This window comes from Ascaphus truei, chromosome 1, assembly GCF_040206685.1.
Source record: "Ascaphus truei isolate aAscTru1 chromosome 1, aAscTru1.hap1, whole genome shotgun sequence".
NCBI lineage: Eukaryota > Metazoa > Chordata > Amphibia > Anura > Ascaphidae > Ascaphus > Ascaphus truei.
Genome location: NC_134483.1, coordinates 548,468,776 through 548,532,045, shown reverse-complemented (window position 1 = coordinate 548,532,045; position 63,270 = coordinate 548,468,776). Strand labels below are relative to the sequence as shown.

At 41.8% G+C, this 63,270-nt stretch overlaps 1 protein-coding gene across 1 annotated transcript; it reads right to left on the bottom strand.

The window, feature by feature from the left end:
* Positions 1-23,690: 23,690 nt before the first annotated feature.
* On the bottom strand, positions 23,691-54,730 carry LOC142466012 (vomeronasal type-2 receptor 26-like). The gene is made up of 5 exons (XM_075570646.1): positions 54,608-54,730; positions 52,408-53,241; positions 29,955-30,182; positions 26,586-26,709; positions 23,691-24,823 (listed from the first exon to the last, which is right to left on the bottom strand). Exons 1-5 carry the CDS (start codon positions 54,728-54,730, stop codon positions 23,916-23,918), a joined length of 2,217 nt encoding a protein of 738 aa, XP_075426761.1. The 3' UTR covers positions 23,691-23,915.
* Between the last annotated feature and the right edge of the window lie 8,540 nt (positions 54,731-63,270).

The window sequence follows — 63,270 nt, the reverse complement described above, 5'->3', positions numbered from 1 at the left end:
CTCCAAGAATGGAGAAATCTCCTCAAAGGTACCAAAGAGCCAGTAGCCATCCTCACCGACCACAAAAACTTATTGTACATCGAGGGGGCTCGTCATTTGGGATCCCGTCAAGCTCATTGGGCCTTGTTCTTTTCAAGGTTCAATAATACTATTTCTTACATTCCGGGCACCAAGAATATCAAGGCCGATGCTCTATCTCGTCAGTTCTCCACCGAGAACGAATCTAACAAATCCTCTGAGTCAATTCTTCCTGCTAAGTGTATTATTGCTGCCAATTACTAATTCAGCTACTCTAGCCGACGTTTTTTCCACGGTGTGCCAATTTCCATTGTTTCTGACAGAGGTACTCAATTCATCTCTAAGTTTTGGCGAGCTTTTTCTCAAAGACTTGGCATTTCCCTTCTATTCTCCTCGGGTTATCACCCACAAACCAACGGGCAGACGGAGAGGATGAATCAGACGCTGGAAAAATATCTTAGATGCTTCGTGTCTGAATCATAGTACAATTGGGTTGACCTGTTACCCTGGGCTGAGTTTGCTATCAACTCATTAAAAAACGAATCCACGCAAGAGTCGCCGTTTTTCATTAACTATGGATTCCACCCCAGCAGTCTTCCCCTCTGCTCCCTCCCCTCTGGTGTTCCCGCAGCAGATTCTCACATATCAAGCCTTCAAAATTCCTGGAAAAGGATTATAAAAACCTTGCAAAATTCCGTTCTAAGACAAAAGACGCAAGCGGATCGGCGATGCCAAGTGGGCCCAGAGTTCAAACCCGGAGACAGTCTGTGGCTGTCCTCCAGGAATATTAAACTCAAGACCCCTTCTCAGAAATTGGCTGCAAGATTCTTAGGTCCTTTCAAGATTCTCGAAAGGATCAACCCGGTCGCTTACCGTCTTGCACTTCCTTCCACCATGAAGATCCCTTCGGTGTTCCATGCATCTCTACTGAAACCTGTGATCCAGAACCTTCATTTTCCGGACCGTCCTCGTAGGCCTAATCCTGTCGTTATTCAAGGACAGCAAGAGTTGGAAATTCAATCCTTACTCGATTCTTGTTGGTCCTGGGGTAAACTCCAGTTCCTCGTACACTGGAAAGGATACGGTCCGGAGGAACGCTCTTGGATACCTTCTCACCATGTCCATGCCCCAACTCTCCTCAGGCAGTTCTGTCGGAAGTTCCCTCATAAACCTTGGGAGGATCGTCCGGAGTCCGATCCTCAAGGGGGGGACACTGTAACAGATCGGGGGACTTGCTCTTCCCAGCGTGTCCCCGTCACCTCGGTCCCTCCGGCTAACCCTTTCCTTACCCTTGCGGCCCCTACCCCGCTCCCTTGCGGCGCGCTCGGCGCACTCCCATTCACGGTCCGCACACTCGCGCGGTTCTCCCGCTGTGCGCGAGCGTTCCCGGTCCCTGGTCTCCCGTCAGGGGACTCACACCCCTCGGCGCACCTCCGCTCCTTCCCCCTCTCTTACACTTCAGCCGAGCACCTCCTCCGCGATGCTTCCACCACGCTCTGGCACTCGCGTATTGCGCGCACGTGACCGCGTTACAGAGGGCACGCGCGCACGCGCTCTATTGACCAATTCTCCCCTGATACTGGTTCCGCCCCTCGGAGATTACAGGCCATTACCCTAGATTACCTCCCTGTCTCCTCCCCTACTCTCACACACCTATCCCTGCAAGCTCCCAGACAAACCCCTGCTCCACCCCTTCCTGCTATTTGTCCTCCCTCCTTTATAACCCCAGTCTGCCCTCTGCTTCCTTGCTCTACATAGCTTTCCTGTAGCTCCTGTGTGTGCAGTGTCTATGCCCAGCTCCCTTGTCTTTTACAGCTCTGGTTCCTGTCCCTGCCCTTGTTTGGATTCGCTTGACTTGAACTTGAACTCTGCTTTGGACTTTTGACTATGCTGCCTTCTCCTGCCCTTGAACCTTGGCTATTGGACATTACTATGCTGTTCCCTCCTATCCATGGACTCTGGCTATTGGACAACTACCTTCCGACCTCTGGCGCCCCGGACTCAGCAAGTATAACGTTAACCCTTTCTCACCAGGCCCGGCAACGCAATTACCACACTCCGGGCACGCCCTCACTGCTGTGGGTGCGTGTTATACCCTTACCCACCTCAGTACTGGGGACTGGCCAGGTCTGCGGGCATACAGGCGTTACACTCCCTATGTCATTTTGGAGGGAGGTTTGAGGGGATATTTATAGAACTTGAAGCTCTAATAATAAAAGTTTTTGCTCTTTCACTCTCACTAAAGCCAGATTTCAGGGATTCGGCAATCACCAACGGATTGCAGGCTTTGAAGAATCCGTCGGGTGAACTTTCAATGATAGAAAAGAAACACGAATCTGCTTTTTTGAGATTAATCCGTGGAATTCCGAGGCTGGAAGGAAACGGCCAATCCGCAGTGGAATCGAATTTCGGGGAACATTTTCCCCATCTCTATATATTACCCCATTAATGATAGAAATACTGCATGGGTTAGAGAGATAACACATGCCTTTCCATTCTTTTCAATTAAACTGCGGCTTTTATTCTGTTGAATCGGTGTAGCGTAAACACGTGGCATTGCTTTAACGGGTGCATTAATGTCTGCTACATCTGTAATTGATCCAAGATGTTTACTTGTCACTGTGTTAATAGAAGGAAATCTATACATCGGCTGACACGTTTTCCATGGCCATTTTTCAGCAAATGTAAATAAAAATAAACCAGGAAACTAAAGTGTGGCAGGGCCTTAACCCCTGTCTAAAGGGGATCCAAATACAAAGCCTGGATCTGTCTGAGGAGCTGGTTAATTGCAGCTACAGTCAATTAGCAAAACTCTGGTTACTGCTGCGACACACTTTATTCGAGCAAATACCCAGTATGTACCTGGCAGATACCTGGAATGCGCCGCTCCTCAACTCTGACAAGCCCCGTTGTGTTTGCCTTCCCAGCCTGGGTTCATGCCTGGCTTACGGGCGGCTGATCTGTTAAATGATAATGATTAGGATTTAATAGGCTGCAATGCTTCGCGTGTCTACCAGATGGCATAAATTCATGAATTGTAATGCAGTATATATATATATGGATATAGTATGGATGGAGTTCCCACGCTCTGATTGGCTGCCGTACCACGTGACAGGTTTTCATTGACGTCACATCCTTTCTCCCCCAAGCCCCTGACACATGGTATACCAGAGCCAGTCAGAGTAGGGATAAAGTTCCCACGCTCTGATTGGCTACCATACCATGTGAGGGCGGCCATGTGCCTTTTCATGACGTTAACTTAAAGGCAATTGAATCAAAGCCATTCTGATTGGCTGTGCTTTCATTCCCTTTAAGTGACGTCATCATTTTTTTTTTGTCGGCCAAAACACATGGTTTTCACAGCCCAGTCAGGACCGTGGGAACCATGACGCAAAATGTGACGTCATAGGCCTTTAAAAGCCTATGTCGTCTCATTTTGAAGCCAGACGCCGCGGAGGAAGGACCTCCGGGCAAGAAAGAAGACCAGGGCGTGGCCGCAGACGGGGAGAAGACCCCGCCCCGCCCCGCTGGAAGGAGATAGAAGAAAGAAGAACACAGATGAAGATGGATTACAGATAGAAGACCCGTGGATTGATTTGGATTTTTAGTTTAATGTTTATTATTTTATGGTTTTTTATTTTATGGGTTCCTGATCGTGGATTGGTTCGTGAGTAAGCTGCGCAACGGGAATCGGTGGGGGCAAGTAATGGTAAGTTAACTAAAGAAATGTATTTTATTTAACTTGTTAATTTTTTCAAAAGGTTTTTTAACGTGTATTTATTTATTTTTGTGGTATATCATTTCTTGCCACTGTATGTATGTATGTATATATGTCTTGAGAGATATATACTGGTACATACAGAGTAAGAAATGATGATGTTTTAAAAGCTGGATTAGATGTGTTTTAAATTATTTTGTGTATGCTGCTATGCTTTATTGTGAGTTTAAAGTATTTTAAAATTAGATAGATGTATTCCTTGGTATTGTATTGTGTGTTTGAGGAAGGTCAGGGATAGGCTTGGTTGTATTTTTGTCGGTACTTATATTTTTTCAAAGGCTTAATTGTTCTGCTCTAGGCGTGAATTTGTTAATGGTTTCATTGTTCGGGATGTAGCGTCAATTGTTTAGGGATGTAAATAATGATTGCTAATTGATTTTTGTTTACTTGGTTGATTAATTTGCAGAATGTAGATGGTGCATAGATATTTAGGCATCATTTATATTGGAATGTGAGTTGTTTAAATGGCTTTTCAGAGGTTTTGTGATGATTTAGATTGAGAGATCAGTTATGAATATTAAAGGAAATTGATTTTAATTTAGTGTGTATGTATGGAGAAGTGTTTGGTTGTAGGACAGTATGGTTTTGATAACCCTTCTACATTTATTTGTTCTGTATATTGGCTCATCATGTGTGTGTGTGTATATATATATATATATATATATATATATATATATATATATATATACAGTGCTTGACAAATCACCCAAAAATCTACTCGCCGAACCAAAAAATCTACTCGCCACCTAGTTCCGCCCCTAGTCCCGCCCCCAACCCCGCCCCTAGTCCCACCCCCGCTTTTAAAATAATACATAAATAAAATGAATTGAATAAATTCCTAGTAAGAACATTCGTTTTTGACATAAGTTTATTTATAGTATTACATTATACTACAATTGGTCCTTGTTACGTGTGTGTGTGTGTGTGTGTGTGTGTGTGTGTGTGTGTGTGTGTGTGTGTGTGTGTGTGTGTGTGTGTGTGTGTGTGTGTGTGTGTGTGTGTGTGTGTGTGTGTGTGTGTGTGTGTGTGTGTGTGTGTGTGTGTGTGTGTGTGAGATTGAGTGTGTGTATGTGTGCGTGTATAAATGTCGGATCTAGAAAAAAAAGCCAGATGTGAATGACTAGTTTCCTGAACCCATTAACCAGTGTCTGGATGCCCCCGCTTCACAAATCTAAAGCAGCAATCCCACCTGGGATCTTACCTGATCCGCAGTCCCTCAATGCCCAGGTACCCTCATTCCCGCAATGTTATACATTGGAGGGGAGATGTTCCCTACCTGTCTTCTGGGTTAAGGGGGATTCCGATGTCTCCCGTGTGAAGCTTGAGTCAGATCTGGAAGAAAGCAGTATAAGTTATGTTAGTATAGTATAGGGCAGTTAAGATATATAGGGTAAGTAAGATATCCAGATCGAGAGTGTGAGGCAGAGAGAGTGTGAGACAGAGACAGAGAGGGGAGAGAGACAGAGAGGGGAGAGAGACAGAGGGGAGAGAGACAGAGAGGGGAGAGAGACAGAGAGGGGAGAGAGACAGAGAGGGGAGAGAGACAGAGAGGGGAGAGAGACAGAGAGGGGAGAGGGAGACAGAGAGGGGAGAGGGAGACAGAGAGGGGAGAGGGAGACAGAGAGGGGAGAGGGAGACAGAGAGGCAAGAGACAAAGAGACAGAGAGGCGAGAGACAAAGAGACAGAGAGGCGAGAGACAAAGAGACAGAGAGGCGAGAGACAAAGAGACAGAGAGGCGAGAGACAGAGAGACAGAGAGGCGAGAGACAGAGAGACAGAGAGGCGAGAGAGGCGAGAGACAAAGAGACAGAGAGGCGAGAGACAGAGAGACAGAGAGGCGAGAGACAGAGAGACAGAGACAGAGAGGCGAGAGACAGAGAGGCGAGAGACAGAGAGGCGAGAGACAGAGAGGCGAGAGACAGAGAGGCGAGAGACAGAGAGGCGAGAGACAGAGAGGCGAGAGACAGAGAGGCGAGAGGCGAGAGACAGAGAGGCGAGAGACAGAGAGACAGAGAGGCGAGAGACAGAGAGGCGAGAGACAGAGAGGCGAGAGACAGAGAGGCGAGAGACAGAGAGGCGAGAGACAGAGAGGCGAGAGACAGAGAGGCGAGAGACAGAGAGGCGAGAGACAGAGAGGCGAGAGACAGAGAGGCGAGAGACAGAGAGGGGAGAGACAGAGAGGGGAGAGACAAAGAGACAGAGAGGGGAGAGACAGAGAGACAGAGAGGGGAGAGACAGAGAGGGGAGAGACAGAGAGGGGAGAGACAGAGAGGGGAGAGACAGAGAAGGGGGAGAGAGAGAAGGGGGAGAGAGACAGAGAAGGGGAAGAGACGGGGGGGGGCAACTGACTGACCTGGGGGGGTAACTGACGGGGGGGGTAACTGACTGACTGGGGAGGGGGGTGGGATAACTGACTGGGTGACTTTTGACTGACTGGGGGGGGGTGGGATGACTGACTTGGTGACTGGGTGGGGGGGGGTGGGATGACTGACTTGGTGACTGGGTGGGGGGGGTGGGATGACTGACTTGGTGACTGGGTGGGGGGGTGGGATGACTGACTTGGTGGGGGGGTGGGATGACTGACTTGGTGACTGGGTGGAGGGGTGGGATGACTGACTTGGTGACTGGGTGGGATGACTGACTTGGTGACTGGGTGGGGGGGTGGGATGACTGACTTGGTGACTGGGTGGGGGGTGGGATGACTGACTTGGTGACTGGGTGGGGGGGTGGAATGACTGACTGGGTGGGGGGGTGGTATGACTGACACTATGACTGACTGGGGGACTTTTGACTGACTGGGTGGGGGGTGGGGTGACTGTGTGGGGGGAGGAGGGGTGACTGACTGGGTAACTGGGTGGGGGGTGACTGACTGAGTGGGGGGGTGGGATGACTGACTGGTGAAGGGGGGGTGACTGACTAGGGGGTTACCTCTGGTGTCCTGCACACACACATTCTTTCTCTCCCATACACACACACAAACACACACACACACACACACACACACTCTCAATCTCTCTCTCATACCCATACACACACACACACAAACAATCTCTCTCTCCCATATACACACACACACACACACACACACACACTCAATCTCTCTCTCCCATACACACACACTCGATCTCTCTCTCATACACACACACACCACACACACAGTACTTCCTCCCGCCCCGCGCGAGCACCGAGGGGAGAGAATCACCGGCAACTGCAATATCTTCAGACCCGCGCGGGCAGCGGGAACACAGGAGAGGGAGGGGGCGAAGAAACACCCCGGCTAACTCAGTATGTTCAGACCCGCGCGGGCAGCGGGAACACAGGAGGGGAGGGGAAGAAACACCCCAGCTACCTCAGTATATTCAGGCCCGCGCGGGCAGAGGGAACACCGGAGGGGAGGGAAGAAACACCCCGGCTACCTCAGTATATTCAGGCCCGCGCGGGCAGAGGGAACACAGGAGGGGAGGGGAAGAAACACCCCAGCTACCTCAGTATATTCAGGCCCGCGCGGGCAGAGGGAACACAGGAGGGGAGGGGAAGAAACACCCCGGCTACCTCAGTATATTCAGACCCGCGCGGGCAGCGGGAACACAGGAGGGGAGGGGGGGAAGTAACACCCCGGCTAACTCAGTATGTTCAGAGCCGCGCGGGCAGCGGGAACACAGGAGGGGAGGGGAAGAAACACCCCGGCTACCTCAGTATATTCAGACCCGCGCGGGCAGCGGGAACACAGGAGGGGAGGGGGGGAAGAAACACCCCGGCTACCTCAGTATATTCAGACCCGCGCGGGCAGCGGGAACACAGGAGGGGAGGGAAGAAACACCCCGGCTACCTCAGTATGTTTAGACCCGCGCGGGCAGCAGGAACACAGGAGGGGAGGGAAGAAACACCCCGGCTACCTCAGTATGTTCAGACCCGCGCGGGCAGCGGGAACACAGGAGGGGAGGGGAAGAAACACCCCGGCTACCTCAGTATATTCAGACCCGCGCGGGCAGCGGGAACACAGGAGGGGAGGGAAGAAACACCCCAGCTACCTCAGTATGTTCAGACCCGCGCGGGCAGCGGGAACACAGGAGGGGAGGGGAAGAAACACCCCGGCTACCTCAGTATATTCAGACCCGCGCGGGCAGCGGGAACACAGGAGGGGAGGGAAGAAACACCCCGGCTACCTCAGTATGTTCAGACCCGCGCGGGCAGCGGGAACACCGGAAGGGAGGGAAGAAACACCCCGGCTACCTCAGTATATTCAGACCCGCGCGGGCAGCGGGAACACCGGAGGGGGGGGAGGGGAACAACGGGGGGAGGGGAACAACGGAGGGGGGGGAGGGAAACACCCCGGCTTTTACAGTATGTTCAGACCCGCGCGGGCAGCGGGAGCACCGGAGAGAGGGGGAAGGATGTATTAGTGTATACAGTATATAAATATTTAAAGTGCATTAAATTCCCCCCACCTGAAGCATCTGTCCAAACTCCTCCATGACCGGATCAGTAAATTGTAAATTATAGGAGCTGACACAATTATACAGCAGGATATGAGGAGGAGGAGGAGGAGCAGCAGCAGATGCACACGAACGCACTCACTCAACCCCTCCCCCCCCATTACTTACCCATGCAGAAAGGGCGGTTTGAAGTCCTGGCAACTCCATCTCACGTCACAGCCAATCAGCTACGATTTTTTTTTTTTTCAATTTTTTTTTTTTCCTAACGGGATTTTTTTTTTTTGCAGAGCAGGGGAAAGGTTACTGGCCACGAGCCAATATCCGATCGCAGCTGGCGAGTTGGCGACCGGGTTTGTCGAGCACTGTATATATATATATATATATATATATATATATACTGTATCTCTCTCTCTCTCTCTCTCTCTCTCTCTCTCTGTATATATATACAGTATATATATATATATATATAGTTGCATGATGAAGCCACTGTACAAATTCATGGGTGAAGGGTGGGTATCGGGCCAATGTGGTTTAAACCCTTAATTACCTTTGCGGTTATTATCCGATAAGGTGTTTAAGGGGTTAATAGATATCTGAATGTACTTGCAATGTATTGGCTTGGTATTGGCTATGTATTGTGTGGGCAAGAGAAGGAAGGCGCTGGCGACGGACACTTCGTATTGATGAGGTCAGTAGTACTTTATTTATTTGAATATGCTAGTTAATGTTTTTAATAATGGGCAAATAATTTATTATCCATATCTGGATAATAGTTATTTTGCACATTATTGTACTGTAGGTGTTGGGGGGGAGGGTGTATTTATTGAATGTATAGGCCAGGTTTATTTTTTTTACATTCAGGGTTGGTTCCGTGGTTCTGCGTGGGACCTCTGGAGACCACCTGTGGGTATCCTCGGGTATCCCAAGGGTATCAGGCTGGTGGTTCCACGGGTGACACATGCGGGGATGAAGCGGTGGTTTCACATCTGTGGGGGCACCGCCGACCCGTAGTCTGCGGGGATGACGATGTGTGGTCCCACTTGCGTGGGGGCACCGCCGATCCACAGGTGCGGGGATGATGTGTGTGGTCCCACTTCTGTGGGGGCACCGTGGACCCATAGTGAGCACTCGTGAGTTCCCCAGACCCCCGAGGGAACCACCCGAGGCCCCGCAGACACCTGTGGGTTTGACTCGGGGCTCCCAGACATCCGCGGGCCTACCGTGGGGACCCAATTGTGGCCCACGGTGCCCCAAGGAGACCACCTGGGGGCCATGGTGCTGGCAGGATCCACCAGCAGGCCTCCAGAACCTGTGTAAAAAGGGCTGCTTGTAAACTGTAGGTCTGTCCAGGTGCCCTGCCAGCCCACCGGGGACTAGCGTGGGGCTGCGTTATGAACCCTGTATGTAAAAGGATAAATCTTGTATTTATGGGGGGGGGCACAGGGGGTGGGTAATGTATTTAATAAATATAATGCTGTTTATTGTGGGTCATTGTACTGTTTTTATTGTGGGTACTGGGGGTGGGGTGTTTCCCCAACGGTATGTGGGTAGGCCTCCCTTGTGGGTACTGACTGGGTGGTTAGGCCTCACGGGGGGGGGGGGGTTAGTGTGGGAGGGTATGTAGGCATCTCGAGTGGTGGTGGAGGGTGGGTTAACCCCTTCATGACTGTAGCGGTTAATAACCGCTATGGTGATTAAGGGGTTAGGGGACATTACTTTGGATGTTTCAATTTTTGTGTCTGTTTTGCAGAAGTGGAGGGGCCATGGCCAGGATGGGGGGGGGGTAACGGTATGTGGGTAGTGGGTGAGGGTGGTTAGACCTCACAGTATGCACATTGGGTCCCCCCCCCACATTTACATACACTGCACTCACAGCAATGCAGGCAGGAGATTTAACAGAAACATTAGGGGGGAGGGGGCTTTAAATCTCTCTGCCTTTAGTGTAATCTGTTTAAAGCCCCCTCCCCCCTAATATTTCTGTTAAATCTCTCTGCCTTCAGTGTAATCTGTTTAACAGAAACATTAGGGGGGAGGGGGCTTTAAATCTCTCTGCCTTCAGTGTAATCTGTTTAACAGAAACATTAGGGGGGAGGGGGCTTTAAATCTCTCTGCCTTCAGTGTAATCTGTTTAACAGAAACATTAGGGGGGAGGGGGCTTTAAATCTCTCTGCCTTCAGTGTAATCTGTTTAACAGAAACATTAAGGGGGAGGGGGCTTTAAACAGATTACACTGAAGGCAGGGAGATACAGGGGATGTACTGTACTGTATGTTGTTTATTGCAATGCTTCAATGTGTGTATAATGTATAATGTTTTTTACAATTAGATAGATGTAATCCTTGGTATTGTAAGGGTTAGCTTTGGTTTTAAATTGTTTTTTTCTGGTTGGTACTTACAGTATATATTGATTTTTGTTTACTTGATTGGTTAAAATAGTTGACTTGTTTGGAAGTGTTTGTATTTACTGGTACAGTAGCTTGCAATGATATTGTTAACATTCATTTGCAGAATGTATATGGTGCATAGATTTTATGCATCATTTATACAATGTAAATGCAATGTACTGTGTGGATTGGAATGTTATGTTTTATATTGTAAGATCAGTTAGGATTATTAAATGGATTATTATTATTGTCTGTATGGAGAAGAGTTATTTGTAGGACAGTATGACTTTGATAACCATTCTACATGTATTTGTATATTGGTTCATGATGTGTGTGTATATACTGTGTGTATATATATATATATATATATATATATATATATATATATATATATACTGTGTGTGTGTATATATATATATATACACAGTATATATATACACAGTATATACTGTATATGTATAGGGATTGTTATTATATATATACTGTATATATATATACAGTATATATATACAGTATATATTTATTTCTCTTCATGTATTTATTTATTTATTTAGATTTATTTATTAATTGTGGGGCTGCTGTGCGTGAATTTTTTTTATTGTGGGTAGCGGGGATGGGTGAAGGGGGTGTTTGGCCCTTGGTGTGAGTTTAGGACTTGCGGGGGGGTTGTGGGTGCACTTAACCCCTTCACGACCGTAGCAGTTAATACCGCTACGGTTGTGAAGGGGTTAAGTGCACCCGCTACCCCCTGCAAGCCCTAAACAACCACCGATGGGGCTAATACCCCCTTCACCCACCCCCACTACCCACAATAAAAAAAATTCACACACAGCAGCAGCAGCACAATTAATAAATAAATCTAAATAAATAAATAAATAAATGAATATAAATAAATACATTTAAAATACATTTTTATTGATAGTGTAGATGTGCAGAGGGTCTCCGGAGCTGAACCGCTGTGGTTTTGGGTCTGGGGACCCCCTGCTCCCCGAGATACAGGCCCCTTTAGGGGGTGCCGGTATCCCTCTGCTTGGGTTACAGGTCGCGGTCACGTGATTGGGACCTTTAAACCAAGTAGAGGGATACCGGCACCTCATAAAGGGGTTGTATCTCGGGGAGCAGGGGGTCCCCTGACCTGAAACCAACGCGGTTCAGCTCCGGAGACCCCCTGCACATCTACACTATAAATAAAAATGTATTTTAAATGTATTTATTTATAGTCATTTATTTATTTATTTATTTCGATTTATTTATTTATTTTTTGGCGGCTGCTGTGTGTGTATTTTTTTTATTGTGGGTAGTGGGGGTGGGTGAAGGGGGTATTAGCCCCAACGGTGGCTGTTTAGGGCTTGCGGGGGGGTAGCGGGAGGGCTTAACCCCTTCATGACCGTAGCGGTATTAACTGCTACGGCCGTGAAGGGGTTAAGTGCACCCGCAACCCCCCCGCAAGCCCTAAACTCACACCAAGGGCCAAATACCCCCCTCACCCACCCCGCTACCCACAATAAAGCGGGCACGGTAAGTTAACCCCTTCATTGCCTTAGCGGCTATCCGCTATGGTAATGAAGCAGCATTTCTGTATTTTTAATAATATTGTGCAGGAGCTTGGGGGGTCCCTGAGCATTAATTTCTGGCTCAGGGAACCCTCTGCTCACTGTACAATATTATTAAAATACAGAAATGCTGCTTCGTTACCATAGCACATAGCCGCTAAGGTTAAAAACGATTCTTTATTGATGTGTGTGTTTTATTTATACTGTACATGTTCAGAGGGTCTCCGGAGCAGAACCGCTGTGGTTTTAGGTCCGGGGACCCCCTGCTCCCCAAGATACAGGCCCCTTTAGGGGGTGCCGGTATCCCTCTGTTCTGCTTGGTTTACAGGCCGCGATCACGTGATCGGGCCCTTTAAACGCAGAGGGATACCGGCACCTCATAAAGGGGGCTGTATCTCGTGGAGCATTGGGTCCCCGGACCTGAAACCAGTGCGGTTCAGCTCCGGAGACCCCCTGCACATCTACACTATAAATAAAAATGTATTTCAAATGTATTTATTTATAGTCATTTATTTATTTATTTATTTCGATTTATTTATTTATTTTTTGGCGGCTGCTGTGTGTGAGTTTTTTTTTATTGTGGGTAGCGGGGGTGGGTGAAGGGGGTATTAGCCCCAATGGTGCTTGTTTAGGGCTTGCGGGGGGGGTAGCGGGAGGGCTTAAACCCTTCATGACCGTAGCGGTATTAACTGCTACGGTCGTGAAGGGGCTAAGTGCACCCGCAACCCCCCGCAAGTCCTAAACTCACACCAAGGGCCAAATACCCCCTTCACCCACCCCCGCTACCCACAATAAAGCAGGCACGGTGGGTTAACCCCTTCATTGCCTTAGCGGCTATACGCTATGGTAATGAAGCAGCATTTCTGTATTTTTAATAATATTGAGCAGGAGCAGGGGGCCCCCTGAGTTTAGATTTCTGGCTCAGGGAACCCGCTGCTCACTGTACAATATTATTAAAAATACAGAAATGCTGCTTCTTTACCATAGCGCATAGCCGCTAAGGTAAAGAACGAGTGTTTATTTATATATGTGTTTTATTTATACTGTACATGTGCAGAGGGTCTCCGGAGCAGAACCGCTGTGGTTTTAGGTCCGGGGATCCCCTGCTCCCCGAGATACAGGCCCCTTTAGGGGGTGCCGGTATCCCTCTGCTCTGCTTGGTTTACAGGCCGCGATCACGTGATCGGGACTTTTAAACTCAGAGGGATACCGGCACCTCATAAAGGGGGCTGTATCTCGGGGAGCAGGGGGTCCCCGGACCTGAAACCAGTGCGGTTCAGCTCCCGAGACCCCCTGCACATCTACACTATAAATAAAAATGTATTTAAAATAATTTTTAATGTGCCGATGTTTGCGCAGAGAGAGAGCAGCGGATCTCTCTCTGCTGCAAACACATCTCGCCCCCGCCGGCCCATAGTATCATTTATGTATGTGCATATACAGTACTGTATGTGTACAGTACTGTATGTTAGGGGTTATAGGGGTTGTTGTTATACAGTATATATATTTATATATATACAGTATACAATATATACTGCATTACAATTCATTATAGGGGACGGCTTCAAAGAGAACAGCTCGCAAGCACCCCCATGTGTTTTTACACGGCATTGCAGTATTGCAGCCAGCCGGAATAAAATGCTTCAAAACCTGCCGGGAAAATAACGCTATACACTCCGGCAGAAAACGATCACAAACCTCAATACACCCGAGTATACCCAAATTCGCGGGACTAGCCGAGCGAGAATAAAGTGTGTCGCCACTGTACAGTCAATTAGCAAAACTCCACCTGTCTCATCAGTCAGGTAGAAAGCCTCCTGCATAAACTGCCGGGGATCCCTAGCTCTGAGGAAGTGACGCTGAAGGAGATCCGTAGGAACCAGACCCTCTATTCACAGACATAGCGGTCCCTGGAACCCGCCAGAGGGTTCACCCTATGGACATCAATCCAGACCTGGACTGAGGCAAAGAGCCCTTGATAACAGGTACCTCTTTGTACTTTTGGGTCAGGGGTTGGCAAGAGGACTAGCCTCCCAGCCCTGTAGATTTTGACTGGGAAGTGTGAGTCAGCCCTTATAAAAGATAGGCCTGTTTGTTTAGTTTCGTTTATTTGTATGCTGCCTTAAAGCAGTGTTGTTTTTGGAAGCTACAGGCTGAATAAAAGCCCAGGTTTATTTTCCACATTATATGTCTCCCTGGTAAAACCTCTGCATTCGTCTCCTACATGTGGTGTTTGAAGTGGGATGAGAGGTGGCCCTTGAATTTCAAAGGGGCCCCGGAGACTGTCTGAAAAATGGTTGGGCTTTTGTGTCCCACAACAGCATGAGAAACAAAACCAAGACCTACAGCGTCAAGTGCAATAGTGACCAGAATAAAAGGGCTACACTTCCAGGCACAAAAGCTACGCTGCGCTGGAGAAAGCTACAATGCCACAGTCTGCCTGACTGTGGGGACCACAACAAGGAATCTCGACCCCCTATACCAAAAGCAGAATCGTAGTGATAAATGCATTAGCGGGTATGTTAATAGCGCAGGGACATGTTAAGCAATACAAGAAATGTATCAATATGTTATTTCAGTGGATAACTCTAGGATACCACAACGTTATTCTCTGTAGTGCACAGGTGCTAGGATTAATATAACGTTAATATATGTTCACTCCTTGAGCACAGACATGCCATTCTAACAGAGGCCCTCACACGTAGTGTTCCGAGACACTACTTATCCAAAACACTCCAAGGATCCGGTGAGTCTCAGTATTATGGAGCTTATGTCCAAGCTGGGAGGGGACAGTTTTAGGTCCCTTTATGTCAGGGAATCATTCTGTGTCTCTAACACAGGAACATTTGCACCTCTAGGTTTGAATGAGTGTGTAGATATAAGCACTCTGGTTTAATTCAGTCTTTACCCATTGTTGCTTTGTGCTCTGGACTCATTGTTCTTTACATTGTGTCATCATCTTAGATTAAACATTTTTAGCCTCCATCTTTGATCTCGTCATTCCCCTTTTCATTAGTATAGTGGTATTATTTAGTAATACAATTTATAGTCATTTTATTTATTTACAATTTGTATACTTTATATTCATTATATATGTTGCACACATTACTATATTAGCTTCCAGTTATCATATCTTAGTTATTTTCCTCAACTCACTATTCCACATCACTTTATTAGTTTTTCATTTTTCTTATGGGTTTTTATTTAATTTTCTTTACATGACTTTAATATATTCTGTTTATTATATTTGTCTGTCATTGTTCTCTATGTATTCTTACTCTCTGTATTGTTATCTGATTGCATTGGGGTGTAAAAGCTGTAAAAATGTAACAACAAAGATTCAGTTATCAAATGAGTTTATTTCAGGTGCACACAGTGGAGACAGCTTCAAAACAAAAAGCTCTCCCCCAGATAACACAGTGTGCCATATATTTATACACTAAAACCTAAAGCTCCACCCCTTTATGGGGGGTGGGCTTGCACGTCACTAAATATTACCTCATTTTGTAATACATAACAATACTAAAGCTGATGTCATTTTGTAATACATAATAAATATATGTAAGCTAAAAATCATTATGGGGTTAAATGTGATGTCAGTTCTGCCACTTGGCACATTGTATGAGAAACTGAGCTTATCTTAGACTACTAACAAGGCTTTCTCATAACTTCTGGCCTGTTTACACTTTCATTTGGAGCTGATTGGATGAGGAAAGATCAATAAAGTCAGCTAGGAGCGAAAACATTCCATTCTCTCTTTCACACAGATTTCTTCACATAGAAAGATGACATTAAAACTCACAAAGACAAGACAAGATGGCGGACTAAAATAATCAAACAAAATGGCTTCTTTAACCCTCATGCTGTTACGTCAGACCCCATAATGTCTCAACTTCGTCAGTCCCTCCTCTTATTCTTTAAAACATTGTTTTTTTGAGAATTATTGGTATGATTTTAGTCCAGAAACACGTTGGAAGGCACAGGGGTGCTCCATCATCTCATAATGCTGCTTGAGGGTATAGGACAGTGCACGAGGGTGCCTGCCATATGTAGTCATAGTCTCGTATGGCGTTGCGGCCAAATTCTTTTCCAGAGTTAGAACACTGTACTTGGCATCTTCATTCTTCAAGGGACTGCTGTAAATTGGTTCTGCAAACAATGGCATCATGTCTGCAGAGGGGGTAGCACATTTGTGGATCATGCCTTTGACAAACATAACACAAACATAGAAGACAACGAGTATCACAATCACACACATTACCGCATTCAAAAATGTTGCTCCTAGTGTTCCTACCAATCCACCCAGCCCCAAAGGGTCCCAGTCTGTGTCACCTTCCTTCCTAAATCGTTCTTGAATTTCTTCTATCTTATCTAACTCATGCTGTACCTTGCCACTCTGATCTTGGATGAAAACAAAACATTGTTCTTTAACTAGGGCACATAAACCTCCTGTTGATGCTAAAATGTAATCTAAAGCCATTCTGTTTTGTAAGGCCATAAGCCTGATCTGGACCTGTTCTTGGTTTAGTGATGCAATAGCTGTAGTGGTGAGATTGAGGACATCATCTAACACATCTGTTAATGTATTAAGCCTGTCATATTGTAACCCAACTCCTACATTTGGGACTAAACTAGCACAAAATTGTTCTTTCCATAAAGTACTTTTGAGCCCTGAAATATTTGGTGTTTTTCTCTTGTTTCTGGTTGTTGGAGGCACTTGATCCATAAATGATTGGTGTTGCTAGTGTGTAAAAATGGATACAAAAATGCTAAAAACCTAATTTTAGGCATGTGACCTTTCTGCTGCTTGCTAAAGAAAATGGCATCTATCTCTACCATCATATATTTTGAGAATTTGCACAACATTCTATTACTGAGAGTTGAAGGGGGTTGGTGTCAGTGGAAGTGAATGCATGATCATCACTCCTGCACGCATTATATACATCATTCACTCAGAAAAACAGAACAAAAAAATGTCTGCTATGGTCAAAAATGGCTGACTTATGATCCTTTCCTTGTGGCTGACACATGCCCCTGGGTGACCCCCTCCTCTCAGTGGGGGTGCAACACACTTCTGGATCAAAGTTTTGCTGCACATGACACATACATAGAGAGTGATGAGTACTGTCAAAACACATACTAGAGCATTCACAAGTCTCACTTCCAGGGAACCAATGAACTTTGTGATGTTTGTGGGTGAGATGGTGAATTAGTGTAGTGTTACCTTGACCATGGTGATAGATATCAGCGATGTATAAGGAACACAGGCAGATGAGTATTGTTGACAAAGCTCTGTAGAGCATCATCATGACAAGCCTGTCATCTCTCTGTGGGTTATACCTTTGCAGACCCAATGGTGCATACATCTTAAAATTCAAACTTAAACACACTATAAAAATTAAAATATTGAAAAAATGAAATGTTCTGATAAGATCAGGCCTCAGCCTGGTGTCTTATTTTCCTCGTTGGTTAACGGTCAAAGTTTATGTCTCGTCAAAACGTTAACTTGATGCGGCTGTACTTTAGATGACTCTGGTCTTTGGTGGAGCTGAGATGAGCCACGTGGATCCAGGAAGAAATCTCTGACACTTTAATTGCTGTATTGGTGGTTAGTATCGGCCTTTTCATCTGGGATGAAGAGCATGCTTGTGTAGGAACTACTTGACCTTTAACTCTGTGAGACTCAAAAAATATATTAGTGGCATACAATACTTATTAATTGTTTTATTACCAATAGATGGTCCTTAACTTGTTCCTTTGAACCACTGATAGTCATAAGTCATCCCATAAGTGTCTCATTGGGAGATAATTTATACCTAGGAATAAATTCTTGTGTCGATGTGTTTACTACTGTCTTAACATCCGCATATAGACAGAGGTATCTCCTATTAATGCTCCTCATATTTAAAACTAAGCAGCTAATGTGGACTTGACTGTACTACAATCTAAGTTCCTAAGACTTTGGGCCTCAGCCATTGTCAAACCAATTGCTTCCATAATCAACTCTATCCTTTCTGCAGGCCATATCCCTAAGACCTGGAAAACTACCAGAGCTGTCCCAATCTTCAAAAGTGGGGACAAAAACACTGTCTCAAACTACAGACCAATCTCTTCTCTCCATACACACTTGCTCTCATTCATGCCTCACTGTCATCTCCTCCGATGCAAATGGTATTAACCTTTTCATTAAATACTAACTAACCTTAAAACTTGTCCCACAAATCAAGCATCCCAATAGCCTGCACTCATGGCTATTATTCCACACACAGTCACTCCTACCACACCCATTGTAGCCAAGCACTGCCATCCACAGCACTTATTCCCTCACCTGCTATCTCTGTAAATTCCACTCAAACCTTAGATTGTAAGCTCTTAAGGGCAGGGATTTCCTTTCCTATTGTCTGATTTTGCTGCACTTACTATTCTATTCTTTGTGAAGTGCTGAGTACATTTTTGACGCTATATATAAATAAAGTCATACACTACAATACAATACTATCCAAAGTCATGGACAAAAATGTGTTTACTCCCAATTAAACAATTACTATACTAAGACAAATGCCCCTAGCCAATTCCAGTCTGGCCTCCACCCCAAACACTCCCTTGTAACTATTCTGCTAAAAATGTGAAATGCCTTGCATATAATGTATACCCTGCTCACTTATGTAACTGCATTTGCAACTATGTATCACCTGTCCTTTAACTCTATACCTAGAACATATCCAAAAAACGTGAGGTGACTCCCAATGCACCACTTCGTGGCAAAACATTCTACAAATAAATAATAAATGAGCACCTAGGATGTTGTTTGCTTAATCAGCAGAATTAGAATTATATATTATACAGTGATTTTACCAGTAACTACTGCTTATAATAAAATAGAACACCTATGGAAAAAATAAATGGTTAAAAGTTATAAAATACATCACATATTCAGATAATAGTCAAATGCTTTTGTATAGGACTTCACATTAAATTTCTTGTAATATAATCTCTTTGCACAGTGCCGAACACACTGACAGAGTTATTTTTTTTAAAGATACTCAGAGAAAAATTTCAGAGCTTGTTTATCTTGGGCAATTAGCCAGCCCGGGCGTTTCGCCAAAAAGACCTTGAGAGTGCCGAGCAGATAACAAAACAGCTTCTCAGTCTTCTAAATATTAATTACTGAATTGAAACTTCCGCTCAAAGTTAAAAATGGAGCTCTCTCCACAGCAATAAAAACGAAAAAATTTATGGCCTCTCAAAAAATAAAAATATGGCCTCTTAAAAATACAAATGTGGCCTCTCAAAAATAAAAATATGGACTCTCAAAAATAAAAATATGGGTTCTCAAAAATAAAAATATGGCCTCTCAAACATAAAAATATGGCCTCTCAAAAATAAAAATGGGACAATTAACTAAACTGAGGTTAGATACACATCATATATAATTTAAACAATACGTGTGAGCTTAAAATATTTCCAACATATCCTTATCCTATAGAAATGCAATTGACATGTTTTTACTGGTTTACACATACAGAAACCACAATACAGACACACAAAGAACATAGACACAAACTTTTCTCCTACACAGCTAATCAACTTCTCATAAATAACCTGCTTTTAAAACTAAATTTTTTTTTATGCTCCGGAGCTTTTGAGTTAACTTTTCGTATATCTTTTGCACATTCCTTTTGGAGAAAAGGGGGGGTTTTGTCGCGGTCTGTGCTGCTGTCATTCTGATTCTCTTTCTAGTTGCCATTAGAACAGAAGGAAAAATAATATTTTCTGGTTTAAAAGACCTATTCGTGTGGCCAGTATGAACAAACCTTTTAAATTCCATTCTTTTTCTTCTATTCTCTCTCTTAGGGCAGCTCTGCAATTACTGGCAACATGTCCTACCTTTTTACACTTATAACACTTTCTGTCCCTTCCAAACAATATACACAGTCTCTAATTGTATGCCAATTTCATAAAAATAACCCTCAATACCTACTTCCTCAACACCATCATATGCCTTGAATATCTATCGGCAAATTCACTTGCTATTTCTTTCCTATTCACTTTCTATTTCACTTGTTATTATATTAACTTCTGTCCTGGCAATGGTTAAAATAAATGCAGCGTGACCCTCCTGTCCCTCAACAGAATTCTTTTGCCCCTTATTAACGTAAGGTATGTTTCCCTGCTTATCAATCCCACAGAAAAAGACCCCTCTTTCATTTAAACATCTGCGCAAATTGTTGATAATAGTACAAACAGTGCCATTCACTGGCCAACAAAATATATTTATATTGTCTCTTTTCGTTCTCTGTATTCATTCTTTATTATTTTTGTCTGCAGACACACAATCCTTTGAGAATTTTTGTTTTCCCATTATTCCCCTGTTACAGCAATCAAATGTAATTGACCTGTACAATACTCCTGATACAATAATCAAATTTAATTGACCTGTACAATACTCCTGATACAAAAATCAAATTTAATTGACCTGTACTATACTCCTGATACCATAATACAATTTAATTGACCTGTACTATTTAGCGTTACAATAATCAGCGCAAGCTGATTGCGTACAACTCTTTTGGCGTGTTATTGTTCTGAATAGTGTAAATATGCAAATAAGGACCTGTCACGAGACTGTTCCCCAATCACATTTTTTCACCATAACTATACCAAAGAAAAACTCGAATCACTTCAGCGGGTCCAACCCAGTCCTGATAAACCTTATACTTTTATAACATGGATACAGATAAGACCTTCTAAATAGATATCCATGAATAACTCACTTGGTATGTTAATGACAAGACAGAGCAAATGTACAATCAGGGACCCGTCCTGCTCAGACAACAAAAATATTTATCACAACCCAGACCGGTCTGAAAACAATCCCTTAAGAATACAAATACTCCCTCTCTTCACCAAAATCACCAAAGCTTTTAACGGGACTCTTACCTTAGGCCCTAACATCTCTTAACAACTCTTACACTTTAAAATGAATACAGGAACAGAGAATAATAAACTCACTTGATAAAGCTGGTTTCCGTCACTCAGAGAAACACCCTTTAAGGACCAGCTCTCTACACAGCACTCAAACAATTTTAAACTCAGGCTTTCCTCAAAAGGTGCCATTTACCATAATTCTTATGAGTGCTCAGGTTTGAGTGTTCAAGGAGAGGCCTGTCCAGGTGCTCTGCATCCGAGATATTGGAAACCATCCTCTGCTACCATATGTAAAAGCTGTAAAAATGTTACAACAAAGATTCAGTTATCAAATGAGTTTATTTCAGGTGCACACAGTGGAGACAGCTTCAAAACAAAAAGCTCTCCCCCAGATAACACGGTGTGCCAAATATTTATACCTTAAAACCTAAAGCTCCACCCCTTTATGGGGGGGCTTGCACGTCACTAAATATTACCTCATTTTGTAATACATAACAATACTAAAGCCGATGTCATTTTGTAATACATAATAAATGTATGTAAGCTAAAAATCATTATGGGGTTAAATGGGATGTCAGTTCTGCCACTTGGCACATTGTATGAGAAACTGACCTTATTTTAGACTACTAATGAGGCTTTCTCATAACTTCTGGCCTGTTTACACTTTCATTTGGAGCTGATTGGATGAGGAAAGATCAATAAAGTCAGCTAGGAGCGAAAACATTCCATTCTCTCTTTCACACAGATTTCTTCACATAGAAAGATGACATTAAAACTCACAAAGACAAGACAAGATGGTGGACTAAAATAGTCAAACAAAATGGCTTCTTTGACCCTCATGCTGTTACGTCAGACCCCCTAATGTCTCAACTTCATCAGGGGTCACCATTATAATGCTGTATTATGTATTATTTGTGAGACTTTTACCCTTCTCGGTCAGTCTAACACGTTCTGTCACTTTATTGCTTGATTGTAGCAGACTACTGATTGCACAGTCTGTGTGTACTGTTGCTTAGCAACAGGGGGTATTTAAACCCATGCTACGCTTTAGCCAACCACCTCCTGATGAAGTCACGTAAGTGATGAAATGCACAGGGTTACGTGCAACGACGCCCTGAGCTGGCTGATACGGAGGTGAACACTCTGGGTGGTGGACACTATATGAACCTTCTGGCAAATCTTTTCCCTCAGTAGAGACCTCACAGGCGTGTTCTGTGTGTGACCCGATACCTCTGCGGGCACCATTGTCACTGCTGGTGAGGAAAAAAGCCTGAACTGTGTGGGACCTGCCTCGCTGACCTCCCCTGTGTCCGTGAGCTTGTTGACTTGTGCAGTAGAGTAAAACACTTACATATGTGATCATTCCTGCTTCACTTGTGATGGAAAGTCCATAGGACGGTTTTATTTTTGATGAAATAATTTTTATACAACATTACGATTTGGAGCTTGTGCATCTTGTTCTTTTTCAGATAATGTTAATTTTGGTTAACGTTGCGTTAAATTGTCTAAGGGAGCTTCATGCATCTTGGTGTTAGTGTGTCGTCATTGCAGCCACATACACAGGTTACAAGTGTAACCACACAAGAGATAGCTATAAATCTATATAGAATACAAATGAATTTACAGTACATTGTAAACATTTATACTTTAAGTATAGTTTATTTCTTTATTTCCAAGTGCTCACAGACTATTGATAAAGCTGTACCTGAATAAATCACTGTAACGGGAGACCAGGACTAACACACCAGGAATCAACTCGCCAGACAGAACTACAGAGTTAATAAAAGTGAATTTATTGGAAAATAATATCCACGACTGTCAAAGACATGAGACATACACTCACCCACTGGGATAACTGGGAAATACCCTGCAGGCCTAGGCGCGGGTAGCTTCGTGAGGAGACTTTCCCCGTTCTGCTCCTATGCAGTGTCTACAGGAACTTGACTTCAGGCTCGGAACCGGCACTGGAACCCACTCTAAGGTAGACACCGGCACAAATGCCTAAGTCTCTGACGGGAATTCTAACCTGGAACTCTACATAACAGGGACCTCCCAACTTCTTATACCCCATGGCACAACATGGATATATTTAGGCAGGGACATTGGCAGGTGCGTCCAATATTATTTAGCGCCCTGATTGGTGGGCTAACTGCAACATAACTTTGGTTACATAAAAAGAGTTACATGGAAAAGGTCAACCTGAACTAGCAACATTTCTCCTGAGTACAGGGTTAACCCCTTGTCCTTGAAGTGCTGGAACCGGGCTGCTCAACACATAGATATATTCATACAGTAGAATGGACAGGTAGGGGTAATGGCAGGCTTATCCTTTATTCAAAGGACCCAAATCTACCCGTATCGGCACAACCACTTCTAGAGAAAATGATCAACAGGATTTTTATTAGGTTCAGCTTCAACTTAAACTTCTCATGTCAAAAAAAGGTAATGGGGACACATTATAAATAAAAGTTACTTTAACCTCCCATTTACAGGCAAATATCGCAGATGTACATGACCTATAAATCAAAATATTTAAAGCAAACAATTGTAACACAACGTCATTGGTTTAACAGGATCAATTTCTCTTGGTTGAGTAACAGTTGCAGTAAATTGCATTAAAATACATTTCTCTTCTGCTAAATATCCTTATTGATGTTGATGTTTGCCTTCAAACTTGAACTCCAAAGTGATAATGTTTTGATTTCCCCGTCTTTCTTTGTTCTGTACCCCAAAATGAAAATCTTAATAAAAAATCTGTGATAAAAACAAAATAAATTTCCATTACTACCTTTTCGCACATATAAGTTGCAGCAATATTTTTAGATGTTAGCCTTTCTAAATAAATAACTTTTTGTGTTTAAATCAGGTCTCAGCAACATAATGTAGCATTTTGGAAAGAATATACAAGACAAAATTCCCGCACTTGATGCTAATATGGCAAAAATCTCTACAATAACCATGTTCTTCCCCATAACACTCAAATACGCTGGTATAACAGAGACCCACACACTGCAGAACACCAGCATGCTGAAGGTGATGTACTTGGCTTCATTAAAACTGTCAGGTAATTTCCTAGCTAGGAAAGCTACAATGAAACTCGCAGCTGCAAGGAATCCCAGGTAACCCAGGACAGTGTAAAATGCAACAACAGATCCTTCATTACACTGAATAATGATCTTTCCAGGATAAGAGTGTGTGTTAAGCTCCTGGAAGGGGGGAGAAATAGCCAACCAACTAACGCTAATTAAAACTTGAATAAATGAACAAATAAAGACCACACAGTTGGATATTTTGACTCCCATCCATTTTCTCCAGGTGTTACCAGGTTTGGTGGCTTTGAAAGCAATGCAAACCATGATAGTCTTGGCCAGCACAGAAGAGACCGCTATGGAGAAGATAATTCCAAAAGAGGTTTGTCTCAGCCTGCAGGTTATATCCACAGGGCGACCAAGGAACAAGAACACACAGAGGAAGCTCAGCATGATGGAGACAAGGAGAATTAAACTGAGGTTGTGATTATTGGCTCTGACAATGGGAGTGTCCCGGAATAAAATGAAGATGCGCAAGATAATGGCAGTTATAATAGAACATAAAACTGAAATAAAAGAGAAGATCGGAGCTATCGGATCCCTTTTGTAGGATAGAAATTCAGTGCTTTTCAGAACACATTTGTTCTTCTTCTCATTTGGCCACCGATCATCTGGACACTTCTGGCAAGATTCACTGTCTGTTGTAAAAGGTAAAAAAAGGAGGAACGTTAAAATGCATCTGTAATATTATTATATAAAAAATTTGGGGTGACCATCGGGCCTCAGATTTATCTTTATGGGTTGTTTTTTTATAGTTGGGCATTGTCCATTGGATTTCCTCCTAGAGACTTCAGCCCTGAATATGAGAATGGCCATAATTCTCAGTGTGGTAAGTAGCCCAATTTTTTTTACAGGTCATCATTTATTGCCAATGTGTGTATCTACTGTAGGTCCCCATTAAGAAGGTATAGGTATCCCCAGTGATAATCAATGGCTTTATGGTTGCAATGCTTTTTCTTTTTTTTTCTTATTTGGATTGGCCAAAATGAACCATTTGACTAATATGACTATTGGTCATTAGTCTAGAGGGGTGCAGAAGTTAGGTTTGTTGGGGGGTCTGGTAGTGTATGCGACAAGGGTGATGGTAGAGGTTAACCCCTTATTTGCCTTAATGGTAAAACTTTGCTAGCCATTGAGATAGCGAAGGGGTTAGGTAGTGTAGTTGAACATTAATATATTTGTAGGTGATAAAAAAATAATTATAAATATCTGGACTGGATATATGGCATTTAGTCAATTTGATGCCTATCGCAATATTTTTAAGTCGTGGTAAAGAAAAATGGTGTTGCGACGTTGATGTATTGCCCCATAAAAATAAAAATAATACATTTATATGGGAAATAATACTGAAGGTTGATGTATCCAGGCCATAGTGCTTCTAAATGTTAACCCCTTAGGCATCGTATACATGCCCCGCATCTCGTACTACTGACGATATCATTGTTTTCTTCCTCTAATCTCTATGCAGTGGAGAAAATACAAAGGACACAATGTAACATTGGTAGTGTAGGAACCTGATGAGGGGGTAGGAACCTGATGAGGGGGTAGGAACCTGATGAGGGGGTAGGAACCTGATGAGGGGGAAGGTACCTGATGAGGGGGTAGGAACCTGATGAGGGGGAAGGTACCTGATGAGGAGGTAGGAACCTGATGAGGGTGTAGGACCCTGATGAGGAGGTAGGAACCTGATGAGGGGGTAGGAACCTGATGAGGGGGAAGGTACCTGATGAGGGGGTAGGAACCTGAGGAGGGGGAAGGTACCTGATGAGGGGGAAGGTACCTGATGAGGGAGAAGGTACCTGATGAGGGGTTAGGAACATGATGAGGGGGTAGGACCCTGATAAGGGGGTAGGAACCTGATGAGGGGGTAGGAACCTGATGAGGGGGTAGTACCCTGATGAGGGGGTAGGACCCTGATGAGGGGGTAGGAACCTGATGAGGGGGTATGAACCTTATGAGGGGGCAGGAACCTGATGAGGGGGAAGGTACCTTCACGTTGTTGAAGACTTGACAAATGTGGGACAAAATATTGAACTAGATGACCCATACTTATGAGAAGAAGAAAAACACATATAGACATTAACGAAATAATTTAACATATTGGATGTGCATTGGGACTCCTTTTTCTACCCTGGCCACAACATATGAATACTATTTTACTACTACAGATGCAGCAAACATTATTGCAGCCCATAGTGCACTGCAGCAGGACATACATGATGTGAAGAAGTGGCCATTGCTTTGAATCAGCGGCATGTGAGCAGGAGGTGCGGCTGTGGCACCATTCCACCCACATGTGTGCACCACGGTTTGCAATACCACTTGCTACATCTGTATATTCTACAGCAGAACCAGCTGCCTCCCCACATGCAGAATAAAGTACATAGAAAGCTTGTGCACCAGATTGATTGGAAATCTCTCCCATTGAGCATCTTATGCAGTCATAGCAGCAGGCTGGCTGTCCTCTCCGCGAGACTTTTCTATAGCCAGGAAAGCAGTTTTCCGAACATTGAGAGCGAGGAATCTGTAACAAATGTGAAAATAAACAAATGTTTTTCAAATACAATTAGACGATCAGAACATATTCCCAAATGCACAAGTCGATACTTATCTGTCTGTGTGTTTAGGAGCCTGTGCGAACAGCATCCTCTTCATTTCAAAATAACCAATGGGTTTGTGTTGGTATTTATCATTATTATTTTAGTAATAGAAACATGACTATATTTGAAGACGTGAACAATGGAATATACAGTACCTATGTTAGAACCCATCTAGCTATTACGTTTGTCTTGTCTAAGGATATATTTTTCTTATGGGTAGGAAATTAAATTGCACAGCCTAATGAATTTTAAGATTTACGATTGTATCTGCAATGATCTCAAGAGTGAGATCTATTCTTTGCTTTTCAGACATGTACAGTACTATGTATGATTCCAGGCTCTCCAGTCCATAAAACCAGGGTTATCCAGAGTTATGAGATTAAAGTAATGCAATGTTAATGCCACAAAGTGTAAACATTATGGGGATTAAAGTTAGTTAAACAAATATCCTAATATTAAAACAATGAACCAGGATGTGGAACTCTTTAGAGAGATATTATTAGGAATGAAGAGGTGACACCAATAGAGACCATTGATAAAAGCTCAAGTGCAGACTATTAAATAACTAGTAAATAGTGAGCATACTAAAGACACTAAAAGAGACAATGTTACATCTAGACATCAAACTAGAAAATATTTTAAATCCTCAGAAATAGAAAGCTTGAAAAGGTATTTTTATATAACTGATCTGTAAGACATTTACATGCAGTATTCTTTCTGCACATCAGCCCGACTCAGCATAGGGAGGTTCCTTGGGCTTGCTCCTTTATAGAAGGATTTGTGGCTCAGCATAGGGAGGTTCCTTGGGTTTGCTCCCTTTATAGAAGGATTTGTGTCTCGGCATAGTGAGGTTCCTTGGGCTTGCTCCCTTTATAGAAGGATTTGTGACTCAGCATAGGGAGGTTCCTTGGGTTTGCTCCCTTTATAGAAGGATTTGTGTCTCGGCATATGGAGGTTCCTTGGGTTTGCTCCCTTTATAGAAGGATTTGTGTCTCGGCATAGGGAGGTTCCTTGGGTTTGCTCCCTTTATAGAAGGATTTGTGTCTCGGCATAGGGAGGTTCCTTGGGTTTGCTCCCTTTATAGAAGGATTTGTGGCTCAGAATAGGGAGGTTCCTTGGGCTTGCTCCCTTATAGAAGGATTTGTGACTCAGCATAGGGAGGTTCCTTGGGCTTGCTCCCTTATAGAAGGATTTGTGGCTCAGCGTAGGGAGATTCCTTGGGTTTGCTCCCTTTATAGAAGGATTTGTGGCTCAGCATAGGGAGGTTCCTTGGGCTTGTACCCTTTATAGAAGGATTTGTGGCTCAGCATAGGGAGGTTCCTTGGGCTTGCTCCCTTTATAGAAGGATTTGTGACTCAGCATAGGAAGGTTCCTTGGGTTTGCTTCCTTTATAGAAGAATTTGTGGCTCAGCATAGGGAGGTTCCTTGGGCTTGCTCCCTTTATAGAAGGATTTGTGGCTCAACATAGGGAGGTTCCTTGGGTTTGCTCCCTTATAGAAGGATTTGTGGCTCAGCATATGGAGGTTCCTTGGGTTTGCTCCCATATAGAAGGATTTGTGGCTCAGCATAGGGAGGCTCCTTGGGCTTGCTCCCTTTATAGAAGGATTTGTGACTCAGCATAGGGAGGTTCCTTGGGTTTGCTCTCTTTATAGAAGGATTTCTGACTCAGCATAGGGAGGTTCCTTGGGTTTGCTCCCTTTATAGAAGGATTTGTGGCTCAGCATAGGGAGGTTCCTTGGGCTTGCTCCCTTTATAGAAGGATTTGTGACTCAGCATAGGGAGGTTCCTTGGGTTTGCTTCCTTTATAGAAGGATTTGTGGCTCAGCATAGGGAGGTTCCTTGGGTTTGCTCCCTTATAGAAGGATTTGTGGCTCAGCATAGGGAGGTTCCTTGGGTTTGCTCCCATATAGAAGGATTTGTGGCTCAGCATAGGGAGGTTCCTTGGGTTTGCTCCCTTATAGAAGGTTTTGTGGCTCAGCATAGGGAGGTTCCTTGGGCTTGCTCCCTTTATAGAAGGATTTGTGGCTCAGCATACTGTAGGCAGGTTCCTTTGGTTTGCTCCCTTTATAGAAAGTTTTGTGGCTCAGCATACTGTAGGCAGGTTCCTTTGGTTTGCTCCCATATAGAAGGATTTGTGGCTCAGCATAGGGAGGTTCCTGGGGCTTGCTCCCTTTATAGAAGGATTTGTGACTCAGCATAGGGAGGTTCCTTGGGTTTGCTCCCATATAGAAGGATTTGTGGCTCAGCATAGGGAGGTTCCTTGGGTTTGCTCCCTTATGGAAGGATTTGTGGCTCAGCATACTGTAAATCTTTGTTGACTGCGTAATCACTTTACCTTTTAATATTGTTTTATAATATTGTGTGTCATTACTATAAATGAAGAATAACTTTGTTGAAGGAGATTTTAATGAAATGATATCATTAACCCTTCCTGTGACTGTAAATGGAATATGATCACAGATTTGGTGAGAGCAGCTGCCAGGATATTGATAGAGAATGTGGTGATTTAGCATTGGCATTTATAGTTCCAAACTCCGGCATTCTCACAGTATAGTCGAATGATTGAATCATCTACATTGCATATCTCCAGCTTTTCTACTAGAAAGTTAGCAATAATCTGGACAGTTTCTAATCTTAATATATTTAACACACACACACCAAACACACACACGCACACACACAAGCACACACACGTACACAGGCACACACATACACAGACACAAACACACACACAAACACGCACACACACAGACACACACACACACACACACACACACAGAGACAAACACACACACACACACAGGCACACACACACATACAACCCACACGCACAAGCACACACACGCGAACAGAGACACAGAGACACAGAGACACAGAGACACAGAGACACAGAGACAAACACACACACAGAGACAAACACACACACACAGAGACAAACAAACACACAGAGACAAACACACACACAGAGACAAACACACACACAGAGGCACACACTCACACAGAGGCTCACAATCACACTCACACTCACAATCAGACTCACACTCACACTTTCAACCACACACACACAACAAACAACATACACACTATAATATATCCTTATTACATACTAGGAGAACGGGGGAATTTCCTGAGTTGAAGATGGTTGGTTACTGTTTATGTGGTAACTGACCTGACTGAGGTTATGCTTCCACATGATGTCACTCTGATTGATGATGAGCTGCTCTCCTTCAGGAGCTGATGTATTGAAGCTTCCAACATGTCTCACCAAGAAGGTCCCATTGGCTAAAACAAACCGGTTTATAATGTGATACAGTGTGGCCATTTCTCCTTTCTCATTGAAATATACATCCTCCCCAGTGGGATCCTTGAATCGAACTCCTCGTATAAAGTTCTGTAACTATCAGATTGGTAGATTTGTTAATAACAGGTTCATTTATAAGTTGTTATAAACCCATCAGAAAACCCAATTCCTTCTGATTATTGTACTATAGGATATGAGAGAACAGCCTTGATGAAGAATGCAGCAAAGAAGACTTTATGGGGCTTGTTTTTGTAGCTTCGATAACCAACTCATCGAGGATTTTGAGCAACTATCGCAAAATTTTGCTCGGTACTTTAGCTATTCAATAAGCCTCAATGAGTTGGTGAAAGCATACGGGGAAGGCATATTTTGTGTGATTTCTGGCTCCTGGACAAACTTGCTGAAAGAAAGCTGCAAAACTGCAACAACTCGCATTTTTCTGAAGTCATGCTATTCTAGTAGCTCAGATGAGATAATTGGAGCTCTGGAATTGCGGGTTTATCAAAAATTCATCTCGCCGGCACTCGGGTGGCGAGATGGGATCTGAGAGAAGGACTTAGAATAAAAAATGCATTGTTCCTGCATCGGATTGAAGCCGGGAGTCTCCGGAGCTGATACCCATTAATACCGGCTCCGGAGACCCCCGGCTTCTATCCGATGCAATAAAAATGCATTTACAGGCTGCTTCATTATATTAGCGTGTAACTGCTAAGGCAATGAAGGGGTTAACTACCTGTGTCTGGTTTATTGTGGCTAGCGGGGGTGGGTGAAGGTGGTATTTGGCCCAAGGTGGGTGTTTAGGCATAGCGGGGGGGTTGCAGAAGGAACTAACCCCTTAATTACCTTAGCGGTTACTACCGGTAAGGTAATGAAGGGGTTAACCCCTCACGTTACCCACCCGGTAGGTATAAACACCCACCACAGGCCAAATACCACCTTCACCCACCCCCGCTAGCCACAATACACATAAAACAAAATACAAACACAATACTAAGCAATACGCCTATTCATTGTAGAGAAAGGAAATACAAGGCGCGCTGTCCCAAAGGTTCATTAAATCCATTAACCAATAACTGTTATCTCCCTGGAGCTCCTGTTCTCCTGTGATCAGCGGGGTCACTGAAGGAAACAGTCAAACAAAAAAAGGGTGTAAAAGAGGAAACAAAAACAGAATCAGTAACAGTATAATCCCATTTATGTAAAAAACACAGGTGATATTCACATCAATGAAAAATCACATGAAAAAATAATCACATGGTCCTCTGCTCATCAAACACAGAGGACATGATCCTTCAAAAACAGGGTCCTTCGAACTGAAGAGTCCCAGATCTAAATAATGGATTCAAACCTCTTTAGCAGATATTATGTGCAAAGAACTTAGCTTCTGGTCGGCGTCCTCGTGGGAGCAGGATGAATGGCAGCCATCCAATATCCATCACTGTGGTATCACGTGCTGCGCAATGATGTCACCACAACGAGTTTTGCGCCTTTTGCCTTGCTCGCAGTTAGTGTGTATAGCCAGGTATCTTCTCCGTGGAAGGTACCATGAACTTTGTGAACGTGGAGCGGTCAGGGTAAGCCTTCCGAAGCAGGTACCCTGCACCTAGTTGAGGCAAGAGTCTCCCCCCAGTCCTCCAGTTAAGTGTGTATTCTACTGTATTTTGTGTATCATTGGTATATCTGCTGGTCTCACTAGAATAAACCTCATTTTATTCCACTGCGCACCTTGTTCTGCCTGGTGATCTCGGAAGGTAAAAGTGTTAAAAGTACTGGTCTTCCGTGGCAGTAACTTTGCCCATTATTGTATTGTACTGTACTGTATGGTTGTCGGGGTAGAGGGGGTGCCCATTCATTCTCATTGAGGTTATCATTGCTCCCATTGAGGGCATAGGTATCCACAATAGCAATGAATAGGTGTGTGCAAAGAACTTAGCTTCTAGTCGGCGTCCTCGTGGGATAACATAACTGCTAAATAAAAAACAAAGCACATAAATAAAAAGAAACACTTGTATACACTTGTATACTTAATTCACAGGGTGTTGAGGCTATCACACATTTTTTGCATTTATAATTGATAGTATCATTTTTATATTGAATCACAATTGTGTTTTATTTGAGGGTCAATTCTATCTCCAGACCACTGAGACGGCCATGGGGACACGTTTTGCACCAAATTATGCGGGCCTTTTATGGGAAAATGGGAGCTCGATTTCATCTGCAATATTAATGAATTTAACAAACACCTTAAATATTATCAAAGATATATAGATGATGTCTTGTTTGTTTGGGCAGGGACTTTGGAAGATCTCAATTAATTTATCAGCTGTTTGAATCGAAATGGTAGAAATCTTGTACTGAGTTCTACAAACCACAGTACTGAGATTAACTTTTTGGATCTCAACTTGAAAATTGAGAACAACAATATCGTTACAAAATACATAGTTTAATCAAGTTGATGTAAACTCATACCTGGATTTCCAGAGCAGTCATTCCAAATGATGGTTGAACAACATCCCATATGGTCAAATGCTACAGGCCAGGAGAAATTGCTCCCAGGTATCAGATTTTGATGAACAATCTGGAGTTTTAGCCCAAAAATGTGCTGATTGGGGTTATGATTCAACACTTGTTAATAGGTCCATTCAGAAAAGCAAAGATTATCCTAGAGATCAACTGCTGATCCCCAAGAAACAAAAACCACAGTAAATGAGTTTGGTGATACACCATTATTCATTACAGGGTTTTGTAAGCAGGGTAAAAGAGTAATAAAGATCCTAAAGAAGCATTGGGGTGTCCTCCAAATGGACCCTATTCTGCAAGATAAAATCACAAGGAAACCTAAAATAGGATTTAGAAAAGCCAGAAACATTACAAACATTTTAGATCACAGTGCATTGAAAAGGGTAACCCTAAATGCACCTTTAAATGAGAACTTCCAATCTAAACCAGTGGGGAACTACATATGCGGAAAGTGTGTTATGTGTAAATACATGGCGTGTGATAGAAGCTTATGTGATGTTAGACTGGAAAATATCACAGTATTACACAATTTAATTGTCTGACAACGTTTGTTGTGTATATCATAGATTGTCCATGCAATTTATGGTATGTTGGTAAGATAATTAGGCCACTCAAAACAAGGATTGGTGAACATGTCAATTGAATAAAAAATGCCCAAAGTAATTTGGATAAAGATAAAAAAATTACATAACCTGGATGTTCCATTCCTGAAATAGAATTTGCCTTATCTATAACTGTATGACATCCAGATCCTGTGTTCAGAGTGTTTACTATTTCGCATTTTCTTTGCTGTCTATGTTAATGGAGAATAGTTCTGATATTGATTGATTATTATTTATCAAGATTTTATCAATTTTTTTATCACATCCTTATTGTGGATGCTTTCATAATAATTATATTTTAATTTATTTTAGATTTATTCAATGGTTATATTTATTATTTTTTATATCTGTTTCATTATTCAATATAATATTTGTTGTATTATTAATTATTATTAGTTGAGTGTATTTGTGACAGTGCATATTCTATATATATATATTTACTTATATATTCTATTGCAGGGGAGCGCAATTTTTTCCCCAACGCCCCCCTGCTGGCTGTTCCCTGCTCTCCACGCCCCCGCCCACCCCCCTTACCTCGGCTCCGGCGTTGGCGTCATGATGTCACATTGCCATGGCAATTTAAAGGGGGTTATACTGCACTCCACAATGATAAATTAATGTATACAGTTTACCGGTGCTGCTGGTTCAAGAAGGTACCTGTCAGGTATGTTCCAAGGCAATACTTAGGAAGGATCCAATGCTCCACATTTTTTTAAATAAAGTTAATTTATTGTGCTACACAACGTTTAGACCAATAGGTCTTTCTCAAGTGACTAGGCATGCACCAACTGAGGAAAACCCATGGCAACATGATGTCACATGACCTTGCGGCGTCATTTGACACTGAGTTGCCATGGCGACGCACCTCCAGGAACCACCGGTGCCAAGGTAAGTGCTGTTTACAGAGGCCTTCGCCGCTTCCCAGGTACTTAATTTAAGTTCCTTCAGGAAGTGCGTGGGGCCTCTGTAAACCCCGCGCCCCCCAGTTTGCATACCGCTGTTCTATTGTGTCATTTATATATATTTTTGTATAGTGTCAGCAATTATGTTTTGCTTTCATGTTTTTTTGCAATATTTGTATTGCTACATACTGTACATTGCTTTTCTTTTTATTTATGTGCTTTGTTTTTTGTTTAGTAGTTATGCTATGTTTCATGTACTATATGTATTGCCTTGTATGTAGCCTTAGTAATGCAATGTTCTGATTGGTTGGCTTATTAACAATATCCTGATGCGATCTGGATTGGCATGAAGGTTCGAGCCTTCTGGTATTTAAACCACGCCTTAAGATCTTTTAGACCAACCCCTGATGAAGCATCATGAAGGCGCAAAACACGCTGTGGTGACATCATTGCATTGGACGGCTGCCATTCATCCGCTCCCACAAGGATGTCTACTAGAAGCTAAGTTCTTTGCACACACCTATTCATTGCTATTGAGGTTACCTATGCCCTCAATGGGAGCAATGATAAGCTCAATGGGAATGAATGGGCACCCCCTCTACCCCCAACAACCATACAGTACAGCACAATACAATAATAGGCAAAATTACTGAATTAATGACATGGGAGACCAGTACTTTTAACACTTTTAACATTTTTACCTTCGTACTAGGCAGAACAAGGTACATAGTGAAATAAATTAGGTTTATTCTAGTGAGACCAGCAGATATACAAATTATACACAAAATAAAGTAGAATACACACTTAACTTGGGTGTGAGGGGAATCTATAGCCTCAATTGGGTGCAGGGTGCCTGCTTCGGAAGACTTACCCTGTCCGCTCCATGTCCAGAAACTTCACGGTACCTTCCTTGGGGAAGATACCTGGCTATTCCCGCTAACTGCGAGCAAGGCAAAAGCTGGAAATTGGCCGCAAATGCAGAACTTGGTCTCAACTAGGAAGGCTTCTCCGGCAACTCCGTGCTGAGTGCTTTGCTATTCGGAGCAAAGCACTTTTGAAAAACCTGCCAGCGCCTCACCGACCCAAGTTCCAAGACGGATCACGGGCATATCTCGAGAATCCATTTAGAGATTTGTTCGAATAACAGCCGCTGCATCTGTATCACAAAAGGAAACATCATGTTAACTATAATCTATCTCTAGAAGAGAAAAAGCTTCCAAAGGGATGGTGGACAACAAAGACTAGGGGCCTCATGCAGTAAGCAACGATAAGCCCTATCTCGCCAAAAAGCCTATTGATATTCAGTAAGCCCTGAGAAGTTGTCGAGAATAGGAAAACTCGCCTTTTTTTTTTGGCGGAATAAAAAATCCACTGACCGCTGAAGCCCTATATCGCCGCTCATCGCCAGTTTTTCAAACTCGCTGTATTCAATTTCCCCCGATCAGCATCTCACAGCGGATCACCGCTCAAAAATGGCGAATTTATCGCCAAATCTCCTCGGCACAAACAGTTTGCAAGAAGCTGGGGACGAGCGGCGAGGAGCGGCGAGACGAGACAGAAAAAATCAGGCCTTTATTTGATCATAGCTTTAAAGTATGGAGACTATGGAGCTGTGCCATATTATTTAGGATTTGTGATGCCGTGGCCTTAACCCTTTCCGGTCCAATATCGGAATACATCCGATAAAAAAATTTGCCACTTGCGGTCCAATGTTGGATCGGGAGGAGGAGGGAGGAGGGAGGAGGGGGGAAGTTGTGGAGTGAGGCACCGGCAGCAGCAAAAGTCCCCTGCATTCCCTTCTCTCAGCAGCCACACTGATCCCCCCTCCTCCCCCCCAGCCCTGCACGATCCGCCCCCCCCAAACCCTGCACCGATCCGCTCCCCACCCCACAGTGCCGCACCAATCCCCACAGGCAGACAAAGCAGCTGACATCGGAGGTAGGGGCGGGGTGTGTGTGAGCGAATTGTGCGGTGAGTGTGCACAGTGTGTGCAGTGTGCTGTGAGTGTGTGTAGTGTGCTGTGAGTGTGCGCAGTGTGCTTTGAGTGTGCGCAGTGTACGCTGTGAGTGTGTGCGGAGTGTGCAGTGTGTGCAGTGTGCGCAGTGTGCACTGTGCGCAGTGTGCAGTGTGTGCAGTGTGTGCAGTGTGTGCAGTGTGTGCAGTGTGCGCTGTGAGTGTGTGCAGTGTGCTGTGAGTGTGCAGTGTACGCAGTGCGCACTGTGAGTGTGTGCAGTGTGTGTGCAGTAAAAAAAAGCTGTATGTGTTTTTTTTCCCAAAAAATAAATTAGACTTGCTGGCGCACTTAGTGAAAATTAATTGGACCGCAAAGGGTTAAAAATAACTATTTTTAATCAATATAAGCGTTTCACTTATTGACCTAATAGTGTCCCGCACAAGTTATTAATGTGTTGAGATATGACTTGCTGATGTTATGATTCTTTACGTGGTACATTAATGTTTACGTTCGCAGGATAGTGCTATCGTAACCTCTTAAAGGTACAGTTCTTACAATAACAAAAATACATGCAGGCATACCCCGCATTAACGTATGCATATATACATACATACCCCGCGTTAACGTACGCAATGGGACCGGAGCAAGTATGTAAAGCGAAAATGTACTTAAAGTGAAGCACTCCCTTTTTCCAGTTATTGATGCACGTACTGCACTGCAATCATTATATACGTGCATAACTGGTGTAAATAATGCATGTGTAACAGGCTCTATAGTCTCCCCGCTTGCGCACAGCTTCGGTACAGGAAGGTAGCTGGTATTGCTGTTCAGGACGTGCTGACAGGCGCATGCGTGAGCTGCCGTTTTCCTATTGGTCGATATGTCCTTACTCGCGAGTGTACTTAAAGTGAGTGTCCTCAAACCGGGGTATGCCTGTATATATTAAACTTTGGCATAACTGTTATTACTATCACAAATAAGCAGGCCCTACTTTTGGCATGTCATTTGACAATGTTTTTAATGTATTACGCATTTTCAAAGTTACATCCCGTTCCTCTTCTGATTTGTTTTTTTTTCATCTCCACCCTCTCTCTATTAGGATACCAATTGTATCTAGTAACTGGCCACACATACAGATGCAAGGACTACATTTCCCACAATGCTGTGCAATAATGTGATGTAATAATCCTGATCAAGTGACTGATTACAGAACGGATCGCTCATAAGTGTACCAATTCTGTTTTAATTGTGCATATTTAATTTATGCACATAAATAATAATTTTTATTATAAAATTTTATAAACAAATAGAACATTTCAAAATCGGCTTTACAAATCAACATACGTAAATGATTTGGTAACAATGGTCACTAATTAAAAAAAAACTACCCCCATTGCTGACTGTTGCGTACGTTCCAATTATTATTGTTTTTTTTAAATGTAGTTATTAACCAAGGTATATGAAGATTGACGTCACGTGTAAAAAATATGTCATATTGTAATATATTTGAATAGCTAATTAATACATATTCAGATTTTCTAGACACACATTGAACTTACAGTATATATTACTGTTTTTTAATTACTTTTGTAACTAATTGAAATTAATTAAGACACGTGACCTACACACATACAGTAGCTACTTAAATTAAATTAATTGCACACTTACTTCGAGGTAGAGATGGCGTTTTCTGAGATGGAGATAGAGGAGATAATGTTGAGAAGGAGAAGACTAGTTTTGGAGGAGAGACAGGGGAGAGAGGAGATGAGAGGAGAGGGCGCGGATAGGAGAGGGCAAGGGAGAGGGAGAGGGGACAGGAGAGACGTGGTGCCCCGTCCATGTCTACATCGTGATTTAACTTGTTTGGACGGGCTTACGGATGAGGAGATAATTAGTCGATATCGCTTTAGCTGCGCAGCAATCTTATCTCTTTATGACAAGATAAGAGAAGATTTAGATTTTGTAACAGCCAGAGGTCATGCAGTCCCTGGGCTTGTTAAAATGCTGTGCTCATTACATTTTCTTGCTTCTGCATCTTTTCAGACAACTGTGGGAACAATAGGCGGGGTCTCGCAGTCATCATTCTCGCGGGCCCTTAGCCAGTTTCTATGTGCACTAACTAGATGCGCTAGGCATTATATACATTTTCCTAGAGAGCAGACAGAGTGGCTGGAAATCAGGAATGGCTTTTACACCATAGCCGGGCTACCATGCGTGATGGGTGCAATCGATTGCACACATGTTGCTTTGACTCCACCGACTGTAGATGAGCATGTGTACCGTAATAGGAAACTGTAATGCTTGCGCTGCCCATGAGCAAGACTGGACCCCGGTACTGAGGTTTGGAAGTAGCAAACCACGCACCCACAACAGCGGGAGCTTGCCTGGCAGGTGGATTGTCAAATGTAGCCGGGTCTGGGTTGGAGAGAGTGGGTTATTCAATACTTGCCACGGTCTTGGAGTGGAGATTTCAGAGTAGTTAAAGTCTGTTAGCCATGGTCTGGGATTGGAGAGATCAGAATCATGGAAGTCCATATAGCCGTGGTCTGGGGTTGAAGAGGTTAGAATATTGAGGTCTGTATAGCCGTGGTCTGGGTTGGAGATTCCCACAAGGTCGAGGGCAAGCTAGGGTCAGTATCCAGAGAGATTCCAAGGTAATGCCGGGTCGGTACACGAAGGGTTAAACTGCAAGGTAAACACAAGGCAAGGAGCAGGTCACAATGGACATAGGCGCTCAAGGCTAGAGGAAGTTATGCTCAGCAATGACTGGGAGTGAGAGCAGGTGTACTTATGGGAAACAGGAACCAGTAGCTAGGGAGGTGGAGTAGAGGCACGGCCTCTGCGGAGGCAAGGATTGGCTGCAGGAGACAAGTGGGCTAATGAATACTTGGCACGTAGCTGGGGAGCGGTGCACGTCGTGATGTGTGCGTGCCACACATGAGAGAAGCGCGTCACATCTTAGGGGGCAGAGCTAAGCTACATGGCACACTAGAAGAGCTGCGCGTGCGTGCGCATGCGCTGGTGCCAGAGCGGAGGTCTGAGATGAGACAGATAAGGAGGGAACCCGTTGCAAAGAACGTGTTCCCCGATACCTTACAGAAGCACTTTCACTCCATGAATGTGCAGGTCGTATGCGATGCCTACATGAAAATTCTGAACGTGGTAGCCAGATTTCCAGGTTCCGGCCACGATTACTCTATCCTGAGGAACTCATCTGTCTTCCATGCATTTGAAACAGGTCATTTTGGGCATGGTTGGCTGGTGTGTGAGTATAAATAATTCATTTCACTGTTAGGCAACATTTTGTGGTAATGTTGTTTGTTTTATAAGTTTAGTTATTTTAATTATCACATCCATTTTGTCAAATACTCAAAAGTACATAAATATTTTTTAAACTTAATTGTTAGAATGTAGATTAGATTTTTGTTAATAAAAAATCCATGTGTATTTGACATACAATACATCTGTTATGTTAAAAAATAAGATGAGCCATATTTGAATACTACCTATCTAACATCCAAACCTGCCATTTATTATTAAATTTACTATGGATGTTTAATGTCATTAAATAATATGATTTATTAAGGTTTCAAATACAGATATCTGAATGTTTTATGATCCTCTCAGATATGGATAAACACCTCATAAGTTAGATATACAATATGTTTGACATCATAGAACTAGTGTGTCAAAAACAATATATAAGTAGAAATATTTTTACATGGTACTATGTTTTTTAATTATTTGAATATGATGTTTTATAGGTGACCCAGGATATGGGCTCTGACCATGGCTCTTAATCCCACTGGCTAACCCTCAAGCCCCAGCAGAGGAAAGATATAATGTGGTACACGTAACCACTAGGTCTGTTATAGAGAAGACATTTGGACTGTTGAAAAGTCGGTTTAAATGTCTGGATCACTCAGGTGGTGCCCTATAGTAGAGGCCTAAAAAGGTGTCTGACACAGTGATTTGTTGGTGCATTCTGCACAATGTTGCACTGCGTCATAATCTTCAAGACGACATATGGGAGGGTCTGGAGGAGGACCCTCTTGTCCATGCTGCAGGGGATCAGGAGCAAACAGCCAGTGGGGTGGAGACACGTCTGAATGTGATAAACAACTATTTTTCAGGTAAGCAACAATGTATATGTTAACATGAATATATACATTCATTCATGTTTATTACAATGACATTTTACAAATATTATTATCTTAGGATAGGGATGCCTATAAGCAACTTCTTTGCCCGAGTGTACAAACACATCTGGCTAAGGTATGTGAAGCTCAATGATCTTGTATAAAAACATGTAATAACATGAGTAACATGTGTGCATGAGAGGACTATGTTGAGCATGTACAAGTGTTATGTTAATTTTTGTGTTGTGTATGCGTTAACATTTGGTGTTTCTTAATTTTCAGTCATATTAAACGAATCATCATTGAAGACATCTCTAAAAATGTACGTACATTAAAGTTTAACATTAAATCTATTTTGTTTAACATTATGTACTCTGTGTTAATATCTAAAGAAAATGTTTGGATGAAATATTAACATATGTACCTGACAATTAGATACATTATAACGAACAGAGATAACAAAACATGTATGTCCTTTCTCTAGCAGAAATGGCTTCATTATTATTGACCGCAAAACACAGGAGATGACGATGAACCTGGGAATAGAAGCTTATAGGTATTTACAGATTACTTGAAGTGCTTTAAATGTGCTAATTGAACATTTTTTTGCGTTGCCAAAGTCCATTAGTCTCATGTGTCCATGCTCTTTGGGGAGAGGGGGAGGAGAGGGACTTAAACTTAAACGACTCTGTGTAGAATTGTTATGGAACATATTTGTTGACGCGTATGCATGATAAGATTTTACATTAAACCCCAGCACATGCACGAATAGAACACTCTGAACGCACATGCACTACATCACACAGCACCAATTTTTAACACCATCACTTGCCTAGCACAATATGTTGAATGTTTGCCTGTATTTTGATATGCTTCTTAGTAATGCAGTTTACATGTATACATGTTGACATTAATTATTGTCACGGGAGACCAAGACTTATGCACACATTAATACCGGGATTCTGGACTGAGCACACAAGATGAGTAAAATAAATTGTAATTTATTTATTTTCAGACAAACATACAGAATCTTCACAATATACACTTAATAAAACACTGGGATGGGGGAACAAAAACTTATGTCCTTGGAACGAAACAAAGTCGCTGGACACCCCTGCACGCATGCAAGTGGATGCGCAAAAGGATCCGTGTAGCAATTCCTGGCTAGGGGCACAAGTTGCCAGCCCTCTCTCTCAGCCAAATGGACAAAGTTCATTCAGTCCTTACAGTGTTTGTTCGTGAACCCTTAGCTCTAACGAATTCCCGAAGAGGGCATCAATCTTCGTTGCAATGTAGTTTAACCCATCACACTCTGGAACCGCTGATGCTAACCTTGGATTTTTCTTCATAGTGGAATCAGGTGAATCTCCTAAGGAGAAGCAGGCATTTTTGTGGGGTTCAGGGTCCCATACCTAAGATGCATAACCAATACGCCCGTGGGAACATTTCTCCCACCTATTCCCGACATGCCAGAACTTTGCATAAAGGGCAGAAGTTGCATCCTGAATCGCACGGAGCAGGCGCTAACCTCAAACCTGGGCTCCTTAGCATACCGCGGAGATTTTAAACTAGGATGGAGGGGGGAGGGGAATGAAACAGATAATGATCTAAATGGAATAGATGAGGATACAATGTGGTATGGAGGTAGAATGGGGGCAAGTGCAAGTTTGACAAGCAGTGAGACACCCATAGTAATTACAGATAATACTAGAAAACGTCTAAAGATTAAACCAAGTGGGAGCAGAAAGGAAGGAGCAGATAATAGTACAGGCTGAAAAAAACTTAAATGCATGCTTGCTAATGCATGAAGCCTGACAGATAAAATGGGAGAGCTTGAATTAATAGCTGCAAGGGAGCAGTATGATATCATAGACATTACTGAAACATGGTGGGATGAAACTCATGACTGGACTGTTAATTTAGAGGGTTATTCTCTTTTTCGGAAGGATCGAACAAATAGAAGGGGAGGTGGAGTATGTTTATATGTTAAACCGGATCTAAAACCTATTATAAGGGATGATGTTTATGAAGGGAATGATGAAAATGTAGAGACTTTGTGGATAGAAATTAGCAGTGGAGATAAACGTATAAAGAAAATGTTTGTGGGAATATGCTATAAACCACCAAAAATCTGTGAGATTGAGGAAGCTAAAATACTTTTGCAAATGGAGAAGGCATCAAAACTGGGTCATGTTTGCATAATGGGGGATTTTAATTATCCAGACATAGACTGGGGCAATGAGATTAGCGTTACAACAAAAGGAAACAGGTTTTTGGGGGTGCTTAAAAACAATTATATGACCCAAATTATTGAGGAACAAACCAGGAGAGGGGCAGTTCTGGATTTGGTCATATCAAACAATATAGAAGTAATAACAAATATTAAAGTCCTGGAACATTTGGGTAACAGTGATCATAACATGGTCTCATTTGAATTAAATGATCAAAAAACAGATTACTTGGGTTCAACAAAGACTTTAAACTTTAGAAAGGCAGATTTTAATAAACTGAGGTCTAATCTAGTAGTAATACAATGGGATGATGTTTTTGCAGGAAAAATGTAGAAGATAAATGGGCAGTCTATAAAACATTGTTAGAAAAACACACTTATCAGTGTATACCCTTGGGTAATAAGTATAAAAGAAATAAGTCAAAACCAATGTGGCTAAATAAACAGGTAGGGGAGGAAATGGACAAGAAGAGGAAGGCGTTTAGATTCTTTAAGTCAGAAGGGACAGAGACATCGTATCAGAATTATAAGGAATGTAACAAAAATTGCAAAAGGGCAATTAAATTAGCAAAAATGGATAATGAAAAAAGGATTGCAATAGAAAGTAAGGTCAATCCTAAAAAGTTCTTTAAGTACCTTAATAACAAAAAAATGAGAAAAGAAAATATAGGACCCTTTCAGTGTGAGATGGGTAGGCAGATTATTGGAGATAAGGAAAAAGCAGAGGTATTAAACAAATTATTTGCCTCTGTGTTTACCAGGGAAGAATCAGGTTCAATAGCAATGCCACAGGAGGAAGCCACAACCTCCATATTAATGACCAATTGGGTAACTGAGGAAGAAGTTCATAAGCGACTTGAAAAAATTAAATTAAATTAAAAATTAAATCTGGATCAGATTCATTGATGACGTGCTGATGCTCTGGTCAGGCACTGAGGAACTATTGAGAAGTTTTATTGACACACTTAACAACAACCCCTTTAACCTTAGACTCACGTTTGAGGTCCATTGGTCCAAAATCAATTTCCTTGACATCACGGTCCATAGGAAGGCTGATGGTAAACTAACTACCATGATTTATCGCAAATCAACATCCACCAATAGCCTGCTCATGGCAGATAGTCACCATCCATCCTACATGATTAACAGCATTGCCCTGGGTCAGTTTTTGCGTCTCAGACGTAATTGCTCAGAGATCAGTGAGTTTAGGATACAGGCCAAGGACATGATGCGTTGATTTGTCGAAAGGGGGTATTGGAAGAAAATCATCAAGCAGGCCTTCCATCGAGCCCTACATACCCCAAGACCATCACTCCTCACTGATCATGCTAAAACTAATGAAACTGACTCAGGTGTGATACGCTTCATAGGCACTTACAGCAATCAGTGGTCTACACTACACCACATCCTCAGTAAACATTGGCATCTATTGCTGGAGGATCATGATTTTTTGCATGTTTTAAATTCTACACCCACGATGGTATGCTGCCGCGCAAAAGCCTGAAGGACAGACTGGTCCACAGCCATTACCAGACTCAACCAGCTAGGACATAGCTGGGACCAAAACCCCGTGGCACTTATACGTGTGGCCGCTGTAAGGCATGTCCATTTATTAGGCTTGGCAAGGAGTTTATGGACTCAGAGTCTAAGATCACTTACCAGGTCAATTCCTTCATCAACTGCCTCACCACTGGGGTAGTGTACTTGATTACTTGCAAGTGCGGTATGCAATATGCAGGTGAGACTCATAGGGCCTTCAAAGTGCATTTACTTGAGCATTTGTGCTCAATCTATAACCTACAAGATACACCTGTCGCGAGACATGTCAACGGTACACACAAAGGAGATGCAACTACCCTATGTTTTATGGGTATTGCACATGTCCCTTGGGGCCCACGCAAGAGCAAATAGGACTGTAAATTGCTGAAATGCGAATGCAAATGGATTCACACATTGAACACTTTATCTCCTCATGGTCTTAATGAGGGTTTTCTTTTTTCATCATTTCTTTAAGTCCACATTTTTTTCATGGTATAACATTAATTTGGTTTATTGTACTCAATAAGGTTCTGTGTATCAATATGAGCTTAGTGGGATCCAGGTATACAGTATTGTGAAGATTGAGATAATGTGTGTGGCTATCATCACCTCCATTTTGGCCTAACCGCCATTTTGAGTGTTTGCTTGTATGTAAGCTTATTTGTTCCTGTGAATCTTTGATTCTGCAGAGTATCGGTCCTGGATGTAACTCACCCTTGTGTAATTCCTACAAGGCATGCACAAATTGAAATAGCATTCGTAAGAGGTTTTTCCTGCCTTAGATAATTCTGCTGACCTTGGGTTCTGTTATCTGACAGCTACAGTACACACACAGGGCTGGACACAGTAACTCCCTTATGTCACAAGGTTAAGGGCGGCCCATATTATGGTGATAAGAGGATAATAATATAGCAATGTAAAGCATACACAGGCGGCACACTTTATTCGACTGCGGCTCATTCCGCAAGCCGGGATATGTCCCGGCTTGCGAGCCGCAGCCCCTCGGCGTGCCGTGCATCACCGATGCGCGGTCACGCGTCATAGGGTGCCTGTGCCGCCTGTACGCGTGCCCAGGGCTCCCCGAGGGAGCCCTGGTGTTCGCGGATGTGGGGGACGGCGGTCTGACGTTCCGGGGGACCCGGCGGACCCGGAGAGGAGAGGGGGAAGCCCCGATATGCGGGCCTCTCCTCCGAGGCTTCGGCGCGCGCCCGAGACATCCCGGCGCGCGCCAGGTTACTGTCGCGGCCGAGACCGTGCAAATGCTCGAATAAACTCGGCCGCGACAGTATTTATATATCAATATATATTTTTGTATAAGTCATCATATATTATTTATCTCTAAGCCAGCACCCTTAAGGGGCGTATTACTAATTTTTAAATGTATAAAAATGTGATACCAAGCAATATGTTGGCAGAGGCCTGAGTTCCTTGTTGGAATTCTTTTCTCTCAATTGTGCCTTGGTACAGATAAACTCATCTTGTTACTTTTTGAACCCTTGACTCATTGATTTTATTTCTACGCTTTGACAGTATGCTATTAACTATTAGAAGGATCCGTTTTGACTTTAATTAGGCGGTTCCGACAGTGTAGCACATTTCTACATCATTATACCTGTTACCCACTGGCCTATCCCATTACGTATTCATGGTGAATAAATAATATATTTTTACAGTATCATCTATATTGACATTTGTGTTCCTCGCAGCCTACTATAATATTACATCATATTATCTCCTTGTACTTGTTGACATGTCTCTGACTTTTGCTAGCTCCTCCTACCCCTATGTGTAATTTTGCAGTGCTGGTACTGTTTCTTTCTTTTGTGCTACATGGTAGCCTACAGCTGTTCAGCTATCATTACTTTGTGAGTTGGGAAGCATACCCCTCCCCTCCACACACACCCACGCAACTATTGGTTGCTGACACCCCAGTTAAACTTGCCCTCCGGGCATTTAAACTCCCACATACCATCTGTACATGAATCCTCCTCCCCCTGTGAAGAAGCATGTGAGACGCGCAAAACGGTTGTTGGGGCATAGTGATGTCATCACACTGACGGTCACGGCGGCCGAAACGGAGCGTACACATACAGCTATTCCTTCTAACTGGTGTTTTTGGTATCAGGCTATTGGAACATTGCTCCCATCCACTCGGCGGTCAGGTTGCATACTTCCTGCTCACCATAGTCCATGGGATGTGGCAAATTGCAGCCCTTATAACATACTGTGTACACTATATTTACACCAATGTCTGGTTTACACTATATGTGGTTATGTACTTTACCATTCTTTGCCTGATCACTGGGATATTGAATAGCATCTAGTTGTGACATACTATCACTCAGTCACCATTGCTATCCCCTACTCTTAGCAGGATGAGATCATTTGTTATCTAGCTGTTGCTCTATTGCATGATATTGTAGTGAGGTTATAACCAAGTTATTATAATCTGGTTTCTACATTACTGCAACTCCTGTGTAGTACATTTCTAGTAATATACCAGTACTTATTTCCACTATATCTCCGTTTCGCCCCTAAGGGGACCTTTTTAAATTTAAATTGATATTATAGTTGTCATTTTACATTTTTCATCTGGTTTTATTTTGTATTAAAGGTTACATAATTTTTGTCGTGTTATATTTGGGGTTGTGGGACCTTACAATTGGTCTGTTTCTACTTTGGAATTTGTGGTATCAGTTATTTAACTGTTACTTTATGTACAATATACTATTCTATACCTAGAGTGCAACATTAAGGGAGTTTTAGTGACCCCATGTGCACCAGTTATTGTTTTTCTCTTATGTCTGGTGAGCAAGGTGCTTTTGTGTGATCTTTATCCCTACTTCAGCACAGCTGGCTCAATTAGTGGCTCAGTATGACTGACTCACTAATTGAGCCAGCTATGCTCAAGTAGGGAAATCCTGAAAATCTGGCCTGTTTGCGGCCCTTGAGGCACTGCTGGTGAATTTAGAGAAGGGAACATCAATTTGAATTTGCTTACAGGAAACCTTTCTAAACTTTTAAACCGAATGCCATTAGTAAATGAGTTTCCAGTAGGTGGATTTTACATAAATTACACTGGGAACAACAATAAATTTATGGGTCATGTGCCTCCACCAACTAATGAAATCTGTGTAAAAATGTATTTACAGCCCGGAGCAAAAAATTTACAGGGAGGATGTAGCCTTAATTTTACAGTTTTAATTAGTATATTAAAAAATGCTTGCAAAGATTCTTCTTTACCCTGCGGACTCTATTGGCTCTGTGGTAGCAAGGTCCCCTTATTTCACTTCACTTACATGTGAGTATCTGTACTGGTATATACCAGTTTTTAATTGCACTATGTTATATAAGCATATGCTTTGATATTTTAACCCCTTCTGGGCTTATTTCACATAACACTAGTATGCATTTTGCGTAGGGACCTGCTAATGAGATTTACCTTGACGTGTTTAGCAGGCTTGGCATTATTTGATCAAAGGATGTATACCAAAAGTCTCCTTTTTTCTTATAGGTATTTACACCATACATATATTTATATTAACCATTGATTGCTATCCCAAAGGGAGAAGCGCAGGGATTCACTTTCTGTTTTGCACATTTGTATGGCCATTTCCTTCACTAGCTGCATGCTCTTTACATGGAGAAGCGCAGTGATTATATATTTGTCCTCCACCAACTAATGAAATCTGTGTAAAAATGTATTTACAGCCCAGAGCAAAAAATTTACAGGGAGGATGTAGCCTTAATTTTACAGTTTTAATTAGTATATTAAAAAATGCTTGCAAAGATTTTTCTTTACCCTGCGGACTCTATTGGCTCTGTGGTAGGTGGGCCTATAGAGTCTTGCAAAGCGGATGGACAGGCTCTTGTTACTTAGGAAAAGTGGTCCCTGCTTTCACAATCACCAAATAATTATCTACAGGCCATTTCAGAAACAAGAGAGAAACACCCAATACTTCAGGGCTGAAAAGTAGTTTATGGAAAGAAGAGTTTTGTGCTAGTTTATTTTCAGATGTAGGGTTTGGGTTACTATATGACAGGCTCAATGCATCAGCAGATGTATTAGATGATGTTCTCAATCACACAACTACAGCCATTGCATCATTAAACCAAGAACAGGGTCTGATTAGGCATATGGTCTTACAAAACAGAATGGCTTTAGACTTTGTTTCAGCTTCAAGAGGAGGTGTATGTGCCCTAATTAAAGAACAATGCTGTGTTTTCATCCAAGATCAGAGTGGCAATTTACAGCATGAACTAGATGAAATAGAAGAGATTCAAGAAAGACTTAGAAAGGGAAGTGATAGAATGGGATCATTTGGGACTAGGCGGATGGCTTGGATCACTGGGAGCGAAACTGATGAATGCTTTGTAGTGTGTGTTAATGGTACTTGTTATCATATATGTGTGTGTCACATGTTGCAAAGATATGATCCACAAAGGTGCTACCCCCTCTTCCAATCTTATGCTACTCTTTGCAGATACTAGAAACAGCAGTCCCCTGAAGAAAGAAGATGCCAATCACAATGATCTAAATGGCTTGTGCGTCATTACATATGCGTATAAGATAAACAAAATATGAATATGAGAACATTAGTTTAATAACAGAAATTTGCAAAAATTAATTGAGTCCGCTAAAAAATAATTATGCAAGCTCGCAACCTTTATTATATATACGCAACTTTTCAGTTTCTCCTGTGTTTATGGATTTCTTACAGGGGTACATTTGACCGTGAGACCCTCCCTCTGTATTTCTACCACTTTAAATGTGAGAAATGACTGTTATCTTTATTTCAGTTTCACAACGGCTTATCTCCGTCTCAAGGTTTGCAGCTAGCTAGATGGCTTAATATAAACAAAATGTTCTGAGAGCAAGAGGAAGAAAACATCTTTCTTTCAAACTCAAACTTCCATGCAGACAAACATTAAGTTGGATGACACACAGAAATGAGAATACAGACAGGGACAAAATGCCTGCCAAGATCAGGCAACCAAGATGGATGCTGAGCAAAATGGCTGCTTAGTGCTTTTTACGTCAGACCCCCCTCCTTATATCACATTCTCAACTTTCTCTGTATCCATCTTTCCTGATGACACTAAATTGTGTAAGGTACTATAGTAGAATCAAAACACTGTGTAATTTCTCTCTACAAAGACTTGGATAGACTGTTAACTTGGGCAGGTAAAATGGCAGATAAGTTTTAATACAGATAAATGTAAGGTTCTAATAAACACTCAACTTACAATTTAAATGGGGATACATTAGGAGAGTCCTTGATGGTGAAGGATTTAGGAATGTTTGTAGACAGCAGACTTAGCAATAGTGCCCAAAGTTATGCAGTAGCTGCAAAGGCAAACAAGATATGTTGCAATGGATGGAAGGGAAGTAAACATAATTATGCACCTTTATAAAGCATTAGTAAGGCCACACCTTGAATAGGGAGTACACTTTTGGGCACCACTCCTTAGAAGAGACATTATGGAACTAAAGAAAGTGCAAAGAAGTGCCACCAAATGAATAAAGGGGATGGATAATCTGATTTATGCTATGAAGACAGGCTAGCGAATTTAGATTTGTTTACATTAGGAAAGAGTAGTGTAAGAGGGCATATGATAACTATATATAAATATAATTGGGGACAATAGAAGGAGCTTTCAAAATAACTATTTATCCCAAAGACAGTACAAAGGACTCGGAGGCATCCCTTTAGTTTGGAGAAAGGAGATTTCACCAGCAACAAAGGAAAGGGTTCTTTACAGTAAGGGCAGTTACAGTGTGGAATTCATTACCCATGGAGACTGTGATGGCAGATACAATAGATTTGTTCAAAAAAAGTTTGGACATATTTTTAGAAAGGAAAGGTATACAGGGATAGACCAAATAAGTAAACATGGGAAATATGCTGATCCTGGGAGTAATCTGATTGCCAATATTTGGAGTCAGGAAGGAATTTATTTTTCACCTTATGAGATATCATTAGATGATATGTCCCTGGTTTTTTATTTGCCTTCTTCTGGATCAATATACTGTAAGTACGGATATAGGATAAAGTATCTGTCATCTAAATGTAGCACGTAAAAGACGTATGTCTTTTTTCAACCTCTTCTACTATGTAACTATGTATTACAAATGGGGTGTGCGGAATATTCCTTCCTATTATTTAATGTGTAATGATAGGCAGTACAAATGGTTATACATTCAAAGGGCCTCATGCAGTAAGCGTTCATAAGCCACTTATTGACCACTTATCAGCCAAAATGCCTACTCTGATTCAGTAAACGTCGATAAGTGGGCGATAAATGCCTGATTTGCCAAAAAAACTTTGAACAAAACCAAATCGCCGACTGAGCGGTGATAAGCCACTTATTGACGCTTTTCAGAATGTTCATCAACTCGTGCAATTCTAGTAGTAACGAGTAGGTTATCGACGCCTAGCGCCGCTCTAGAATGGCGATTTTCTCCCCAAATCCAAACGCCAGGAAAAGTTGGCAAGTTGGTGGGGAGAAGCTGGCGATAAGCAGAGAGACAGGACTTAGAAAAAATCAGGCCTTTTTCCTGCATGGATGCTGTTTCATGCCTTCCTGGTGCGTGAGCTTCCTGTTTCCCCGGGAGTCGGAGGGCCAGCGCTTCTAATGGTAAGTAAAATATTGCATGTTTGTAAATGTATTTTTTTTCAGGTTTTTACATTTTTAATTTTTTGTACATTGACTGATAATGTATTAATCTGTACCACTTTAGGGTACAAATCAATACACTATTATGAATTTTTTTGGCATTTCTCACTTTGTATTGATGGTGATTTTTGCTATGTCAGTTTATTATGTGGATGTAATTGTTTGGTATTTTGATGCTTTATTTAAATTAATTGTTGGCGATTGATTTTCGCTTTTAATTAATGATGTGTTGGCTAATGCTTTAGATATTTTTTAATAATTAATTTCTTTGTAGATTAATGTTTCAATTAATTTATTGTTGTTTTATTAATTAATTGGTTTGATTGGTTACTGGTTTAATTAATTCATTGTTGATCTGGTTACTGCTTGTATTAATTGCATTAGCTGGCTAGTGTTTCTATTTAGTGATTTTTTGTTGTTGGAGTTTTGTAATGTTTTATTATTGAGTGCTGTAGAGGCTTATCATGCCCATATTATTATATGGATATGATGTACCACTATACTACTCACGGTGGGTAGTAGGCAGGGTGGGTTAACCCCTTAATTACTATAGCGGTTATTAACCGCTAAGGTGATTAAGGGGTTAGGGGCCATTAGAATGTACATATTATATATGTATGCATTCTGGCAACGTAGAACAGGGACCTTTAGTATCCTGATGAGGATGCCCTTCATATTACTGTGTTAAGTAGAACTGTATTTTATTTAGTGTATTTATGCTGGTTAATGTTGTGTTTAATAATGGGCAAATAATCTATTATCCATATCTGGATAATAGTTATTTTCCCCATTACTGTACTGTATGTATGTGGTGGTGGTTGAGGTGGTGGTGGTGGTGGGGGGGGGGGGGCGTGGGGGGTATTGATTTATTTAATGTAGGCCCATGTTTTATTTGTTGACATATAGGGTTGGTACCTTTGGTCTGCGGGGACCTATGGAGACCACCAGAGGACCCCCGGACGCCCCCAGAGACTAATGGCCCATCGGATTAACAGAGCAAGGTTCCCAGGGACTGCCAGGGACCCCCACAGAAAATCCAATGGGCCATTAGTCTGTCTGCAGCATGATCCTAGCATGTACCTGGGTCTTTTTGGTGATTGCCCCAGATTTGTTTTAGAATAATCGTTGGCACTACAGTAGATGTGCAGGGGGTTTCCGGAGTAGAACCACGGACCCCCTGCTTCCCGAGATACTGGCCACGTTATGGGGTGCCGGTATCTCCTATGCATTGGATTCCCACGTCACGTCACCGGGACATTTAAATGCATAGGAGATACCAGCACTCCCTAACAGGGTCTGTATCTCGGGAAGCAGGGGGTCCCCGGACCTCCAACCAACGTGGTTCTGCTCCAGAGAACCCCAGCTCATCTACACTTGGTAGAAAATGTATACTAAAAATCATACATTTCGGTTGAGATTTTCTCACGGAGAGGCGATCCTATCGCCGGCGGCAACTCGCCGGTTTTGGAAATTTTCCTGTGAGAGGTAATGAAGCTTTTCGGAATACTGTGATACCAACGCTCCAAAAAACGGCGATATAAATGGCCGGGCGATATTTATTTTTAACCTTTACGGCATAGGCCCCTGAGACTTAAAGCTACATACTTGATACTTTCATATAAAACAGACATTAAAGGAAGTTCAGCTCTTAGCTACTTGTTATGTTTAATAATGTTAATATTTTGAGTAAAGCAGAATGTGTCACAGGAGCGCAACCAAAGGGTTTGCTGGGAAGTGTCTGCAATTTGTATATTTACCTGCTGTTTGTATTCATAGTTTTGTTGATGCTTTTTAGCAGGATTCCTAGAGAAGGATAAGTGCATTTTGTGCAGAGCATGAACCATGGCATACACTGCCACGTACACATGGTAAGTGGTTCCAAATCTATGAGTATTGTACACATGATTGCCAGTATCAGTAAGACGTTCCTTCCCGGTGCAGTTGTAGAGATGGACATTGTAAACACTTTCAATGAGCCTGTTCCTATCTTGATTTGATGATAAACATTTCAAATACATTGTCCACATATGTTCAAGTAACTGGTCATGTGGGCGACTTACAGGGTTAACGTTCTCTAAGAAGTTCTTCATGCCTGGGATAATTTTCCTGGGATGTGTAAATGACAGACTGCCATTAAATGGTGTTATGGAGATATTGTTATTATCTCTGTGAAACGTCCAAGTAGCAGGAACAATAAGAGTCTTTTCGGTAATGGCGGCACACTCTTTTCCTACGGAATAAATACAGGACAAGGAAACTGCGCCACAAAGTACAACAACCTGGGAGGTTGAGGTTTGGAGAATTGCAGTGTTTCTAGCATTAAGCTCTCTTCTATTTGTGCTTTGGAGACGAGCTATCTTCAGGATGAACTCAATGCAGATGCCATGATTGGTGGCCTCTTTTTCCAGCTCCTGACTCTGTGTTTCTCCATCCTCATCATCTGATGCAATAATTCCAACCCAGGTCCAGCCAAAATGTCTCAGTAACTTGGAAATTGCTTTGTATTGGATCTGGTCATTTTGATGGGTTTGGAAAAAGGATGGGTAGAAAAGTTTGTTGCCTAGAAGATGGTCTGTTGCACCATAGCTGATCTAAAAAAAATGAAAATGCATCAGTAAGCAGAGATGCTAATAACCATCTCAGCTAGTTTGCAGTCACAGTCTATACAGCTGCATGTGCTTAATTTTAACAGTAAAGTAACTCTGAACTAAGAATTTTCTAAACTGGCATCAAGGCCAAAGACAAAGGTCTGGAGGAGGGGTGACCAACTCCAGTCCTTAAGGCAGGTCAGGTTACTCAGTTACTGCATTGACTGAATGGGGACAGTTGCTTGGTGGAAATGCATCCTCTCCCTTCTATCCATCACAGTCATTGCCTGGGCCACTGATTGAGCTACCTGTGCTAAAGCCGGAATATCCTTTAAACCTGACCTGGCTGGTGGCCCTTGAGGATGGAAGTCGGCCACCCCTGGTCTAGATACTGTAAAAGATACTACGCTCTAGCACACCTCATTCATTCATTCATTCATTCATTCATTCATATACATAGGAGTAAAATGTAGCACCCATTGTAAATCTGGGCCAAATACTGTATTCCTGGCACAAGAACTGGTTTTATAACAATAAGAAGAAAAAGGAATGGAAACATGACAACAGTAACACATATTTAATAACAGTTTGTAGGACTTAGTGTGACGTGAGGGGGTAACCAGGCTCTTAATAAAGGTTAAGCCAATTTTTGGATGCCCCTGATCCAAAATAAGGGTTCAAGAAGAGTCAGCTATTGAGCCCATTAGCGTTATATGCATAACCTGTAATTTGCGGTAATAAATAATTGTTATCTTTTTGCCTTTTCAGGGATGCCAGCGAGCGGGTATTGCTAGGGCATGAGTTTCAAGGGGGGTTTTGAGGAGAAATTGTTGTCAGAATGTGCCTAGGTAGTTGGGGTCCAGAGTTGTCGCTTCCCCTAAAAATGTATCCAGGAATCATGCCTGATTCTCGTATATATGTAGGCACATTGTCCCGCAATATCTCCCCTTGAAAAGGTAACCGAGACTCACCACTAGGGTTCTTTTCTTCAGAACAGCTGTGACGGTGAGGGGGTAACCAGGCTCACTAATAAAGGTCAAGTCCACTTTGTTGCCCCTGATCCATGTTTTGGGGTCCAAGAGTGTTAGCTCTTGGCCTAACTGTTGTATATGTTCTGCCATGCATTGTATGTAAGATATGCGACAAGTGGATAGAAGGTTGAGGAGCGCTCAATGCCAGGTAGAATGTTAAATAACACCAAACCACCATCCAAGGAAAATGATGTCAGAATTAATAAGACATGTAAGTAATATAGCCAGCAATTGTGGGTAAACCTCCCCTGAAGAAGGGTGGTGGGAAGCAAGAAAAAGCCCCCACCATCAATCTCATTGGGGGGTATCCCTGTAGAAAAAATAAAATAATTACTCACAATTCCTGGTGTGGCTGGATGGATATGCTGCTTCCAAATGAAGTCCTTAGACTGCTTCTGACGTCTTGGTTGCTCGCACTTGCGCGGTTGCACATGCCCGGACGTCATGACATCATGACGCATGTTCTTTCGGCGTGAACGGGTAACAGGTAAGAAGGGTATTTATAAGGACTGGTTTTCATTGTATGCTTATCCTTGATAAAGAACGCTAACACGTTCGAAACGTGTTGGATTTTAATGTCTTGATGACTCAATAAATGTAAACTTTTGTTACCTGGATCCTCTCTTTGCTCCTACCGGATTGTGCGCTCCTTATATCATCTGCATACCATATACTTCATTTGGAAGCAGTTAGAAAACAGAGATTAGGTAGCGCTAACTAGAAAGATAAAACAATTAATATTGTGCAACCTTAAAGGGGATAATAGTCCACATATAAGGGGCTGCCTCAAATACAATTTCTGACCCCCTGGTCAGGATGATAGCATAGAAAAAAGGATATGTATAACAAGGCGCCTGTAGTTAAAAGGATATATATCCAACCAGTAGGATAGCCAGGGATAGGCTCCAGACGTAGTGATGTGCTTAAAATAAGAGAAAAACACAATACATAGCGTGATACTGTTTGACAAAAAAGGGGGGGGACTACATGCAAACACACAGATATATAACTAATAAGTATCAGCTGAGATACCAGGTGATTGTAAATTTAAAACTCTTAATATACATATAATGATATACAGGACATATAGAAAATAAAAAACTGGGTAAAAGGACAATGAAATGCCGATTGGACACACTGCCGCAATGGGTGAACTGCCCACTCACCGGACGGCAGATGTAAACAGGCGGTGGATAAATCTGAGAGTATCCCCCCTCTGCTGCTCAGACAGCTACTGCAACCGATCCGGTCCGTAGATAGAGCATTGCACACGCCCGCCGGCGTGTGTCAGTGGAGCTTCTCTCAGCTGGCGGTGCAGGATGTGCAAATGGCTTCAGAACGGCTACAGCAGATTCGCCTGGTGTATGAGAATAAACGTCTGCCTGAAACAGCTGATTCGTCACCAGATCCGTTCGGGAAGAGGGAAAGCACCCCAGTGCGACAGTGGGAGTCCAAAAATGCCACCCTACGCGTTTCGAAAGCGTGCTGTTTTCTTCCTCAGGGGTTCTGTCATTGTGTCCATAATTGTCCGTTATATACGAGTCCATAATTAATCCTAATTCACCTGGCAAGTGTTGCACATGCGCAATGGGCTCTCAGTATACAGTAGTTAGTGTTTGTGCTCTGATTAGAGGCACATGCGCTGTGTGCAATTGGATATTCAAATGGTATGTTACTACATAGTAACTCTCAGCTGAAACAAATAAACACTCTACAACATACTCACATAAAAACAAACAAAAAAAACAAATTGAAAATAAAAGTGATATTTATATCACAATATGGGCCATATGAGGATAAGCCTATAAAAATATGTGTTACATAAACTTATTAAATTATTATATATTATTAATGTGTAAAAAAAACTATATGTGTGCAATATAAATATACGCTAAGAAGGTGAGAATATATGTGTTAAATGTACCAAGTCTTTATAATGGTGCTCATCCATTGAACTTATACTCCTTTACAACAATGTGTAAACAAATGTAAAATATATAGAAAACACCTACAGTGAATATTTAAACTTATTAGTGGTTATACCATACCTCAAAACTTGTGTGTAAATAAGACATACATGACATAATAAACTCAATAAACATTTACATAATATAACGAAATATGCATATTTAAAAAGCAGATAATATCTATCTTTGCACAGAGAACCAGATAACAGTTAATACCTTTATTTATGCACCTAACTTCGATGCAATTTTTGCATGATAGGCCCTATGAGTCATATATATTGGTTATTACAAACCTGGTCATGCAAGAATTTTAAGAGCAAAATGGATACAGTACATCAAATATTAGTTTACCAGAAAAGCTTTTAAATCGAAGTCAACGTTGAGGCCCAGTGGGGATAGAGTGCGAAGTTCATAGATCCAAAAGGATTCTCTCCTCCCCAGTAGGCTCACAACGTTTCCTCCTCTCCAGTTAGGTGTAACATTTTCTATCACCAAACACTTTAGTCCTGTTGGATTTTGACCATGCAAGAAAATGATTTGATACGTTATGCGTAGTTAGCCCTCTTTTTATGTTGTACACATGTTCATATAAGCGTCACTTGACCGATCTAGTGGTCATGCCCACATACTGCAGACCGCAGGGACATTCAAGTAGATAAATTACGTATGTGCTTTTACATGTGATATGATTTTTAATATTATAATTTTTTGAGGTGTTGTTTGATGTGAAATTGTTTTTTTTTACACTATATTTGCACGCAGTACACCTATTACATGGAAAATATCCTTTATGTGTGATGGTATTGCTTGGAATACTTTGCAATGGGGGACAGCTCGGAGCCAGCTTCTGTCCTATATTTGGTGCTCCAGTAAATACAATCTGGGGATGTTCTGGCAATATACCCTCAAGTTCTTTATTTTTTTTAAGAATAGGCCAATATTTCCTAAAAATTCTTCGTATATTGGGTGCCATTTGGTTGTATTGCGTTACAAAAGCTAAATTCACAGGTTTTGTAGTGTTCTTATTCTTATATTTCAGGAGACTTGACCTCTCCATTGTTGCAACCTCACTTATTATATTATCCAAATTTGAAGAAGAATATTTTCTTTCTATAAATTTTTGTTTTAAATCTTCAGCTTGTGTATGGAACATTTCAACACTTGAACAATTGCGTTTTAATCGAATGAATTGGCCTTTGGGTATATTTTTAACCCATGTAGGGTTATGGTGACTGTGTGCATGTAAGTAATTATTAGCTTGTACTGGTTTAAAGTATGTGCTGGTTTCTATACAGTTATTTTTAGCCGAAATTATAAGATCCAAATACTCTATTGATATAGCACTTGAATTAAATGTGAATGACAGGTTAAGAGTGTTATTATTCATATATTTTTTTTAAATCTTCTATTTGTGACAAAGTGCCAGACCAAAAAAAAAAAAAAATATCATCGATGTAGCGCCGCCATAGGACCAAACTTGCTCCATAGGGACAGCTGGACCAAATATGATGTTCCTCCCAGCTGCCCATAAATAAATTAGCATAGCTAGGAGCAAATTTGGTACCCATGGCGGTGCCACATACCTGTAGATAATACGTGTTATTGAAATTAAAAAAATTGTGAGATAAAATAAATTTAATACCTGAAATTAAAAATGACTTAAACTCTGTGGAAATAGATTGATCTTTATTTAATGTTTCCAAGATGGCTATGCACCCTTTTTCGTGGTTTATAACTGTGTATAGTGAATTAACATCTGCAGTGACAAAATAATAATGTGATTGCCACTGAATGTCCTTAAGGGTCTGCAGTATGTGGGTTGTGTCCCTTTCATAGGAGGGCAACTGCATAACGTATGGTTGTAGTTTACTGTCAATATACTGGGATAAATGGGAGGTAAGGGACTGAATTCCTGATATTATAGGACGGCCGGGGGGAAATTCTAAATTTTTGTGGATTTTGGGTATTATGTAAAATAATGGTATACGTGGATATAAATTATAAAGAAAATCAAACTCTTGTTTGGTGATAATTTGCTTGTCTAGTCCTATAGTGAAAAAATTAAAAGTAATTTTTGATATTGGATAGTTGGGTCAGAGGGGAGGAGTTGGTAAGTGGATTTATCTCCCAAGATTCGTAATGATTCCTTGATATAATAGGATTTATCCATAATTACCAACCCTCCCCCCTTGTCAGCAGGTTTTATAATAATTTGGTCATTTTCTTCAAGTGCACGTCGTGTGTTTTTCTCATCAATACTAAGGTTATCATTTTTAATTTTAAATGTACGACTTTGAGTTTCAATGTCGTCAGTCACCATTTTGGCAAAAGTGTCCACAAATGGACCATTGACAAACTTCGGGAAAAAGTGGATGGATTCCTGAATGTTACACTAGTTTGGGGTGTGGGCGATATTGGCAAATTGCTATTCATATCTACTTTTGACAAAGCATCCCTGAGATACTACTTCTTTAAACACAATTTTCGCACATATCTTTGCACGTCTATGTATAGTTTAAAGCTGTCGGGGCCTGTAACTGGAGCGAAGGATAGGCCTTTGGAAAGTAATTTACCTTCTTTGGAAGAAATGGGGTATTTACTGATATTGAAAATATTTTTATATGCAGACATTGATTTTACTGTTTTAATACCTTTTCCATTCTTTCACCCTCCTCTCTTTCCTCTAATGTGTTTTGTCGTTTTTTGTTGTGTAGGTCACTTGTAGGGCCATCTTTCCCCAGTAGATCCCTTATTGCTTCCTTCACATGTATTGGGTCCCTGCATTGTCTCCAATCTAAAAAAGAGAACGTAGTTTTCTCTTCTTCTCGACTGGAGCGGGAGTGGTTGCGTTCCTTATCTAAATCAATTTAGTTCCTCAAACATCAAGACCCAATACTTTAGTTCCTCCACCATCATCACTAATTAAATTGGAAAGAGATATGGACAATATTTTTGAACAATATAACCATCAGAACAAGTATCAACCTCTAATTGATTTAGATAAGGAACGCCACCACTCCCGCTCCAGTCGAGAAGAAGAGAAAACTACGTTCTCTTTTTTAGATTGGAGACAATCCAGGGACCCAATACATGCGAAGGAAGCAATAAGTGATCTACTGGGGAAAGATAGCCCTACAAGAGACATACACAACAAAAAACGACAAAACACATTAGAGGAAAGAGAGGAGGGCGAAAGAATGGAAAAGGTATTAAAACAGTAAAATCAATGTCTGCATATAAAAATATTTTCAATACCAGTAAATACCCCATTTCTTCCAAAGAAGGTAAATTACTATCCAAAGGCCTATCCTTCGCTCCAGTTACAGGCCCCGACAGCTTTAAACTACAGTATACATAGACGTGCAAAGATATGTGCGAAAATTGTGTTTAAAGAAGTACTATCTCAGGGATGCTTTGTCAAAAGTAGATATGAATAGCAATTTGCCAATATCGACCACACCCCAAACTAGTGTAACATTCAGGAATCCATCCACTTTTTTCCCGAAGTTTGTCAGTGGTCCATTTGTGGACACTTTTGCCAAAATGGTGACTGACGACATTGAAACTCAAAGTCGTACATTTAAAATTAAAAATGATAACCTTAGTATTGATGAGAAAAACACACTACATGCACTTGAAGAAAATGACCAAATTATTATAAAACCTGCTGACAAGGGGGGAGGGTTGGTAATTATGGATAAATCCTATTATATCAAGGAATCATTACGAATCTTGGGAGATAAATCCACTTACCAACTCCTCCCCTCTGACCCAACTATCCAATATCAAAAATTACTTTTAATTTTCTCACTATAGGACTAGACAAGCAAATTATCACCAAACAAGAGTTTGATTTTCTTTATAATTTATATCCACGTATACCATTATTTTACATAATACCCAAAATCCACAAAAATTTAGAATTTCCCCCCGGCCGTCCTATAATATCAGGAATTCAGTCCCTTACCTCCCATTTATCCCAGTATATTGACAGTAAACTACAACCATACGTTATGCAGTTGCCCTCCTATGAAAGGGACACAACCCACATACTGCAGACCCTTAAGGACATTCAGTGGCAATCACATTATTATTTTGTCACTGCAGACGTTAATTCACTATACACAGTTATAAACCACGAAAAAGGGTGTATAGCCATCTTGGAAACATTAAATAAAGATCAATCTATTGCCACAGAGTTTAAGTCATTTTTAATTTCAGGTATTAAATTTATTTTATCTCACAATTTTTTTAATTTCAATAACACGTATTATCTACAGGTATGTGGCACCGCCATGGGTACCAAATTTGCTCCTAGCTATGCTAATTTATTTATGGGCAGCTTGGAGGAACATCATATTTGGTCCAGCTGTCCCTATGGAGCAAGTTTGGTCCTATGGCGGTGCTACATCGATGATATTATTTTTATTTGGTCGGGCACTTTGTCACAACTAGAAGATTTCAAAAAATATATGAATAATAATACTCTTAACCTGTCATTCACATTTAATTCAAGTGCTATATCAATAGAGTATTTGGATCTTATAATTTCGGCTAAAAATAACTGTATAGAAACCAGCACATACTTTAAACCAGTACAAGCTAATAATTACTTACATGCACACAGTCACCATAACCCTACATGGGTTAAAAATATACCCAAAGGCCAATTCATTCAATTAAAACGCAATTGTTCAAGTGTTGAAATGTTCCATACACAAGCTGAAGATTTAAAACAAAAATTTATAGAAAGAAAATATTCTTCTTCAAATTTGGATAATATAATAAGTGAGGTTGCAGCAATGGAGAGGTCAAGTCTCCTGAAATATAAGAATAAGAACACTACAAAACCTGTGAATTTAGCTTTTGTAACGCAATACAACCAAATGGCACCCAATATACGAAGAATTTTTAGGAAATATTGGCCTATTCTTAAAAAAGATAAAGAACTTGAGGGTATATTGCCAAAACATCCCCAGATTGTATTTACTGGAGCACCAAATATAGGACAGAAGCTGGCTCCGAGCTGTCTCCCATTGCAATGTATTCCAAGCAATACCATCACACATAAAGGATATTTTCCATGTAATAGGTGTACTGCGTGCAAATATAGTGTAAAAAAAAACAATTTCACATCAAACAACACCTCAAAAAATTATAATATTAAAAATCATATCACATGTAAAAGCACATACGTAATTTATCTACTTGAATGTCCCTGCGGTCTGCAGTATGTGGGCATGACCACTAGATCGGTCAAGCGACGCTTATATGAACATGTGTACAACATAAAAAGAGGGCTAACTACGCATAACGTATCAAATCATTTTCTTGCATGGTCAAAATCCAACAGGACTAAAGTGTTTGGTGATAGAAAATGTTACACCTAACTGGAGAGGAGGAAACGTTGTGAGCCTACTGGGGAGGAGAGAATCCTTTTGGATCTATGAACTTCGCACTCTATCCCCACTGGGCCTCAACGTTGACTTCGATTTAAAAGCTTTTCTGGTAAACTAATATTTGATGTACTGTATCCATTTTGCTCTTAAAATTCTTGCATGACCAGGTTTGTAATAACCAATATATATGACTCATAGGGCCTATCATGCAAAAATTGCATCGAAGTTAGGTGCATAAATAAAGGTATTAACTGTTATCTGGTTCTCTGTGCAAAGATAGATATTATCTGCTTTTTAAATATGCATATTTCGTTATATTATGTAAATGTTTATTGAGTTTATTATGTCATGTATGTCTTATTTACACACAAGTTTTGAGGTATGGTATAACCACTAATAAGTTTAAATATTCACTGTAGGTGTTTTCTATATATTTTACATTTGTTTACACATTGTTGTATAGAGGTATAAGTTCTATGGATGAGCACCATTATAAAGACTTGGTACATTTAACACATATATTCTCACCTTCTTAGCGTATATTTATATTGCACACATATAGTTTTTTTTACACATTAATAATATATAATAATTTAATAAGTTTATGTAACACATATTTTTATAGGCTTATCCTCATATGGCCCATATTGTGATATAAATATCACTTTTATTTTCAATTTGTTTTTTTTGTTTGTTTTTATGTGAGTATGTTGTAGAGTGTTTATTTGTTTCAGCTGAGAGTTACTATGTAGTAACATACCATTTGAATATCCAATTGCACACAGCGCATGTGCCTCTAATCAGAGCACAAACACTAACTATACTGAGAGCCCATTGCGCATGTGCAACACTTGCCAGGTGAATTAGGATTAATTATGGACTCGTATATAACGGACAATTATGGACACAATGACTGAACCCCTGAGGAAGAAAGCAGCACGCTTTCGAAACGCGTAGGGTGGCATTTTTGGACTCCCACTGTCGCACTGGGGTGCTTTCCCTCTTCCGGAACGGATCCGGTGACGAATCAGCTGTTTCAGGCAGACGTTTATTCTCATACACCAGGCGAATCTGCTGTGGCCGTTCTGAAGCCATTTGCACATCCTGCACCGCCAGCTGAGAGAAGCTCCACTGACACACGCCGGCGGGCGTGTGCAATGCTCTATCTACGGACCGGATCGGTTGCAGTAGCTGTCTGAGCAGCAGAGGGGGGATACTCTCAGATTTATCCACCGCCTGTTTACATCTGCCGTCCGGTGAGTGGGCAGTTCACCCATTGCGGCAGTGTGTCCAATCGGCATTTCATTGTCCTTTTACCCAGTTTTTTATTTTCTATATGTCCTGTATATCATTATATGTATATTAAGAGTTTTAAATTTACAATCACCTGGTATCTCAGCTGATACTTATTAGTTATATATCTGTGTGTTTGCATGTAGTCCCCCCCCCTTTTTTGTCAAACAGTATCACGCTATGTATTGTGTTTTTCTCTTATTTTAAGCACATCACTACGTCTGGAGCCTATCCCTGGCTATCCTACTGGTTGGATATATATCCTTTTAACTACAGGCGCCTTGTTATACATATCCTTTTTTCTATGCTATCATCCTGACCAGGGGGTCAGAAATTGTATTT

Excerpts from the sequence above, each read along its gene's own strand:
- LOC142466012 (XM_075570646.1), bottom strand. The coding sequence starts at position 54,730 with ATGCGTCATGATGTCATGACGTCCGGGCATGTGCAACCGCGCAAGTGC. Across the intron at positions 53,242-54,607 it reads ATCCAGCCACACCAGGAATT|ATCAGCTATGGTGCAACAGA; the intron begins GTGAGTAATTAT and ends CATTTTTTTTAG. Across the intron at positions 26,710-29,954 it reads GGAAGCATAACCTCAGTCAG|ATTCCTCGCTCTCAATGTTC; the intron begins GTCAGTTACCAC and ends CATTTGTTACAG.